The following is a 72,089-nucleotide window of genomic DNA, read 5'->3' as shown; positions in this document are numbered from 1 at the left end:
ACAGGTGTGAGTCACCCTGCCCGGCCAACTTTTCCTCTTTTGAGGGGGCATCAGGTCCTTCATCTATAAAATGGGAAAAGTAAGAATATGGATCTCATAGAGGTGCTGCTAGTTCCTGAGTTAAGATTTGTAAATGTTTAGAAATGGGCCTGACACATACACATTTGTAATAAGTGTTAGCTTGTGTTATAAATGCCTCATCTGGAAACAAGATAGCTAATAACCCCAAAAGTGGTTTTCAGCTGGGGAGGGAGAGTAGTAGGGGGTCATTTTGGAATCATGATATTTAATGATTATGATTATTTTACTTATTTGGAATTTCAAATAAGATTGAAGGAACGAGATTTTCTTTTTTTCAAAAAATGGATTGCATTATAAAAAAGGTTGCAAAAGCAAAAAGGTTGCAAAAGTGTATTGTCCTACCAGACAATACACTTGGGCCTGCCTACACCTCTGTGCATTATTAATTCTAGCTTCATATCGTAGGGAGTATATGCTGTGTCAAGTGTTTTTGGCAAGCAAACGGGACTATTCTCCTTGGCAAGCCAGGCTCATCCACTTATAAAGGAGAAGCTAAGAGTAAAGGTTTTGCATGGCCCTTGGACAGTTTATGAACCTCTCCACAACTGTTATTTCTCCAGTTTAATACTAAAGGCATTCTTGCAAGGTGACTAGGGCAGACGTTATTATAATTTCCTTTCTATAATGAAGACTTTGAGCTCTTAGAGAAGGAAAGGGAGCTTCCTAAGGATCACACATTGTAAAAGGCAGAACCCACTTCCTACTGTGCCCTAAACTGCTTGGAACTGAAATACTTACTGCCTGGGGCTCACAGGTGGTTAGTAGCCATGGGAGAAACACGCTAGGAAGAAATCACTGCAGCGTGGCTCAGGAGGCTGGGACGTGCCTTATGATATAAGTATAGGCATATGGTGCCCTTTCATCTGGGCCAGAAAAGACAGGGAGAAGTATCAAGTTTCTCTTCCTATAGGAAAACCACTGGCTTCTGGCATTGGTCCATCTTCAAGGAATTTTGCAATGAGGTGGCAACTGATCAGTGGTTATTTCCTAAACATTTTCTGTCTAGGACTTTGATGTATGCACAGGGGTTGTTGGAGATCACGGGAGCCACAGGCCACTTCAGAGTTCCTGGAACTGTGAAAAGCAGAAACAAGAAAACAAGGTTCCAAACTCACTGAGATATTCACAATGCTTACATTGAAAAATAATGCTTGTCAGTCTACTAAAAATGCAGTGTCATATTATCATACGATCTTAAGTTAATTACAGGATTTCTAAAAATTAATAATTTAATAGTGTATGGCAGGAGGCCTGCCAGCCCTGTGTGCCTTGGATGTGGGGCAACTAAAGCATACTCCCCACTTTTAAGAAGCCATTGACCCACTGCAGTAAACAAAAATGTGAACGACCAACAATATCACAATGAGATAAGTGTGAGTGGTATGTCAGGGGAGCCCCAAAGAGGGAGGATCAGAAAAGGCCTGACAGAGGTGAAGCTGGGCTGGGAGGAAGGGAAGTGCCTCTGATTGAGGCTCTGCTCTTTCTCCTCTTCCCTTCTTCCTGTGTCTCCTCACTTTCCTTCCACCAGATCCTTTCCACTTCCCTAGCCCCGCTATTGTCTGGTCTTAGAGGGCAGGAAAACGAGGTCTGCTGGTCTGCTTTCAGATTTTTTTTTTTTTTTTTAACTATAGAAGTGCTTTGGTTTCTTTGTGGTTTCTTTGAGCTTTTCAGTGAGAAAGAAGAAGGCAGTGGGAATACATTGGAAATAAACTTATCAGTGCTTTGAAGTATAGCACCACCACTGTGGTGTGATTGCCGCTTGAGGCGTGTGAGAGGAACGGTGGAGGAAGATGAGGCTGACAAGGTTAAGTGGGGCAGAGTGCTCTGGCACTACTGGGAGTGTAGGGAGGGGAACCGGGGGACATCACTGAACAGATCTGGAACCTGAGCAAAGCAAGTTTTCTGAAAGATTACTCCAGCAGTAGTGTGGAGAATTCCTTTTAATGGCAAGAGACCAGATGCTATGGTTACCTTGCAGAAGCAAGGTGGATCCCCACCCCAAATTTAGTTTGGATGTCAAGACTGATGCCATCACATATACCAAGAGAGCATGCACATGTTTATTACTTACATCAAGCTTGTCCAGCCCACAGCCTGTGGGTCGCATGTGGTCCAGGATGGCTTTAAGTACGGCCCAACACAAATTTATAAACTTTCTTACAACATTTTGAGATTTTTTTTGGTAGTTTTTTTTTTTTTTTAAGCTTATCAGCTATTGTTAGTATTAGTGTATTTTATGTGTGGCCCAAGACAATTCTTCTTCCAATGTCGCTCAGGGAAGCCAAAAGATTGGACGCCCCTGACTTACATGATGAGGCTTTCTGGAGAAGAACAGGGAAGACATCCCAAGCTAGTTCAAAACAGCTTGGGAGAGCAAGAAAAAGGACTGGCTTGGGATTTGATTTTCATTTATTTTTATTTTTAGAGATGAGGTCTCACTATGTCACCCGGGCTGGTCTCGAGCTCCTGGGCTCAAGTGATCCTCCCACCTTGGTCTCCCAAAGTGCTGGGATTATAGACATGAACCACCACGCCCGGCCAAGGCTTGGAATTTTTAATAGTGGTTACAATATGGGCAGGGGCTTGTGTGGTTTGGATTTCCTGCTTGCACAAACAAAGAGCATCCAGACTTTCACGTGAGCTTGCCCAGATGTAAAGCACAAGGGGGTGAGGGAAAGGGAAGGCTTAAAAGTTGTTAGCAGGCCTGGTGTGGTGACTCAAAATACTGTAATCTCAGCATTTTGGGAGGCCTAGGTGGGTGGATCACTTGAGCCCAGAGGTTTGCAACCAGCCTGAGCAAAATGTTGAGACCCCTGTCTCTCCAAAACAATAAAAAATAAAAATAAAAAAATAAACAAATGGCTAGACAGGATGGTGCGCACCTGTAGTCCCAGCTGTTTGGGAAGCTGAAATGGAAGGATCGCTTGAGACCCGGAGTCTGAGGCTGTGGTAAGCTGTGATCGCACCACTGCACTGCAGCTTGGGTGATAAAGTAAGACCCTCGTCTCAGAAAAGAAAAAGGAAGTTGTCAGCAGTCAAAAGAAATAGATTTAGACCATTACAGCAGAAGGAGGAAGGCCAGTTGGGTGCTGTTGTGGTAATCTAGGCCAATGGTTCCCAGACTTTTGTTAAAGATACAGCTTCCTATTCTTTTAGCAAATTTGAAATGTACAATACATTATTATTAACTGTGGTCACCATGCAGGGCAACAGATCACTAAAACTGATGAATTCAGTCTAACTGAAATTGCATCCCCATCAATATCTCTCCTTTCCCTGCCTCTTTCCTCTATCCACCCCTGCTGCCCCCACCCCAGCCTCTGATATCAGCTTTCTACGCTGTTTCAGTGAGATCAAGGTTTTTAGATTCCACTTATAAACGAGACCACACAGCATTTGTCTTTCTGAGTCTGGCTTATTTCACTTAGCATAATGCCTTCCAGGTTCATTAATGTTGTTGAAAATGATGTGATTTCCTTCTTGTTAAAGCTAGCTAGTATTCCGTTGTGTATATGTACCACGTTTTCTTTATCCATTCATCTGTTGATGGACACTTAAGTAGATTCCATATCTCGGCTGTTGTGAATAGTGCTGTAATGAACATCAGAATGTGGTTATTTCTTCGATATATAAATTTTAATTCCTTTGGATAAATACCCAGAAGTGGAATTGCTGGATGATATGGTGGTTCTATTTTTCGTTTTTTTAGGAACTTTTGTACCATTTTTCATAATAGCTGTGCTAACTTACATTCCCACCAACAGTGTAAAAGGGTTCCCTTTTCTCCATATCCTCACCAACACAGCAAGTGTGAGGTGATAATCTCACTGTGGTTTTAATTTGCATTTCTCTGATGATTAGAGATGTTAAGCATTATTTCATACGCCTGTTGGCTGTTTGTATCTCTTCTTTTGAGAAACGTCAGTTCAAATCCTTTGCCCATTTTTTAATGTTTTTACCACAAAAATGTAAGTTGGTGAGCTGAGGATATGTTAATTAGCTTGACTGAATCTTTCTATAATTTATACATACATAAAAACATCACATTGTGCCCCACAAATGTACACAGTTATTATTTATCAACTAAAATTAATAAATAAATCAATGCACTTAAAACATTTAAGAAAACACTAAAAAACAAAAACTAACCAACCAAACAAACAAAATACAGCCTCTTAGACTTCACTCCAGACCTATTAAACCTACATTCCAGGGTGTGGGTTATGGAAATAGGTGTTTGTAAATAGCTCCCAAGTAATTTAGAAGTACCTTTCATGGAATGACATTTGGGAACACTGGGCTATCATAATGAAAAAGAGAGCACGGATTGAGAAACACTGGACAAGAGTCCAAGATATAAGACCCAGGGGAACCTTTAAAAATTTGCACATTTTGGGACTGGGTGACATGTGGTTGGAAGGAATGCTGGCTTATGGATTTTGCGGAGGGAATGGAAAATCTTATGGGTCTATCTAGAAAGCTGTGTGGATGTGATTGTGAATCTCCACACACATTTCCATGTGCATTACCCACTGTATGTACTCAAAGCATGGAAAACATTTCACAGCCTGCTTGACTCCTCCCGTCTCAGCAGGCTGTGTATCTCCAGAGTTACTTTGGGGAGTGTGAACTCATATTATTAGTTGCCAATGAAAAATGGAATTAACTATGAGACTCTCTTGCAAAATAGATTACGTAATGTGTTCCAAAGATGAAAGAAATTCCTAAGGGATTGCCTGCCCTTCTGGATAACTATATTGCCACATTCTTTCTTTCTTGAGTTGAGAGTTAAGGGTTGACTGGGTAAAATCTGTCTTGTGCTCCATCATGAAAACACAACTCAGAGCTGGTTTTTGATGTACATCTAAGAGAAGCAACAGATAACTCAAAAGATTTGGGCCACCAGAACTGGTAAGAAAGTGCTGAAGGAGCCAATGGAGGGAGCACTTGTGTATATGTAGCTTGGTGTTTAATTCTGTTGGTTGTTTGCCATCTTCTTAACAACTTAGTAACTTACATAATTTGTTGATCGATCTCCCATCCTCTCAGGTTGCTGGTTTGGAAGGGAGAACATGAGAAAATCAACAGGTAACTGATGTCTAAAACTATCCATCATCTATCTAGATATCCACTTAGCTAAGCAATATAATCTATCACTGTGTGTTATTTTCTTTTCTTTTCTTTTTTTGAGACGGAGTCTCACTCTGTCCCCTAGGCTGGAGTGCAGTGGCGCAATCTCAGCTCACTGCAAGCTCTGCCTCCCGGATTCACGTCATTCTCCTGCCTCAGCCTCCCGAGTAGCTGGGACTACAGGCGTCCGACACCACGCCCCGCTAATTTTTCATTTTTGTATTTTTAGTAGAGACGGGGTTTCACCGTGTTAGTCAGATGGTCTCGATCTCCTGACCTCATGATCCGCCCGCCTCGGCCTCCCAAAGTGCTGGGATTACAGGCATGAGCCACCACGCCCGGCCCACTGTGTGTTATTTTCTATTTGTATTTTTCATCTATTTTCTTTCTCATCTTGCTTTCAGCATTTATTTGAAAAAAGAAAGTTCATTAGCTATTTCTCTTTTCAAACACCTTTATGAGATATAATTCACATTCCATATAATTTTACAATTTAAATCATACAACTTAATGGTTTTTAGTGTCTTTACTGAAGTTGTACAACCATTGCCACAACCAATTTTTAGGATATTTTTCCCCCCAAAAAGAAACCTCATAGCCTTTAGCAGTCACTTTCCAAATATCCTATCCTCTCCCAGCACTAAGAACTCTACTTTCTGTCTCAATGGACTTGTCTATTCTGGATATTTCATATAAATGGAATCCTACAATATGTGGCCTTTTGTGACCAGTTACTTTCACTTAGCCTAATGTTTTCAAGGTTTATCTGCACAGTAGCTATTTTTCTTGAAAAGAACTCGTGGATCAGGTAAGACACAAATGAACACAACTCTCTGTATTGCCTTAATGGAAGTAGAAAAGGAAATTTTGCATTCTGTAGTTGCCCAAGGAAGTATTGTTGAATTAATTTTGCTTTATGTAAACTAAGGTGCTAGACACTGAATCTCCCAATAGGATTGGGACACAAGTCCTGTCTTTCAAAATAAAATGCTGGTCAAGCAGGTAGACTGCGGAGCCAAAATGCCTGGGTTCCAATCCTAGCTCTGTCCGCCCATCCTGTTGCTAGTTGTATGACCTTGAGCAAATTACTCAACCTCTCTGGGGCTCAGTTTCCTCATTTGAAAAATGGGGATTAAAAATTGTACCTAGTTTCAAGGGTGGCTGTGAGGGCCAAGTGAGATCATGGATGTAAAGCTCTTGGCATGTTGCCTGCCCACTGATAAGCCCTCAATAAAGGCTGGCAATGATTACCAAAGTTCTTATTCAAAGAACTATAGTCCAATACAATATAAGTGCGTCAAAAGAAGTATGATCAAAGGGCCATGGGGCACAGCAGAGGCAACATCAATTCTACACTGGGTGGGTAGTCAGGGAGCAGAATCCTTTTTATGTAGGATTGCCATCTGGAGCCTAGATCCAGATGTGGTCTACAAAATATATTTGGGGGCTACTGTTGTGTTTTAAAGATTTTGAAATTCAACACCTTTAGACAGGCAGTCACCCCTACCACTCCTTAATGGACCAAACTGGTTTGTTAGGGACATTAATGTTGCTTGAGTTCTGGGCCCCACGGTGGAAGGTGACCTTTGACCTGGAACTTAAAGGTTGGCTTTGAATTAGCCAGACAGAGAGCAAAAGGAGATTGGTGTCACTCTTTCTTTTTTTTTTTTTTTCGAGACAGAGTTTCTCTCTGTCGCCCAGGCTAGAGTGCAGTGACGTGATCTCAGCTCACTGCAAGCTCCGCCTCCCAGGTTCATGCCATTCTCCTGCCTCAGCCTCCTGATTAGCTGGGACTACAGGCACCCGCCACTACGCCCAGCTAATTGTTTGTATTTTCAGTAGAGATGGGGTTTTGCCATGTTAGCCAGGATGGTCTCGATGTTCTGACCTGGTGATTCACCCACCTCGGCCTCCCAAAGTGCTGGGATTACAGGCGTCAGCCACTGCGCCTGGCCGATGTCACTCTTTCTCACACTTTCTTTTTAATATTAGTTCTTCTATAATCAATATGTCACACAGGCATGTGGTAAAACATTCCTACAAAGAGCAAGCGTCCCATTTCTTCCTCATCAGTTACTGTGAGTGGAAAAGCACATCACCCAAGGTGCTTTTTTCTATTCCCTGAGTCCATAACAACGATCAACATCGAAAACACCTGTGACCAAACATGTGGGGGTTTCTCCCCACACACCAAGCAAGCAGTCAGTTCCACAGTGGCCACAGCTGGGAGCCCTCCAATTCAGTTTCAGCACTGTCTACTTGGAAACATCGTGAGATCCCACAGAGTGAGGGGCTGGATCCTACAAGACTGTCTCCCTTTCAGACACCAGTCACAAGTCTGGGCCTCTGGAACTTCTGGCTGACTGGCTTCAAGCTGGGGTTCCCAGGAACTCCTCTTTGGGTTTGATTAATTTACTAGAGCAGCTCACAGGACTCAGGGAAACATGTAAGTTTACCAGTTTATTATAAAGCATATTACAAAGGACAGAGACACATAGGGCTAGGTATGGGGAAAGGGGAGGGGAGTTTCCATGCCCTTCCTGGGGCATCCTCCAGGAATCTCCATGCATTCATTTGTCTGGAAGCTCTCTGAACCCTGTCCTTTTGGGTTTTTGTGGAAACTTCATTACTTAGGCATAATTGATTAAACCATTGGCTAATGGTGATCAACTCAACCTTCAGCCCCTCTCCCCTCCCCAGAGATTGGAGGCTGAAAGTCCCAACTGTTTAATCCTGCCTTGGTCTGGTTACCAGTCTCATCCTGAAGCTACCTAGAGGATGCTAACCCTCAGTCAGCTCATTAGCATACAAAAGGACACTTTTGAAATGGTAAGGGTTTTAGGACCTGTATGTCAGGAAACAGGTTGAAGACCAAATATGTATTTCACAGTATCACAGTTACAGTTGGAATTTCATACCATTCCAGAGACCTGTCTTCTGTGACTATCCAAACATTTAAATGTAGATTTAATCTCCCTTCCATTTTTCACAAGGGATGAATTTTGAAATATTTTAAATAAAGAATGAAAACAAATGAAAAACACACTAAAAAACAGGTCTCAGACAAGTGGTTTTGTTTTTATTTTCATTTTTATTACAGAATTTTCTCAAACATACACAAGAATAGAGAGACTGGTACAATGAACATCTACATACCCGTCACTCAGCACCCTAATAGTCGTCCACTTTTGCCCATTTTATTTAATTTGCCATTTACTTTCTTTGGCTTTGCTTGTTTTGAGGGGTCCTGTAGTATTTTGAAAATCTTGCCATTTTTACTTAAATATATATTGTGATCATTACGCGTATAGATTTGCCTCATTAGTTCAGAGGAATCGAATTTCCATTATATGGATATTCCATATTTTGATCAGTCTCCCTTTGATCAGCATTTAGATTGTTTCCAGATTCTTGACATTATAAGCCATGTCACCAGGAACATTCAGTTTTATACCATTATATTACCTTTTTTTTTTTTTGAGACGGAGTCTCGCTTTGTCACCCAGGCTGGAGTGCAGTGGTGCAGTCTCGGCTCACTGCAACCTCCGCCGCCTGGGTTCACGCGATTCTGCTGCTTCAGCCCCCTAAGTAGCTGGGACTACAGGCACCTGCCACCACGCCTGGCTAATTTTTGTGTTTTTAGTAGAGATGGGGTTTCACCATGTTAGCCAGGATGGTCTCAATCTCCTGACCTCATGATCCGCCCACCTGGACCTCCTAAAGTGCTGGAATTACAGGTGTGAGCCACTGCGCCTGGCCTATACCATTATATTACTATTTGAGGTGTACATTCTCCTGCCTGGGCTTTCAGCCATCTGGTGGAATTATCGTTTCTCGCCAATACCTAACAAGTTCTAGTAAAGGCTCATATAATCCATTTTCATTCATTTTGATAGGTCTAAATGGTTGTGTTCTTGTCTTTAATTCAGAAAATGTTTATCAAGCATATAATATAAGCTGGATATCCCTGTAGGCTCTGGAGATGTGAGAGTGACTGGAATATAAACTGTGTTCAAGGAATACATAGTTCAGTGGAAAAAAGATTGCATTGAATTTTACCTCTTTTCCTCCTTTACATGTGTTGTGTCAGCTAGGATTAAATTTAGTTGTGAGTGACAGAAAATCCAGTAGCTGCCTTAAACCAGTTCACTACAAAAGTTCACTACAAAAATCCTCAATAACTTTAGCTACTTTTGGAGTTTGCAGATATCCAATATATTCTTTTGAAAACTGGCCAATAAAGGAGAAAATATTCAACATTTGTGTTGCCTTTCTCATAAACTGCAATGAAATCAAACAGTTGATGAGAAGTGTCTCCTTTAGAGGTGTTCCAAATAAAAAACCAAGAAGAAGTAATAGCTTGAGAATATTACCAATCTGCAACTGTTAATGAAATAGTGTTTCTAGTCAATAAATCATTAATAGCTGCTAACACCGCAAAAGGAGAGAGAGCCCTGGATTCTGTACCTCCAAATATTTACACAATCATTTATGAAAAGCAAGCCTAGAGCTGGTCAAGGCTCTAGATATGACAGCTGCTTTATATGGGGACAGAGGCACTTGCTAAAGGACACTATGAAGATGTAATCAGTGCAGTCCAGACCATGGGAAACTCAGTTCCTTCTGCAGATAAGGACACAGTATCGGAGAGGGAGGGGCAAACTGTACAGGCAAAGAGACTTAAGAAGTTTATAGACCAATTTGCATCGAAGTTTGGTTTGTCAAGACCTCTCGTGGACTTTGTGTTTCTCAGAGCATCCTCTGTGCTTTGGCTTCTGTGGCCAATTGCCTGTTTGTTTCCTACCTCCTTTTGCATTCCTGAGAGATAATTGGATTGGCCCAGGTCCTCTTTTTGTTCTAGGCTGTAAGGTCAGAGGTCAGCCGGTGGACTGCCTGGTTTGATCATATGTCCTCCTCTGACTTAACTCAGCTGGAGGTAAAGGGCCAAGGGGACCTCATGAGGAAGGGGTGATGTGTGCAGCTGCTCAATACCCTGAAAGGCAATTTCGAGACCAAGAGGGAGAGTTAATAAACTGACCTAACGCATCGAGTTTTTTCTGTGATTTTTTTTTTTTCATATAAAACTTGAGCATGGAGGCCAAAGGGATACACCTGAGCCCGTTTGGCCAGTGATTTGGAGTTCTGGAGCAAAAGGAAGAGCAGCCCATGTGAGTTGGGTAGGGGTGGGGGCTCTGGGCAGGCTCACCATGGATTTCAGGGGGATTCTCAGGCGGGGAGAGCTGCCTGGTGGCCCTTTCTTAGTGGTGCACGTTCTGGAATTTGCACTTTGATTTTTCTACTTAGGAATTGTGTATCCTTGGGCAACTTACTGAACTGTGTGCCTCAGTTTCATCACCTTGTAAAATGGGGATTAGAGTAGTGGAAACTGCCTTGAAGGTATTCCTGGGAGTTTTGAGCCCAGAATAAGCTAGTGTGTGAAGAGTTGAGAGCAGTACCTGGCATGTGGTGTGTGCATGGGTGACCTGGAGCCAACTCTGGAACCTCAGCTTTTTAATTCATTCTTCCTTGAATGAAGGGGCTGGCTGCGCTTAGTATCTGCCTGTGGGGAGGTTACCAGGCAGCCCAGTGCTGAGGCCAGCAAGGTACACTGAGGGACCCCAGAAGCACTGAGGTCAAGTCCCTGAGTCCCATGGGGCATCTCTGGGTTGGTCAGCACTGGGGTCACATTGCATGTTTGCTCAGCTTGCCCCTTCTCAGTGCCAGTAGAAGCCCATGGTGAGCCCAGATATAGGGTCTGCTGACTCACAGGGAATTTGCTGCCCACAGAGGAGGGAGAAATGCACCTCCCCAAAGCCAACAATCAAAGGCCAGGCAAGCCCTGTGGGAGGAAAATAACTTGGGCTACAGATTTTCTTTTCTGGGCTTGGAGTCTTGCCATGGACAACACAGAAACAGACATGATTAGCATCATGGCTTCCGGAAACACTGTGTGTGCACACTAGTAGGTGGTGGGCTGATGTCACTCTCAAATGGCTCTTTCTCGAGTCCGAGGGTCTGGCTCCCTACCGGGCCCTGGCCCATTGCACATCAGCGCTAGGTATAAACAGCTCAGAGAGTCACTTCAAGCTGTAGAAGACTTCTGGGGTGAGTCTTTGGAACCACAGGGAAGGTCCCCTGCTCATCCGCTACACTTCAGACCTGGCCTGTGCACTCAAAGATGTCCACCATCTCCCCCAGACTTGCTGGGAGAGACAGCAGAACCTTGTCAGACTGGCCCACCCCAACTCCCCCCCATCCCCCTCACCTGTGCATTTCCCGTAGCATTTCCAGATGCCAGGCCGTCCTGCACCTCCGTGACTTTGCTCAGATCCTTCCCTTGTCTAGAACTTATTTAAGAACTGAATGGAGATACTCAGGGCTCAGGGACACTGAGCCACAAAATAGGGGCCCATGGAAAGGTTGAAGGCATGGCTCCGCTGACATGGGAGCTCCAGAGTGAGAATGAATTCAGAGAGTTTAGGGCTGGAGTTGAAGAGGAACTAGAGCCTGGAGAGAGGGGAGGATAGAGAAAGGCTTTTTGAGAACCGCAGCAATGAGGGCTCTGCCTGAGGCTGTAGGTACTGACTCGTGGGCAGTGAGGAGAGGTAGATTTTTGTTGGGGATCCGCTTGATGTATGTTTTCTTACAACTAAATGATAAAACTGAGGCTGAAACAGGTATTTTCTGCCTGGCCTGTTTCTAGAATGCACCTCTCTCTGAAGATTATAGAGAACTACGATGAAAAGGCGATCACGGGAATATATGATTGGGTCAGTATGATTTGGAGGAAGCTCAAGTGCTCGCTGTAGTTGCAGAGAACTGAGGGGACTTTACATTCCTGGCTGGACAGGTTGAGCTCTGGGATTAGAGAGGTGGTGGGGGAGTGGAGAGGAACAGAAGGAACAGACACAGGGAGAGACATTGCAAAGGATTGTCAACAGGGCATGATGATAACACAGGGAGAGCAAGTCCAGCCTGTCTCCTGGGTGCTGCCCCGAGTTGATGACCGCAATTAAACTGCCAGACTTTACAGCCTGCTCTGCACTGTGTCCTCCTGGCATCTTGGGGACTTTTTCATGGTTGGGGCCACAAGGGGAGGTTAGAAGCTGCTCACTCTCTCCATTGCCAAGCACGGGCCGGTCAATGGAGTTGGGGAGAAGGAGGCTAATTCTCAACAGCCTGTTAGTGACAGCCATTCTCTCTCCAGCTTATCTAAAGAGCATTTTATTTCAGAAGAAGGCTGAGAGCTTGTTAGAAAGGCAAGCTCTTGGGCCCCACCCCACATCTACTGAATCAGAAACCCTGGGAGTGGGACCCAGCAATCTGTCTTAATAGACCTTCTAGGAGATTCTGGTGCTAAGGAAGGAGACCGCAGGTCTTGTCTATCTCTGTAGTGGGCCGCGTCTGGGCCAGAGTAACTGCTTGTTGAAATGATCAGAGATCTCAAATGAGGTCATGCATGTTGGGGTGTGTGTGTATGCATGTGTGCGTGTTGTGTATCTTTATGTGTGTGTGTGTTTGGTCTAGGGTCCAGCACATAGTAGGTGTTCACTCTTGGGGGTGGGAATAATCACTCTAATGTCCGTGTTTGAGGACTGCATTGCTGGTGACCGCTGAGCCCACAGAGGAGGAAGAGAGCAGGGCAGAAGATTCAGGAGGGGATGCATGGCAACTTCTGATGTCACAGTGCCCCCTTCACTCCTGACTTCTGGCTCGTGGGTCACTTTGGGGCAGGGGCAAGAGGATGGTTAACTGCAGCAAAGAGAGGGCCAAGGACAAGTGGGATCAAGAGCACAGGGGACAGCCGGAGACAAAATATAAACTCTGGGCAGGGGAACAGCCAAGATAGTGAAGGAAGAATGGGGAATCACAGAAACTTCTCAGGTAACAGTCTGGGCCAGAACACTGGATGTCCCCAGAGAGCGAAGTCGAGGGTGAAAGTGAAAAGGCTCACAGCCAACTTCCAGGAGAAGGTCAGGTCCTTCACCAAAGAATAATCCTGCCATTAAAGGGTCCCCAGAGTCCCCAGCATTACTTCCCTTCTGTGGATCCCAATCCTGGTCACCCAATCCCCTCAGGACTTTGTAAAACGTACTGATGCCCAACCCTTGCCAACAAGCTCATCCCATTCCTGGAATTCTGATTTACTTTGTCTGCAGAGGGCTCGAGCTCAGGTATGTCTATAATGACAGCCAGGTGATTTTATTGTGCACTCAGGGCTGACCACTGTATTTAAACAAAACACACACACAAAAAATATACCCCTGTTCCCCCCCATCCCCTGGGGGTGATGGGTTGGGGACGAGGGTGATGATGTTCCCACAGATGCATTACCTCTCCACAGAGCTCAGGACCAAAGGAATGTTTAGCCAGAACTGGTAAATACCTTTAAAAAAATTATTAAGCACCTATAGAAACCTATAGGGACAAAGGTAACTAAGAGGATTTTTACAAAGCAATAATAATCAAGTCACTTATTTAAAAATAATTAATCATGCTTGTAGTCCCACCACTTAGGGAGGCTGAGGCAGGAGGATTGTTTGAGGCCGGGAACTCAAGACCAGCCCTAGGCAACATAGCAAGATCCCGTTTCTACAAAAATAAAAATAAAAATAAATTAGCTGGGCATTGGTGTGCACCTGTAGTCCCAGCTACTCTGGAGGCTAAGGCAGGAGGGCCCCTTGAGTCTAGGTGTGTGTCTGTACTGAGTGTGTGTCTGTGTGAGCCCAGGAGTTTGAGGCTGCAGTGAGCCATGATCATGCCACTGCACTCCAGCCTGGGTGTCAGTGAGACTGTCTCTATAAAGATAAAAATTAAAAAAAGTAATTTAGAACAAGGAATAAAAGACACCAGTGAATGAAACAAAAAATTAGTAAGAAACCTTACGATCCATGAATGCACCTTGGTGTAGATAGGGATGGGGAGAAGAGAACAGAAGAGACTCGTTTCTGCAGATGAGGCAGCCCTTCCCTTCTCCCCATGTGGGTGGAGGCTGGCCCAGCACCCAGGCTCCCACCCCAGGCAGTGTTTCTGGAGGCCTGAGCCCGAAGCCCACTGTTTGTGCTGGAAGCTCTTGCTTTACACTTGTTTGAGCTACATTGAGTCAGTATGAGAGAAGCAGATAGATGACGCAGGTTAAGAACATGGGCAGCCAAGTCCCTGGGTTTAAATCCAGACTCTGTCACTTGTCAGTTCACCCACTGGCCTGGGTCAGGGAGCTGACCTGGGTCCCAGGTCGTAGGCTTTCTCCAGGCTTCCTGGTAGGCTCTGCCCTCCCTCCCCCTCCCTTTCCCTCCCTCCTTCAGGGATGTCTTCTAAGTGCTTACCACTTGTGCAGGGCACAAAGAGGGTTTCCCCACCAGCTGTAGAATGCTCAGGCCCTGTAACACCTGGATCTGCCCCCAGGTGCAGCAACTCTAGGATCCTCTCTTGCCTTCCTGCTGCTGCCACCCTTAGGGGTCTGGAGTTCTCAGGCTGCGCGCTGCATGTCCTCCCCACGGTGGATGGCCAGGCTCCCTCCCCCTCTTGCCCGACCACAGCAAGAGCCCCTTGGCTGCCATATTGGAAGGCATTAGCGTGCGTGTCAGTGCATGTGTAGGTGTATGTGTCTCTGTGAGTGTTTGTGATATGTCTGTTTGTGTGTTTTGTGTGTTGTGTGTATCTTTGTGCGTGTGTGTCTGTGTGTTGTATGAATGTCTTGGTGTGTATCTCTGTGCTGGTGTATGTGTGTCTGTGTGTTGGTGTGTGTGTATGTACCTATGTGTCTTTGTTGTGTGTGTGTTGGTGTGTCTGGTGTTGGTGTGGGTCTGTGTTGGTATGTCTGGTGTTGACGTGTATCTGTGTTATGTGTGTCTGTATGTTGGTGTGTCTGGTGCTGGTGTATGTCTGTGTTGGTGTGTGTCTGTTGTGTGTGTGTGTTGGTGTGTGTTTGTGTTATGTGTGTCGGTGTTGGTGTGTCTTGTGTTGGTATGTCTGTGTTGTGCATGTTTGTGCTGCGTGTGTCTGTGTGTTGGTGTGTCTGGTGTTGGTGTGTGTTTGTGTTGGTGTATGTCTGTGTTGTGTGTGTGTTGGTGTGTGTCTGTGTGTTGGTGTGTGTCTGTGTTTTGTGTCTGTGTGTTGGTGTGTCTGTGTTATGTGTATCTGTGTGTTGGTGTGTCTGTGTGTTGGTGTGTGTCTGTATTGTGTGTGTCTGTCTTGGTGTGTGTTTGTGTTGGTGTGTGTCTGTGTTATGTGTGTCTGTGTGTTGGTGTGTTTCTGTGTGTTGGTGTGTGTCTGTGTTGTGTGTGTCTGTATTGCATGTGTCTGTGTGTTGGTGTGTCTGTTGGTGTGTGTGTCTGTGTGTTGGTGTGTCTGTTAGTGTGCGTTTGTGTTGTGTGTGTCTGTGTGTTGGTGTGTGTGTGTTGCACCCACTTGCACTTTCTTGAACCCTGCTTGATGTCTGTGCCTCTGTTCCTGTATCCCTGCTGGTTCCTTCCTGTGCTGGCTGTCAGCAGAGCTGTGAGTGTGGATGCCAGGCTGGAGTGAGCGAAAGAGCAACTGCTGGTATGGGCCATTCGCTGGGGGATTTTGGCAGAGAAAAGGAGCAAAATAGAAGTAACGGAAGCTTGGGGGTCAATGGAAGAATTTTTTAGAGGAGGGGAGACTTGGCAAGGTTTGAAAGCAGAAGGGGAAGGGTGCATGAGGAGGGACATTTGGAAAAGTGCTGGAGAGGGGAGCAGAGGGAAGCTGCCAGGGAGGTGCACCAGCAGGGATTGGGGTGAGGGCTCAGGAAAGGACACAGAAACCCCATTCCAGGACTTGTTACCCAGCTCTCAGATTGCTAATGCCCAGCACCTAGTGCTGCCACTCAGGAATCAGCTCCAACTAGCAAGGGGTGGGAAGGGAAGAAGCGAGCTTGGAAAAGGCAGCTGCTGCTGCAGTGGGGGTGATATGTAATGCTCATGGACCTGTGCTAATCATTTCCTCCTTTGACTTGTGCCAGGCGCCAAGCCTAGGGCAGGTGCTGGTCTCTGCCTTTGACGGGCTCAAGGTCTATTTGGAGTGTGGATGCATCAGCTCTCAAACTCGAAGACTTGCATGGCCTAGGGGTCTCCACCTCTCCCATTGGCATCTCCATCCCCATCCCTGGCCCTATCCCCAAGCTCAGTGACGCATCACCAGAGAAAAACGAGGCCAGAGAGGTTAATAAGTTACCCAAGGTCACACAGTTGGTCAGGAGCAAGACTCGAATCTAGCGCTGCCTGATGCCAACATTCGAGGTCTGCCCCTCCATGCCATACTCCTAGAGGGCATTGGGTTCCTGGTCCCCGTGCTCTGTCTGACTTCTGACTCTGTTACTTGCTTGACCTTTGAATATCACTTTGCCGGCTCCTCTGCCCGCCTGACTTGGACCCTTGCTGATTTCACCCAGCTTGTGAGTCTCAGCTCAGACTTCTCCACCAGCTACTGACCCCTGGCCAGACCCCAGCCTTGTATCTTCCCTAGGACCTTCTGGGGCTCCCTCAGACCCCATTTCCTCAGGCCATCCACATCTCTGATGACAGAGATGACAGACAGGCAGGCGGGAGGATGCTCAGAAGATGGTGTTAAGGAGGAGATACTTTAGGTTGGAATCAGCCAGCATAGCCTCTGGCACATGGCACGGTGGAGAGTGGAGAGCCCACCGCAGAGAGGGCAGCTGGGGGCAGCTTCATGGCTCACAGAGGGTGGAGCTGCATGGAATGTGCCGGGAAAGTCAACGAGGAAAATTTGGCCAAGTTACAGTGAGCGCCTAGCTGAAACCGGACACCAAGAATTTGTAGCAGGTCAGGCCTGCTGCCTGGGAAATAGTTGGCCTACTTTGCTTTTCAGTTTTCATCGTTTATTTCTAAAATAAATGTTTATTTTACCTTTGTATTTAAGGTTTTTAGGAACATGGGAAAGAATAATTTTGTTCTGGTTTTAGACACTTACTTTTGGCCTTAGAGAGACACGAGCCAACTTGCTAATTACAGCCTAAACGTCAGTGTTTGATGGTGGAGTCTTTCTTTGATAAGTGCAGCTGCCTGGTGGCACATCTCCAGGCTTGGCGTTCTCCACCCTGGCCCAGTGATCCAAGATTTCAGCCCCACTCATAAAAACCCTAGCCCTCCCCTACCTACTTCCCCATTGTTTCCCAACACGCCTGATCTTCTCTCCTTACCTTGAATCCAGGGCTCTTGACTGATGCTGAAGAGAATGGCACACTCACACCCACACACACATGCATAGCCCTGCAGTCATCTCAACAATCTTCATTTCCCTCCTTCTAGCAGTTTTTGTTCCATTCCTGTCCACCTCCTCCCGCCCCCATCTCCTGCTCAACTATCTTAATATCTTTGTTTTTTTAAAAAACAAATTTGAAATATGAAGTGCTCAAAGCGAGGCATACAGCTTACATCTTGGTGATGTGTCTAAAGTGAACACTCAGTAACAATCACCCATGACAAGAAATGCAACACTGCTAGCTTCTAGAAACCTCCCTCCTTCCTTCTCCCATCAATAACCCCTTTCTTTAATCCTCAGAGGTCACTACTCTCCTGAATTTATGGAAGTCACACACTTGCTTTACACTAAATGTATTTCTAAACCCTATATTTTGCCTGTTTTTTGAACTTTATGTAGATCGACTCATGTTTACTCTTTTGTGCCTGGCTTCTTTCACTCAGCATTATGTTTGTGTGATTCATTCATGTGGCCGCAATAGGTATAGCCCGTTCCTTTTCATTGCTGTATAGTATTCTACTGAATGAATGCCCATATATATGGGCAATTCTGTCTGCAGCATCCAGCTAAGGAACCCTCTGTTTCCCCAGAGGACTCGGCCCCAAAGTAGGGTCCCTTTGTGGTTTGACTTCTACTTTTCTTTAGAATCTTTTCTTTTTTTTTTCTTTTTTGAGATGGAGTCTCACTCTGTTGCCCAGGCTGGAGTGCAGTGGCGTGATCTCGGCTCACTGCAAGCTCTGCCTTCCGGGTTCACGCCATTCTCCTGACTCAGCCTCCCGAGTAGCTGGGACTACAGGTGCCTGCCACCACGGCCGGCTAATTTTTTGTATTTTTAGTAGAGACTGGGTTTCACCGTGTTAGCCAGGATGGTCTTGATCTCCTGACCTCATGATCCGCCCGCCTCGGCCTCCCAAAGTGCTGGGATTACAGGCATGAGCCACCACGCCCGGCCTAGAATCTTTTCTTGCTAGAGACCTCTCCCCTAACCCTTGAGCACCCTCTGTATTGGCCATTTCTGCAGTTCCCTAAGTGTGCTGTGCTCACCGGCTTTTATGCAGCCTAGCCTCCTGCTACTAATTTTTTAAGGGACTCGAATCTGCTGTTTACTTCAGTCTCACTTTCGGCCAGTCTTTGTTTTATGCTTTATGCTTCAACAATATTGAAATATATTTTAATTTTTAAGACTACATACTACTTTGTCCTTTTCCTCAAGTTTTTCTGTTTTTCATCCCTTATTTGTTTCAGTAATACCTACTTATTATTCAAAATGAAACCTAGGTTCCAGCTCCTCCAAGAAGTACCTACTGATTCCTTTTATCTGTAGCCTATATTTACATATAGCCTATATTCCTATCACAGCAAATGGTGCACAGCATTGCACTGAACCATACTGATGGTGATCTGTGGCAAGAAAATGGTCCAATCTGGTGGTTCTCAAAATGTGGTCCCTAGATGACACCGGTCTTCACCTGGAGACCTGTTAGAGATGCAGATTCCTGGTGCTTACTCCAGGTCTTACTCCAGAATTAGAAACTCTGGGCATGAGACCCAGGAGTCTGTGCTTTAAAAGGCTCTCTAGGTGATACTGGTACTAAGGAAGCAGACCACTGGTCTCATCCATCACTGTAACTGGCAGGTCTGGTCCAGAATAAATGTTGAAATAACATAAACTCAAGTCATCTACCCGAGGAAGTCTTCCCAGCATTCCTACGCCGGGTGAGGAATCGCTTCTGTCCCTGTGGCAGCCCGCGTGCTGTAGCGGAACTGCAGAGGCCGACTTCCTTAAGGGCAGGGATTCTGCTGCCTTCCCCTTGCTATCCTTATGCCTGGCACAGAGCTCCATATTATAGTTTTAGGTCCTGGGATATACATGAGAGAAAAGACAGAACGATTCCTTCCTTTCATGGAATTCAAGTTCTAAGAGGGCAGGCAGAAAATAAATCATAAACAAACAAATGTAAAATAATTTCAGATAGCAATAAGTGCTGTCAGGGAAACAGAACAAGGTGATGTGATAGAGTTGGATTGAGTGGCTAGTTTAGAGTAGGAAGTTAGAAAAAGCCTTTCTGAGAAGGCAACATTAAGCTAAGATTTAAATGATCAAACACCAACTATGTAAAAATCTGTGAAAGTCAATCTGGAGGGAGGGAATGGTTGGAGTTTGGTGAGTTTGAGGACCGACAGGAGGACAATGTGGCTGGAGGGTGGTTGCGGGTGGGGAAGGTGGGGGAGGGAGAGAGAGAGACAGAAACAGAGAGACCTAAGAGGTGGACAGAGCCAGCCGTGGAAGGAGTTTGGATTTCATCCCAAGGGCTCTAGGGGAACCCTTGGAAAGGGATGTTTGGGTTGGGGAGTGGTGTGTACTGGTGCAGGTTTTAGAAAGATCACTCTGGCTGCTGTGTGGATAAAACAAATTACACAGGGGGCAAGTGTGGGAGCAGGGAGGCCAGTTTGGAGGCTGTGGGGGCATCCAGGCGGATATGGGGGCAGCACTGGGGCAAAATGTTTGATCATGTGGAATTCTGCTTCCACTGTATTAGATGTATGGATTTCAGGAAGTCACTGAACATTTATATACTTTAATTTTACCCTCTGTAAGAGGGAATAATCCAGCACTTAATGCAAATGTTTGCTGGGAAGGCTCAGTGAGTTAATAAGTATAAAACATAAACACCTATAGTGTGAGTTATTTTTATATTATTATTATTAGCAGCAGTAGTAGTTGTCATAATTGTAGAATAAAGAGAACGAAGGATTTAAGATAATTACAGGTTGAGTTGACATGACTTGATAGTGAATTGGATTTTGAAGATGAGGGGAAGAGGAAAAGATTCCTAGTTTTTGGCAACAGGTTCATTAGGGGTGCTGGTTAACAAACTGGAGGAAGGCCAGTGGGGAAGCAGGTTTTGAATGTGGTGGGAGAGAGAGGTGTCAGGAGCTGTTTGAATGAGGTAGGTTGAGGTACCTATAAAATATCTGTGAGGAGATGTCTGGCAGGGATTGGATATAAGAGCCTGCAGTTCAGGGAAGAGCTTATGGCTGGAAACACACTTTTGGGAGTTGGGGCACTGTGATGAGTTTGCAGATGAAGAGCGAAGGGTGCCTGGGACAGGGGCTCCCTTACCCTAAGTGGAGCAGAGGAGCAGGAGCCAGCATGGGGCCTGAGAAGAGAGGCCTGTGAGGTGCTGGGACTCAGGAGAAAGGGGCCTGCTGGCTCCCTTGCCAACAGGTCAGATGAGATAAGCAGAAGAGGCAAAGGAGATCATTCCGTTTGGCAGCATAGAAGTCATCTGCTGAGTGAATGAAGGAATTCTACCTCATTGGTTGGTGCATCTCTTTAGAAATCACCTCAATAGAGGCTGGGCGCGGTGGCTCATGCCTGCAATCCCAGCACTTTGGGAGGCCGAGGCGGGCAGATCACGAGGTCAGGAGATCGAGACCATCTTGGCTAATGTGGTGAAACCCCGTCTCTAATAAAAATACAAAAGAAATTAGCCAGGCCTGGTGGCGGGTGCCTGTAGTCCCAGCTACTCGGGAAGCTGAGGCAGGAGAATGGCATGAACCTGCAAGGCGGAGCTTGCAGGAAGCTGAGATCATGCCACTGCACTCCAGCCTGGGCGACAGAGCGAGACTCCGTCTCAAAAAAAAAAAAAAAAAAAAAGAAATCAACTCAATAGAGAAGCCTGGCTGTATACGTTCCTTGACACCTACCAAGAGTGAGAGAACAGTGAGGGGAGGGGCCTGAAGACAACAGTGGAAATGGCCTTCTCAAAGCCACCTTCAGAAAGGATGGCAGAGACCCTGTTGGGGTGGGTGCTACAAGTCAAAAGAAGCCCCATTTGTCTTGTTGTTCATTAGTGGAGGGGAGGTTCCTGCCTCTTCTGCAAAAAAAGTTTTAGAAATCACCATGAAAGAGTGGCCAAACTGAGGTAGAAAAAGTGTTCCTGAAACTGGAACCAAAAATTTCCAAATGACAGCACAGTTTGGCATAGCTGTTCTGAGTCTAGGAGCATTGGAGCCCTCATGCCATTTGTGTGACCTCCCCAAGGCAAATCATGAAACTTGCAGATTTTCTTTATTATCAAGTGAGGCAGTGACAGACCTGCTCAATGGTCCTTAAATTTTCATGAGCAACAGAATCCCCAGGAAGGCTTGTGAAAATAGATTGCTGGGCCCAGCCTGCAGAGCTTCTAGTGCAGTAGGCTAAGGTGGGATCCAATAAATTGCATTTCCAACAAACTCCCTGGTGTTGCTGCTGCTGGTGATGGTGGTCCCAGGACCACCCCTTGACAGCCTCTGTCTGGATTATACAGGCTCCCCCAAAGCAGGGACAGTATCCCTCCTGCTCAGCTGGCTCAGTAGGAGGCCCTCAATAATTCAGATTAAATGAGCGGATTAATAAGCCTTCGGTGGTGTGTCCCTCAGGGCTCAGGAATGGGAGAACGCCGTGGCTGTCACGGGGAGACAAGAGTGAAGGCTAGGATGAAACAAACTGTTATGCTGGACATTTAGTGGTTTGTTTCTTTGGCCTCTTCACAATGACCCGACTTGCCTCTGCTGCCGCCCAGCAGCCCCGCCACTGATTAGGACTCTACTCAGAGCTTCTGGTGGCCAAGGGGTCGTCTTCGGACTGTCTGCATTCTTCTCCTTGAACGTTCCTAATGTGAAGACTCCCGCCTCCGCTCTGACTGTGACAAATCTTCCAACAATTCAGTTCAGGCCTGCATCTTCGTGAATGGAATTTAGGTGGAATTTTAGGCAGAGGGACACAGTGACACAAAGGTGACACAGTGACACAGAGGTGATTTAAGGGGCAGTGTCTTTCCAAGATTCCTTATAGACCCCTGGGTAAAGCAAGTCCTTATTCTCCACCCTCCAGAGCCGGAGGAAACAGGGTGGGACCCTGGCATACGGCTATTGAGAGATGGAATTTGTTAAGTCCTAGTAAAAGCGAAATGAATGTCGGTGGCCACATCCCATGGAGCACACACATCTTCTGGTTAGAAGGACTGTACCCTCGCCCTACACACAGAGCCTTCTTTCTTCTTCGAGGAAAAGTGACTCTTTCACGGCCTGCTGGGAGGCAAAGGAAATGGAAAAGTCTCGCAGCGTCCTGAGCCCCTCTCTGTTTCCTTCGGGCTTTCACAAGTTCAGCGGCCTTTGCACACAAGCTGGGTCCTGTAGGGGAACAGAGGGTTCTTTAGCTGGAGGCTGTGGAAAGCACTGCCCGTGTTTCCCTGGGAGAGGAGAAGCCCCGTGCACTGACCTCCTATGCTCGTCCGTGCCTTGGCAGCGTGTGGAGCCCCTCCTGTCCCTCCCTGTGGCCCCAAAAGCAAAGCAGCTCAGCGGGGGCTTTTTTGAGAAGCTGCTGAGCTCAGACCCTGCTGGCTCCACATTCCTGGATGATGAGGGAGGGATTCCAGTGTTTACTTTGAACAAATGTTTTCCTGTGTCTGAATCGACTGGGTGTTAAATTCTTCCAGATTTCTGGCTCCACGTTGCAGCTCCAACGGGACAGAAACAGGTTTACGGCAGTTGGCAAGAGAATGAAAGCAGGGCCCATCTGGGCACCTTCTGCGTCTAGAATTTCCACTCTGTGGTTGGAAAGGCTGTTTAACGCCCGCTCTGTGGGCTCCATGCCCAGGCGGGGTTTGTTGTGGTCTCAATTCACAGAGCTCTGCACTTGTGCCTTTCACATTTCCCACCCTAGAGGGCAAAAGTTAGCTTTTCTCTTTGAAAACGCATCCGGGAATGAGAACAAGCCGAGTTTTTGGAAGGTCAGGGCTTGCAGTGTTTTCTCGATGAGTACAAACCCAGAAGTCGGGCTCATAAGGAATTCATTTGGTGGGACGTTAGGAAACTTCAGTGCATTCCATTTCCTGGGGACTGCTGTGCCAAGAGGTTTCAGAGACGTGCAGGAGGTTCGAGCTGGAAGGGAGACAGGGTGCAGCAGACCTCAATCCTCATTTTTACCCAGGAGGAAACCGAGGTACAGAGGCAAAGTGGCGCGAGGGCTGAGATGTTGGACTGGAAGTGCTCGTCCCCAGTGCAGCTGGCTCGATCTCTTGGTGCTGAGCAGTGGGTAATCCCATCTCTGACCACACAACCTTGCAGGGGTCTAGGAAACATTCTCCTCTTTATTAAGTGTTGGTAAATCAATGGCTTTAACAATACAGAGAGCTTCAGAAAACCAACAGGATCGATTCCAAATTAAAGGCACTCTTTGGGTCCACCATGCACAATAGTTTCTGCGTTCTTGTGTTCTGGGTTGGTGAGCAATTCAGGGAAAACTCCCATAGGACCCCATGATGACCGGGGCTCCACAGAGTCTTTGGTGGGGTGCCAGCCCCTAGGCAAGCAGCTGTCAGCCTCTGAATCAGAACAGCCGAAATACAAGTCAGGCATGGGAGAGATGATGGCCTTAAAACTTACTCCATTCTAGACCCCGTGCTGTTGGATTCTGGAAACCTACTCCTGAGCCTGGTGTGGGTGTGTGTGTGTGTTTGTGTAAGGTAAGGAAGATTAGTGGCAATCTTCCTGGCTTCAGTGCCTAGGTGGAGTCCAAACAGTGTTTATGTAGTAGGGTTGAATAAAATAGTCCCATGACAGAACCTGACATTTTGATCTCGCTACTTTCACAAAGCCATTTTGGTGCCAAGAACATTTTTACTTAGTTTTCAAAAGAAACCATGAAAATGTCAGCTCTCCATACCTCTCCAGTAATGTGCAAGGCAAGCACCCTAACTCCATCTCTGAGCCTTCCCCCTGTATCTTGCCCTCCATCCATACCCTACCTGCAACCCCTCTGGCCATATTAGTATATCCACTGTCTCAAAATGACCTTGTCAAAATCTGCTTTGTTGGAAGGGCAGCTTCATTTTTGTAATATGTTATAGGCCTAAATCCTTTACTTACATAGGTTCCCTTACTTTAGTAGAAATGGTGTCCCCTGGAGATGGAATGGGGAAGAAGGAATTATGCAGTGAAATTTCTCCCACTGCTGCCAGAGTAGAAGTCCTTCTCTGTCTCAGTTTTGTGGGTGGGATTTTTCCTTGATAGGTCTGGTAGGGGCTTTGTATTGGTTATCTCTTGGTGGGTAACAAAGCACTCCAAAGGTTAGTTGCTTTAAACAAATACTTGTTATCTCACAGTTTCTGTGGGCCAGGAATCTGGGTATGCCTTAGCTGTCTGCCTCTATCTCAGAGTCTCTCCATGAGGCTACAGTCATGATTTTGGCTGAGGATGTGGTCTCATCTGAAGGCTCAACAGGAGGAGAATCCACTTCCAAATTCACTTACATGGATATTGGCAAGATTAAGCTCCTCACAGGCTGTTGAACTGAAAACCCCAGTTTCTTGCTGCCTCTTGGCTGGAAAACTCTGTTAGTTCCTTGCCACATGGGCCTCTCCATAGGGCAGTTTGTAACATGGCAGCTGGCTTCCCTTAAGATGAACGAGAAAGAGAGTGTAAGAGAGTGCTCAAGATGGAAGCCAACTTTTTTTGTGACCTAATCTCAGAAGTGACATTCCATCACTTAGACCATATTCTGTTTATTAGAAGTGAGTCATTAGATTCTATTCATACTCAGGGGAGGGGATTTCACAAGGATGTGAATACCAAGAGGTGAGATTATTGGGAGCCATCTTACAGCCTGCCTAGGATAGGCCTTAGGGGCCCAATTGCCATTCATCCTATGGGCTCTGTCACCCTTGCAGTTCTGTTAAGACGTGAGTTGTGAGGGGCAGAGGAAAACGATTTCCATGTTTACCCTTACTCCTCCTGGGAGGTAGATAGCTTTGTTGGCATAGCATCTAGAGACTTCTCAGGGGCAAAAAATTCTGAGTTTCTAAGCTATTAATAGTTACATTTACTCTCCACTCTCCCATCCCATCCCAGCTCCACTCCAAGGAAAGCAAATGAGCCCAAGATAGCATCCACACTGTGGTCCCTGTCACTCTCTGAACAAGGTGACACTTTTGTTCTCTCTAGAGGTCATCTAGTCCTCACGTTGGATGCCAATGTTATCTAGTTTTCTTGTTTCCAGAAGGAACCCCCAGTCATAAATCATAGAATAGAATGTATACCAATAGTCCAGGGTTCTTGGTGTTTACCAGAAAAGCTAACGGTTGCAAAGCTCCTTATGGATCGTAGAATACTTTTACTTACATCAATTGGATCATCATAACATCCCATGGGGCAGGATGTTTCCCACCTTGGGGATGAGGAAACTGAGGTTCAGAAAGACTAAGGAACTTGCTCAAGATGGGACATAAAGAGGTGAAGCTGGGTTTCAACGTGAGTTCTCCAACCTCCGAATTCTGTGCTCTACCCTACAGCCCCTTCATGCTATTTGCAGATCTAAGTCTCCAGATTACTTCCAGTAGGAATCTGGCGAGACTTCTTGGCTCAGTTTTGCTCCTTAAGTCATCCTAGACCAGGGCTGCAATGATCTGAGAAGAGAAATAAAAGTCAGCTGGGACAAGGGATGTCAAAGCTGGGGTGAGGGAGAGCGGACATGGCTGGTGACTTAGGGAGTTACACAGGAGTGTGCCTGTGTGTGTATGCATGTGCCTGTGTGTGTACACGTTCATGCAAGCATATGTGTGTGGCTCATAGACTCTTTCTCATGCCAGTGACTATATGGATGTTCTGCTCAGGGCTGTGTGTATATGTGCACTTGTGTGTATTGCTGCCTGTTGGCTGGAAACCTCCCTCAGTCAACATGTGTACGTATGTGGCTGTAAGTGGGCATAGATGCCTGGGACCCACCTAGACTGGGGGATGAGCTCTAGGGAGTGCCTTTTGGTGAGCAGATGCTATAAACAGGACTCTTGGGACGTGAAAAGTAGTGTGGCTGGGGATGGATGGGTGAGATTTAGAGACAGCACTGTGGCAGCAGTTGTGTTGAAGGGTCCCCTGAGCATGTCTTCTGACCTCCTATGACTCCAGTCCCTTCCCTGATCTTCAACGTAGTGACTCAGTTTTGGCGAGATGTGTCTTGGTACTAATTTCTCCAGCCTGAACATTGGACTGCATTGTTTTGGCATTGCAGCAGACATTGCCATCCTGCATATTAATGATGATAACAGTCCAGCCAATAGGCTCTTACCATGTGCCTGTGCCCTGTGCCCTCTGCCCAATGCTGTATATGAATTATCTCATTAAATCCTCATGGCACTCCAAGGATAGTTCCTCTTACTGCCTCTGTTTTACAGATGAGAACACTGAGGCTTCTGAATTTTAACTGTCTTGTTCCTTGTTCCTGGTCACACAGCTAAGTCACTGACCCGTCTTGAACTCGTGCTCTGAATTCTATGCTACACTTTCCCCAAAACAATTGTTTAATACGCAGTTTTACTGTTTTGGGAACTGTGGTGAATTCTCCTATCAATTGCCGTCTTCAGATATTGAAATCCATACACAGTAATATTGCAGAACCTCACTAGAACAGTAAAGAGAGGGTGGTTTTTCTGCAATGCTGCACGAGGGTGGTTTTTAAAGGCCAGGCCTTTGTTGGGGAGAGGATGCCACAGAACACGCTCCATGAAGGGCCCGTTCCCGGATTTTAAAAGTATTTGACACATCCCTCCACCATGCCAAGAAGACACATTAAAACCCTTTTTGTTTAATTGGATTTCTGACTCAACAAAAACTCCTTTTGTCAGAACTTCAGGATTTCCTGGCATGTTACCCACACATATTTTCTATGTGGATAGTTATGTTTCATTGTATACTATTGGGGTATCTTTGTGCCTAGAAAGACTCATTTGAAATGAATAATTAAAGGTTTCTGCCCAATTTCAAGAGGCCTCTTTTGTGACTTCTGGGGAATGGACAATTGCTATTTTAATTTTTAATTATAGGCACCAATTTTTTATGTATTTAAGTGTCAATTCTCCCTCCACCCCCAAATCATTCGTCTTAGTTACATTATATTAAAATGTTGCCAGTTAACCTTCCTCATTCTGTGTTTCTCAGGAACCCAGTGAAACGAGCTGCACCAGGGACTTGAAGAAAGAGTTTTCAGCTGGGAGAAGAGAGGAAGGCAAGATATCAGAACAAGGTAAGCAAATCTGGCCTTGGGTTTTGACCAGAGTCTATCCTTCCAGTGGGCCAAGAGTTGCTTGGAATGTAAGGATTTCACTTCTGAGCCTTAAAAACACAATTTAAGGAGAGACAGAGAGAGAGAGAGAAAGAGAAAGAGAGAGAGAGACATCCCAACTAAATAACACATAATGGGATAGACGGCCCTGATAGATAAGGTTCAGATAAGATACTTGGGAGCAGAGAGGAGGGCCTGTCTATTCCACCTAGAGGCCTGGGCCAGCCTTTCAAAAGAAGTATCACTGGAGCAGTCCTGGAAGGGAAGGAGATATGAAGGGTGTATAGAGGAGGGACCATGTGTGTGAATTTATAATCATTATGAGGGAGGCAACTCCATGCATTTGAAAAAGCAGCTAACATCCATTAACAACATACAGAAGATATCCCTGGAGCTATATTTGGTGGTGATGACACCTGGCCCTGGTAAGAGCACATATTGGACCAGGTGAGACTAGAAATGGAGTTTCGAAGGGAAAGCAGAGTAGAGCTTGAGTTAGAATTTGGTACATTTAGGTCCCATGGACTTTTTCATGTTAGACAAGGTTTCGTTTCTTCTTTCAACAAAGCGTGAATCCTGGACTGTCACGGGTCCATGTGCTTGAGTTCTTGCTCCTTAATAGGCACCTGCAATGTCTCATTCGATCTTCACAATAAACCTACTGGGACATGTATCATTCCCATTTTATGGATGGGGGAAAACTTTAAGGCTCAGAGAGAGACAGGGCAAGGGATTTGCCCACTTAAAAGCAGTAAAGAGCACTGCTAGGATTTGAACCCAGTCCTTTCGATTAATCCTATTTGTTTGTCATATTTTTCAGGATAATGTCCCACCTTTTGCCATTTTACCTTCTCTAGTAGTGGCTACTGCCAAGTGAGCCAGTCTGTGTTTTTCATTTGTGTCCCATGCAAGTGTGCAGCTGCTGGATATTTGGATTTCCAGTGATCCCTGGAGATTCCAGGAGAAGTTGCTTAAGACAATTGCAGTAACGTCCATTTATCTGATGATTTTGACCCAAGGGCCTGGGGACAGAGCAATGAATGTGATGGATGAGATCACCGCTGTCATGTGGCTTATAGTCTAGTTGGTTAAGAGAAAATAAATGAGTAAATCGTAAGAAATGTCAGGCAGGGATAGTGTTAGGCAGAGTATTAAAACAGGAGATGTGACAGTGACTGGTGGTGATGTCACGTAGTCAGGGAAGGCTGAGGAGTTGACATTTAGGCTGAATCCTGACTTCTAAGCAGGAACAACCCATGTGAAGATCAGAGGCACATGCAGCCCAGGCAGAGGCAGTAGCTGGGGAACGACCCTGAGGTGGGAACAAGCTTGATGTTTTTAAAGAAGAGAGGCAAGGCCAGAGTGGCCGGGCACAGTGGGTGATGTGGGGAGCTGCTCTGGCCAAGGCTTGTGGGGAGGCAGGGGCCAGATCAAAGAGGATTTGCAGGCCGACATAAGGAACTGGCATTGGCTTCTAAATGGAAGGGGAGCTGTGGGAATGTTAGGCAGGGGAATGATTTAATCTGATCATGTTTAAAAATAATCACTCTGGGTCCTCTTTGGAGAAGGAGTTGTAGGGCGTGTTCGTCCATTTTCATACCGCTATGGAGAAATACCCGAGACTGGGTAATTTATAAAGGAAAGAGGTTTAATGGATTCACAGTTCCACATGGCTGGGGAGGTCTCCACAATCATGGCGGAAGGTGAAGGAGAAGCAAAGCACGTCTTACATGGCAGCAGGCAAGACAGCATGTGCAGGGGAACTGCCCTTTATAAAACCATCAGATCTTGTAAGACTTATTCACTATCACAAGAACAGCACGGGAAACACCCACCCCCATGATTCAGTTACCTCCCACCAGGTCCCTCCCACAACACATGGGGATTATGGGAGCTACAATTCAAGATGAGATTTGGGTGGGGACATAGCCAAATCCTATCACAGGGGAACGAGAGTGGAAGCAGGGATACCAGTAGCAGGTGTTCAGTAGTTCAGTTAATAGATGTTCATGTCTTAGAGGAGGCTGGTGGTGTAGAGAAGTTAAATCATGGTGAGTTTGGGGAGGATAATGGGCTGGAGATATTGAATGAAGAAGCAAGAAATGTTAGATCTTTGAACTGGGCAATTCAATGAATGATGATGCCTCTTTCTGAGATGGAAGAGACCAGAGAGGAATATATTATGGAGTAAGTTCAAGTGTTTGTTTGAACCATGAAAAGTTTGAGAGGTTATTCGATATACAAATAAAGATATAGTATATTGGCAGTTGGATATATACATTTGGACTTTGGGAAGGAAGTCAGTCTAGTTAGATTTGGCAAATTGATGAGATGTAGAGCCACAAAACTGATTGCCATCACTTTGGGGATGTGTGGAGATTAAAAAAAAAAAGAAGGGGACCAGAAATCCTCAATGGAGACTGAGAAGGAGCTTGCTCAGTGATGGTGGGATTCCACTCCTGTGGCATCATGGAAACCAGGTAGGAGAACATTTCAAGAATGTGAGAGTGAGTGCTCAACTCTATCCATGACCACTGCATTTTGGAAGGTGAGAGGCCTGAGTTGCAAGTGGAGAGGTGTTCTTTGACAGGAATAGGGATGCCTCATTCACAGTAGTGGGAAGGAAGGCAGAGTGCAGGGGAGCATATGGTGGAGAGTTGGTACGAGTGATGGTGGGAGATGAGGGTGTTCTTGATGGATTCTTGGATTTTTCTCAAAGCAGGGCAAGACAAAGACAACCTACAATGGAGGGAGAAGGAGGTGAAGAGGAGGTTTGAAATAGTTGCTTGGTGGGAATATAAAATATTTAACTTCTATTGAAAAAAGTATGAAAATTTCTTAAAGAACTAAACATAGAACTACCATTGGACACAGCAATTCTACTACTGGGAATCTACCTGAAGGAATATAAATCATTTTATCAAAAAGACACCTGCACTCATATGTTTATCCCAGCACTATGCATAATAGCAGTCATGGAATCAACCTAAATGTCCACCAGTGGTTGACTGGATAAGAAAAATGTGGCATATATATGCCATGAAATACTACGCAGCCATGAAAAAGAATGAAAGACTGTCCTTTGCAACAATATAGATGGAGCTGGAGGCCATTATTCTAAGTAAACTAACCCAGAAGCAGAAAATAAAATATCACATGTTCTCACTTATAAGTGGGAGGTAAACGATGCGTACACATGGACATAAAGGTGAAGATAATAGACACTGTGGACTCCAAAAGGGAGGAGGATGAGAGGAGGGTGAGGGTTGAACAATTACCTGTTGGGTACAATGTTCAATATTTTGGGTGATGGTTTCACTAGGAGCCCAAGCCCACCATGACATGATATACCCTTGTAACAAACAGGCACACGGACCCCTGAATCTAAAATAAATATAATATTAAAAAAAGAAAGAGCTGCTTGGGAAGTGGAAAAGTGAAAAGAGTAGGAAGGGGAAGTGTTGGTTGGACTAGCTCTGTTGATTGACTTGGAGATAGAGGAACAAGTGTGTGGAATTATAAAGAAAAGGATTCTGCAGCTAGACTGCCTGAGGGCAAATCCTGTTTTTTGTCACTTAATTGTTGTGTGACCTTGGACATGCTGCTTAATGTCCCTACAGGCTCCAGTTTCCTTGCCTGTGAAATGGGGTTAATACAATAATACCTAATGCATATGGGTTTTGTTAGGATTTAATTAGTCACTATAGGTAATACGCTTAGCGCGGGCCCTGGTTGCACCACTTGACATAGAAATGTTAGCTGTTACTCCACGTGGGACCAATCGGCACAGTGGCGTTTTCCTCCCACCAAGTTTAGTTGCTGAGATGATGGCACCCAAAACAGCCCCTCAGGTGGATTGAACTGGTATTAAGGCTTTGCCATGCAAATATGTGTTTGCATGGCATATGGGAGAGGGATACGGGGTTAAGGTTGTTTGCAAGGAAGGGACCAAAACGAGGAGCTGTGGGGTATCAACAAGATAAAGCAGGAAGCTGGAACACATAGGGGAGACTGAGGGGAAGGTGGGGTGAGTGGATTGAAATCCAGGAATTGCTGGACTGGGAACCGCTTGGGGAGTGAGCTGGAGGGATAGAGGAGGGAAGAGTAAGAGTGGGATGCTTGCAGCTTAGATTTTGGATGTAGTGTGGTTATTGGGGATGATAAGAACAGTGGGCTGATCACAGAGGCACGGGTGGTGGAGACTGAGAGGAAGACCTGGTGATTGGAAGTGAGCAGGTCGAGGACTGCTGGGCTGGAGGTTTGCACGGATCATTCAGGAGACAATGAAGAAGCCACGGTGATGACAGGGTAACAGCACAAAGGAGGACAGTGTGCTGGGGCTCAAGTTGTCAGGGACTGAGGGGCAGAGGACAGCGCTCAGGAGCTGGCAGCAACCAGGCAGGTGAGATGGTGGTGTAGCCTGGGGGCACAAGCTTCAGAGGAGAAGGAAGGAAAATGGTTTGAGGATGGCAGTAGTGGGGAAGGAAAGTGACTGCCTCCAGGCTCTGGAACAACCCTTCCTTGAAAGGCCTGCAAAGGCCCAGGAGAGAGAGCACGTCCCCTGATGATGACCTGACAAAGTGCTCTTGGCGGGAAGTCCCAGGCGTGTATGCAGCAGAAGGGAGAGAGGGTGTGTGTCTCCACATTTCAACTTCTTATCCTCAGCTTTTCAGATTTTGAATGCAATTTCATCAGTTTACCCAAGGTGTGAAGTAAAGCCCTACACCTTTTGCTTTCTGGCAATTTCTCAACATAATTGTGACACACACTATTTATAATACAGTCACTCTCACCTTCCCCCGAGAGCACATGAGTGATTCCCTTCCTGGAAGGGTTAGGAAAGTGTTTTCTGCATGGTTGTGCTATGGGCCGGGATATTTGGAGGATGTGCAGTTCCTTAGAAGTGGAGACTGGGGCTGGGCACGGTGGCTCACACCTGTAATCCCAGCACATTGGGAGGCCGAGGGGGGCGGATCACGAGGTCAGGAGATCGAGACCATCCTGGCTAACATGGTGAAACCCCATCTCTACTAAAAATACAAAAAATTAGCCGGGCATGGTGGCAGGCGCCTGTAATCCCAGCTACTCAGGAGGCTGATGCAGGAGAATGGCGTGAACCCAGGAGGTGGAGCTTGCAGTGAGCCGAGATGGCATCATTGCACTTGAGTCTGGGCAACAGAGCGAGACTCTGTCTCAAAAAAAAAAAAAAAAAAAAAAAGTGGAGACTGGGAAGATAATTCAGGGCAAAGACACAGAATGTGCCAAGGGGTATTTAAAGGTATAAGAGCTTGGTTAGTGTGGGTAGTGATGGGGTGTTGAGAACTGAGTGCGTGTGTGTGTATGTGTGTGACTGCATGCATGTAAACGTGTATATACATGTGTGCATGCATATGCATAAGTGTGTGAATGTGTGTGTGTGTGTAGGGGGAGAGTCTTGGTGATGGGAGCTGAGAATGGGGAGCTTTTCTGGGACAAGATTTTGGGAGTTGCTTATTACTCAAGAGTTGGGTGCAATGGGTGATGAATGTATTTTCTCACATTCTGGCATGCACTGGGGAACTGTGTGCTACTGAGGACAAGCTGTCAATAGGCTGATGGAATAACTGAATCTTGTAGAAGGCAGCTACTTTCTTTTCTTCTAGGTAAAATCTCAAATGCAAGTCACCTTCTTCAAAACAAACACTGGCCTGGATTCCTAGTGCTTTAAGCATTTCAAAAAGGGTGGCTTGGCCCATTGATTGAGCGCAGTCCTGGGAAATGCCGGGCTGTTTCCCTGAAGTGTTCTCCAGGTTCACAATGTCCCTATTGTTTCAACGGAGCAGGACTTCCTTTTTCTGATTGATTAGACATTGTGAGGGCACACATTTTAATAGTCACACTGCTCAGGAGCTGTCAGGCAGAGAGAGGGTCTCTAAGCACAAATTGCTTAAAGCCTTTCATGTTTGCTTTCCTGAATATGAGTTTGTAGGGCTATTTCTTGCTGCCTGTTTCTCCGTATCTTTCCTACTTGTCCAGCCTGCCAGTGTACAAGCCTACCCCAAAAATGTCCATGGAAGAAAAAGGTTGAAAAGCTCTCCTCTGATTATACCTGCTTGGCTAGTTCTGGAAATTCTATTTTTAAATTTGGAACTTGATCTGTAGATAATAGATCAATAGATAATGACCGCATGTGTTTTATGCTTAATGGGCCTTCCAATGTCATCTTAAAGTGTGAATTTAATATTTATAATTGAATATTCCTTGGATAAATATAAAATTCAGATTCATGGTTGTACCTGATAGGTATACAATGCCTTGCTTCTTCCCTCAGTGAATTTGTAAAGTGTTTCTTCAGCCAATTCAGCATTCTAATTCACATGCAGAAAACACACTGTTTGGAAACTGCCTGTATTATCTGCATGCTGGAAGGAGAACATGGATCCCGAGTGAGGAAGCACTTCACTCAGGATTTGGAAACGCTGAGGCTGCCATTTAAACCATTCCCACTGCCCATCATTTCCTTTGCCCTTTGAGATTTAGCACAACCATTGTCTCTTCTTGAACCTCCTTCTTGACACTCCTCCCTACCCAGGTTGAATTACGAAACTGGTGGTCTGTCTTCCTCATGGGGCTGTGAGCTCCTTGAACCAAGGCTCAGTGCCTGCCTGATGTATGAGATGCTTAGTCAGTAACTGACTGCAGAGTGGTTGATGGAACATGTATTGTCCTATGTATTGGGAGGCCTCTGCTTTTGTTTCTCATAACACAGGTAGCAATGATTAGTCTGGATTTATCAGCATGGGAAACCTGGATTGCGGACCCTTGACGTTGAGAAGGGTAGATCCCAAAGTAAGCGGCAAAGGTGGAAAATCCACAGTGGATTCTGGGTGAGTGCGGCACCTGTCCCTCTTAGAAGAGTAATGTTTGGAGCTCAGTATAGGTTTTTTGAATGTGTGCATGTGTGCATGAATGAATATGCTGAATGGCCATGGGTACTTGAACTGTGTTTTCACCATTGGAAAATAAAATGCCCTCAACGTACACGTATAATCGTTACAGAAAATAAAGTATGGAAGCATTATCAAGAAGCAACATATCCCCTCCTTCCCATCATAAGTGATGAATCAGTAATGCCAAGTCTGTGTTAGAAGATGAGCAATTCTGATTAGACTCCCACCTCCCCACCCTGATGTGGTTAGAGACAGCTGATCCACCAGAAAGAGGCATGGTCTGTATAAGAACATCCTAACACTACCAAATGGCCCACTGTATGCAGTGTGACTTTTTAAAGATAGTGCGGTAACGGACTTGTTTCTCTTCTTCTTTGTGTGTGTGTTCGTTTCTGGGGAGGGGCGCTAGAGAGGAAGAGAAGGTGTCCAGCAAATTATTGCATAGGGAGAGAGAGAGAGATGCCTTCTTTCTGGAAAGACCAACTCGCCCCTCCCCACTCCCATTCCCCTTTGCCTTAACATTTCTACGATTCCCAAGGCTCCCCAGTGTCTGTGTCACTAAAGGCACAAGAAATGGTCATCTTCTTGTGTGCACCCCGCAGAACCCATTTGGTAGAGGTGGGGCAATGGTGACAGTTTCCATGGGATAGGGGCGGGGTAAAGAAGTGGAGAGAGTCAGAAGGGGGCGCCACTGAGAATCCATAGATGTGCACTCGGTGTTTCCCAGCGTTTCTCAGTTTGAAGTTCGGGGAGTCAGCACATGTGCTGGTCCTGTGAGATGGGCAGTTCTGTGGGTCTCTTGTCGGCCCATTCGGGTGGAGATCAGCATGGAAACTGCACGTTCTGCTAAGTGGATCCTTGCTCAGGAGCATCTTTCCAGATCTCAGAGATAAGCTTTTCAAGACACTTCTGGCTTTAGTGGCAGCTTCCTCTTTAGCCAAAAATAAATGACGAGTGGCCAAAGGGTAGGAAAAATAAAGAAAAAAGCAGATGGTAGGGAGGAGATGGAAGGTCAAAGAGGATAAAATGCAGAGGTGAAATGAGGGTTTGCATCAGGCTCCTATTTGAGAAAATGTGATTCTCCTTCTGGGACCAGGCAAGACACTTAGGGATGACTCAGGGAGAAAAGTGGGAGGTGAGACAAACAAAAGAAGCCTTGCAGATTGGAGCAGAGAAGAGAAGAAAGAGGCTGAACAGAGGGAACACAGGTCTTGTTTCCAGTGGAGCTTGTTCTTCTGCATAGGGACAGTTTTGGGGACTCTGCAGCTGATTTCAGAGAAGGTGATTCATTGAAGATCCTGTTATACCCCGAGCAAGTTCATCATTCTTTCCTCTTACTCCGTAACATTCTCTGAGGCTTGCAACTCCAAAACAAGGGCAGGAGAAGAACATTTTTTCACTGGTTGCTAGTACCATGAGATGCCCCACACAATAAATGAATGAATGAATGAGTGATTCCTTGGTCAAATGAGATTGGGGATGCTGCATATTCACTCTCCCTTTTGGAGAATTACAGAACAAGTTAACGTATAACAGACTCTGAAAATCCTGCTCCAAAGGAATTTTTTTAACAGGTAATTTTTTTTTTCTAACTTAGTTGACTGAGGACAGGCCTGAAATCTTGCAGATTTAGAAGATGTGGTGACTCCTGGGTTGAACAATCTGTATGGCTTTATAGGGCAGCTTTTGCCATGGGCCCCTTCTTTTTCTTTAAGTAATACCTATTAACATTTTGAGGATTCTTGCATTCTGTGGGACACAGTTTAGGAAACACTAGATTGAGATAATAATCCACTCATCATGACTATGTAAATGGCATTACTTTCACAGCATTAGTGGGGCAAAAAGTCTGAGTGGGGTCGATTTGTGCCAGAGCGCTAATCCATCAATCCTGCCTGGAACCCGTAAAATCCTTTTGCAAGATGGTTTCCTGAGATAAGGATGCAGCTTGTGGCCAGAGAGGGGTGAGATCATTAGATTTGCATGAGAATCCCATGGCGGCCACAGTTTCCTTAGCTCTGTACTTTAAAGCCACTGCTTCTTCTTTGATCTAAGTCAATTTTGTATTGGCAGGTGGTGGTTGTGGAAATACTCCATGGCCCTTTTAAATGTTTAAAGGCCCTTGAGATGCAGTGCTGACTATAATCAGGGATTCTTGAGTGAAAGCATGTGTCTTAGGACTGGAAACGGACTGAAAAGATCTTCTGGACCCATTTTTTTTTTTTTTCCTCTCTCTCTCTTTCTCCCAGGCTAGAGTGCAATGGGGTGATCTCGGCTCACTGCAACCTCCTTCTCCTGGGCTCAAGCAATTCTCCTGCCTCAGCCTCCCGAGCAGCTAGGATTACAGGCACCTGCCACCGTGCTTGGCTAATTTTTGTATTTTTAGTAGAGACGGGGTTTCATCACGCTGGCCAGGCTGGCCTCGAACCCCTGGCCTCAAGTGATCCACCCACCTTGGCCTCCTAAAGTGCTGGGATTACAGGTGTGAGCCACCGCGCCCGGTTCTTTTTCTGTTTCTAAGTAGTTAATAATAATATTTTATAAATCTTCAATTTTTTTTTTGTTTTAGATTCTAGAACAGCAGTTCCCAAATTTTGCTGCACAGAGAAATTGTCTGGGAAACTTTTAATTCCAGTGCCTGTACTGCATCCCATTCCAATCAAATCACGATGTTGGGAGTGGGCGCCTACATTTGTATTTTTCCAAGATCCCTAGTAATTCCAATGTGCTGCAAAGTTTGGGGACCACTGGGTTTAGAAGCATTTTAATTTCCAGACATTTTTTTTCCAAATCAATAGGTCTTTTATTGCATCTTTTAAATATCACAAGTAGGTCTTAGGAATCACTGTTTCTGTAGCTGGACATCTCTTAGACCTTATTCATCAGCCTGCTGAACAGTTCCTTTTTCAGAGACATATATACCATCCAAAAATTTCCTGATTGCCTTGTTTTTAACTGTTGTGGCTTGCTGAATCAAAGCCGCTGAATTTGAAACAAGCTCAATGTCGTTTCCTTCATCTTTCTGGGTTTGAGATACTGAACAAGCAACACCTGGTCTCATCCGAACCCTGCCGATGTATTTTTCACCCAAGAAATTTTGGATTTCAACAGGAGACCCATTCTCCTGGATAACAACGTTGATGGGGAAGTGAGCATACACAGACCTTAACTTGTAATGGAAGTCCAGTGTGACACCCTTGATCATGTTCTGTACATGAGTAAAATAGTCCGAACAGTAGCAGTTCCTTTCCGTTACCCCACCATTTGTCAACCCGGAGCCTTTTTTGTTTTCTTTCCAAGAAGACTCAGTTCTACACTGATGCGATTGAAGTCCCTCTGAGGCCCTTCACGATAACTGTGTGTCCCTTCAGAGTAATGTCGACATTTTCTAGAATGTTAGCAGTCTGATTGCTGAGAACGGTCTTCATTCTCGCAGCAGACGTGGCAAAGGAAGCAATTTCCAGACATTTTTAAAACAACTGTGGGCTAGGTGTTATGACTCACACCTATAATCCCGGCACTTTGGGAGGCAGAGGTGGGAGGATCGCTTGGGCCCAGGAGCTTGAGATCAGGCTGGGCAAAATAGCGAGACCCCTGTCTCTACAGAAAAAAAAAAAAAAAAAAAAAATTTCCAGGTATGGTGGTGTGTACCTGTAGTCCCAGCTACCCAGGAGGTGAAGGCAGGAGGATTGCTTGAGCCCAGGAGATCAAGGCTGCAGTGAGCTATGATCGTGCCACTACACTCCAGCCTGAGTGACAGAGTGAGGCCCTGTTTCTTAAAAAAAAAAGAAAGAAAGAAAGAAAAAAAATTACAGAACTGTGTCTCTCTGGGACAGGAGTTCATCCTCATCCTCATTTTGTAAGTGACAACTGAGGTCCTAAGACGTTAAGGAAGGTGATCAAGGTTGATTGTTTCACGTTCCAGGTAATTGAATGATCTAGGCCAAACCCAGTCTATCAGACTAGATTCTGAAAATGGTGGGATGAGAGATTGAGTGGGGGGAGTGGGGAGCTGGTCCTGAAAGCCCAGTGGTCTGAACATGGGCTTTGTGTCTGTAGGAAAAACAAGAAAGCCGCTTCAACGCTCTGCCTCCTGCCCCTCCCGTCAATGCTGTTTCTGTCTGTAGACTGCTGGTTTGCATTTCATTTACAGGGACACAAAATGGAACCTTTGTGCTGGAATTGAAGGAAATTATAAAAGCCCACAGCTTCTCTTCAGACTTAATGTCAACTATTTGTCTCCTGTTATTTTCAAACAAACAAGTCCTCCCCATGAGTTTTGAGGCAGTCCCAAACACTCCCTCCCTTGGTTCTTTTTATCGTTTCCTAGTCCCTGCTTCAGCAGGTATGAGAAAAACCCACCATTCGTAGACTTGTCCTATCAGCCACACAGCACAGCTGTAGGGGTCAGGTGAGTCCTGGCCAGAGGCTCTGAGCAGGATGATGGGTCACACAGATGCACACAAGTCTGGAAACAAATGTTTGACTAAGACTAGGCTTTCCTGAGGCTTCAGGGTTCATCAACTAGAAACTTAGAAGCAATGACGAAAGGAATGACTCCCAAACCCTCCAAATATTGCCAGCTGAAACATATTTCCACCATCTGGCATCCTATTTTACAGAGGAGAAGATGAAGAAATTTCTTTCTTTTTTTTTTTGGAGATGGAGTCTCACTCCATTGCCCAGGCTGGAGTGCAGTGGCGCGATCCCGGCTCACTGCAACCTCCGCCTCCTGGGTTCAAGTGACTCTTCTGCCTCAGCCTCTTGAGCAGCTGGGATTACAGGCATGCATCACCACGCCCAGCTAATTTTGTATATTTAGTAGAGACAGGATTTCACTATGTTAGCCAGGCTGATCTCGAACTCCTGACCTCAGGTGATCTGCCTGTCGCGGTCTCCCAAAGTGCTGAGATTACAGGCGTGAGCCACTGCACCCAGCCAAGAAATTTCTAACAGTGCTAAAATATGGAAGACAAGTAGAGAGTTCTATTTTCACTAGAGGTGGACAGGCCCAAGTTGGGTGGCCACTTGCATGTCATGCTGTATGTTATGGGGACTTGGAATGGGTGACTTTAAATTCTGAGGCCTTATGGTAGGTCTTAGAAGGAGAACTAAGATGCTTTACCTTACAATTAAAAAAAATGATGACATGAAACTTTCTCTAGGTTAGATGACTATTTGAGCATTATTTCTTCCCTAGCCTCAGAATAATGACCTTGTGAATTCTTCTAGAACTGCACTGTTGTGGAAGATTGGCACTGATAGCCACAGCAGGGACTCCGTAAGATCTGTCTCTAAATAGGTTTGACAAAAAGAGCCTTTTTTGGGGAGTATGAATGAATCTCCAGGATGCCATCCTTTGATAGATGTGTTATAATAAAATGCTGGAATGTGTGAATAATTTACTCTATAAAAATAGTGGAATTTAAAGTTGACCCTGTCAATGACACACTCACTACCATTCCACAATAGTTCCTTGATTAGGGAAAAAGGGGGATGAAAAACCTGGGAACTGCTTATCTTGGAGGAGTGTTCCATGCAGAAATGAATCAGCCCTCACGTACGTGGCAACTGATAAAAAAGGCTTAACACCCACTACTCAGTCTAAACCGGGACTACGCAGAGTATGAACCACAGACCAGCAACATCAGTATCATTAAGGAGTTACTTAGGGATGCAAATTCTCAGGTCCTCAAAACAGACCTACTGAATCAGAATCTCTAAGGTGGGACCTGGGTGTCTGTGGTTGCACAAGGTCTCCAGGTGATTCTAGTACTTGGTAAAATTTGAGAAGCACTGCCTTCGACCCATGGTTCTCAAAGTGTGGTCTCCAGACCAAAAGCACCAGCATCATCTGGGAGCCGTTCAGAATCATCTGAGACTCTTTTTCAATGGGCTTCTGCAGGTGATAGTGGAAATGCTTCATGGCACTTTTAAGTGCTTAAGGGCCACAGAGGTGGCAAAATCGAATATAGAAATGGAATGAACTCTTAGGCCTGTGCATGTGTCTTAGAGCTGGAAAGGAACCAAAAAAGGATCTCCTGGACTCATTTCTTGTCTCTAGGTAGTTAATAATATAACCTTACAAATCTCCAGTAGTTTTTTTTTTCTTTCTCCCTTTTGGTTTAAAACAGTGGTTGCTAAATCAGCAATTCTGGAGATGGGCTCAGCAATCTGGCCTTTAATAAGCGCTCCAGGTGGATGCTGCCTCAAGTTTGAGAACCACTACACCATGGTTTCCATCAGATTTTCCCCCTGCATGGCTGCATAGAGTATTAGACTTCCATGTTTCAGCCTGGGCTTGGGGCCCCAGTAGCTGACCCCTGGCCGCCGCCCATCTCTGCTACCTTCTGTCCCTGATTCCAGGCTGAGATGCAGGTTGGATGTCATGCTTGTAGTAATGTGACCACTCTCGGACTCTGGTAGAGGAGATAGAAAGGTTTTGAAATGAGGACTTTTTTTTTTTTTCACTTCCTCTCTGTGGACTAGCCTCCACACAGCTCCCAGCCTACCCAGCCTCTCTCCTTTAAAGCTAGGAGACTGGAAAGCAGAACACCAAGAGACTATCATGACAGTCTACAGCTCTTGAGCAAGGCCATGCCTGCAGGCCTTTGCGGGGCTCACTTGGCCTGTCTCCAGCTCCACAGAAAACATGTCCTCTTCTCAGCGGGTGGAGTCATCTTAGCCTCATGCAGAGACTATATAGGACCTAGGACCCCCCAGGGTGGCTACTAATCACTTTCCTAAACTCAGGCCAGTTTGAGGAGGCTCTGGCTAACAAGTGTATATTTCCCATAGGAATCTGGACCTGTGATATTAAGAAATCAGTAAATATTAAAAAGAAGATGGATGCAAGAAGGATGAAGAAAGAACAAGGTAGGGTTGGGAGTGTTACCAGTGGAAGCTCCTGCACTGGGGCTGTCTAGGGTTGGAGGATTTGCAGTGGGAAGAGGCCACTGGCCGGCCACTCTTGTTATGCTGGCAGAGAACAAAGCATGTTCAGGAGATGGAATGGGGTTGCTGCTCATTTTGGTCCAGGCGTTTGAGTTTTCACTCTGCCAGATTCATGCAAATGCCCTATCCCACAAGATCTTTACATTTGCTTGGAAGAGGCAAGGGTGAACAGTCTGTGCTTGAAGGCCTTGCTGGGAAGTTTCTAGTGAGAGGTAATGTCACACATGACTTTTACAGGGAGATGGAATCCTTCTACAGCACATTCTTTACTGACAGATCTGTCCCCAGACAAGCTCCAGCTCCTGGACAGCTACGAGGCAGCGTGGGAATAACTACACGACCTACACTTCACTTGATTATCCCCATTTACAGCACTTTTTTTTTTAACTACATTCAATTTGGAGATGGCAACATGACTCTTTTAACTCCCCTCCCTGCAAAACTCCAGTTGAAATGACCAAAGAAATATAGAATTAGGGAAAGAATGCACCACATAAGAACACAGAGGAAGGTAGCAGCTGCAGGAGAGAAATTGAATCGTTTCTGCTAAATAGAGTGACGTTGCTAATGAAAGATGGGAAGGACTGACATGCCCGTGATTTTGGGTCTGTAAAGGAACAGGCTGCTTGATAAACTAATGGGTTGAATTTCTAGCAACACCCGCCCCCCTCAGCAAACACCACAAACTTGTGGCCAGCAACCACAGTGAAAAGCTTTGGTTTTTTTGAGCCTTGTTAAGCTTGAGTTCAAACCCACCACTTGTTAGTTGCGCAAGCTAGTCAGCCTCAGTTTCATCCTCTATTAAATGAGAGAATACCTACCTTATAAGGTGTAACTAGAATTACACCTTATAAGGTGTACTAGAATTATAAGGAGGATCCACTTCCTACTTCCTCCTTTAGCCTTGTGGATTCCTTCTAGCACCCGCTGGGGGCTGAGCCTATCAGGGCACAAAGCCAGAATGTGGTTTGTAGAATCCCAGCCCCAGCATCTCCAAGCATAGGATGGATTTTGAAGCCAAGAGGGAATTAGCTCTCGGCTGGGTTCTGAGTGATCCCATCCAGCTGCTACTGGACCTGGTATTGAGAGGTTTTTCCCTTGGAGGGCAAACAAAGTGGCAGTGAGGACCAGGGTGTCCCCTGCTGAGACATAGCCGAAAGTTTTAGTTACTGTGCTAAAAGCTTTACATAAGTTATCTTTAATCCACAAGAAAATTCCATGAACTTTGTCTTATTCTAATCACCATTTTACAGATTAAGCACTTGAAGTTTAGCAAGGTTAAGAAACTTGTTCAAGGTTCACAGCTATGGAGAGTGTAGAGTAGGAATTTGGAGCAGACAAGTACAGAACCCATGCTTTCAAGCACTAAGTGTACTGTTCCAAGCCCTTGAAATATATTACTTTCTTTAGTTCTCAGGCCTTAGACTAACCATTTTTATTGGTGAAAAGATAGAAGTTCAGGGGTAACACAATTTGAGGTTATGCAAATATTTAAAATCAATCAGGTCTGTTTGACTCTGTCTCTTGCTCCTTACCATTCTGTCGTTGTTTAATTGATAGACTTTCTAGGATGTTGTTCTGTTCCCCCACTTTGAATTGGATTTTATTCCTACTGAATACAAGGGGTGCAAAATAGGGAGGACTTCAAAATCTGGTTCTAATGCCTTCCCATTTTTTGAAGAATCAAGCTATTGCGTGTGACTGCCTCTAAATGGCCTGCATTTCTCTTTGTTGGTAGGACTCACAGAAAACACTGGACTTCCCCGGAAGCTGCTTGAAAAACATGACCCCTGGCCAGCCTATGTCACCTATACCTCTCAGACAGTGAAAAGACTCATTGAGAAAAGCGAAACTAGACAACTGGAATGCATGCGTGCCCTCGAGGAAAGACCCTGGGCATCAAGGCAGAATAAACCTTCCAGTGTCATTCAGCTGAAAAGGAGGAAGTCGTCCAAGTCTTCTGGCAAAGCTGTGTTCAGAGACACGCTGTCAGAATCCACATTATCCATGTGGGGCACTTATTCGGTATCGGCCATGGCTCCTACCATGATCCCAGAACCCACACACTTACGTACGGATTCCAGAGACTGTCCGACTGAAAACTATAACAAGATCATCTTTGCCCGAAAGCCTATGATGAGGATGCTCCCTACAGTTCGCTACTGACCAACAAGGAGAAACATGCAAATGTTTAGCCAGGGGTCCCTGCAGCCATCCCCCAAGAATGTACAGCAATTAAGCTCCATTTACCACTCATTTGACGGTGTCCTTTAAATCTGAACTTGCTCTTGCTCATGCAGAGCTTGGCTGAGAGAAACCAGATCAGAATGCAAGCTATAGGTGGGTGGGTGAGTGTGTCCCCTCCCACACTGCTCTCTGGTGGGGTTGGGCAGTCCCCGGCTCTAGTCTCTGCTACAGATTCTCAGGACCAAAATGTGGGTGATTTGTCTGGGTCCAGGCAGGAGATAGGAATCACACAAGCTCTTTTATTAGAGATAATATAAAGAATGATTAACCAGGTGACAGTAAAGGGCAGGAAGGGAATATAAAGGTATCCATGGAGGTAGCACCACAGGAAGCAGGCATCACACTTGAGGCTTGGGAACAAGGGGAAGATGCTGGACTCATTGAAAGGTAGTTGCTTGGAGAAGGGACATGGGGCTGAATCTCAGACTTCTGAGGTGGGGTAGTGGGGATGCCACTCAAGGCAGCTGGTATCTCTGAGCTCCGAGGAGAGTCCTGTGGGGATGGTGCCCCCTCCTCTGAATAGGGGAGCTGTTTTGTTGGTGTCTCTGAGGGGACCCCCATGAGGCTGCTTTTGTGAGTGTTGGAAAAACCAAAAACTGCATTGAAATGTTTCTGGGAGGAGTTGCCACTGCCTGGGTGAAGAAAAAGCGCTGCTAGGGTTAGCAACCTGCTGGCAGGGACAGGAAGCTGATAGAAAGTGAACAGGAAGCAAACAGGAAGTGAGCAGGGAGCCACTTCCTACTTCCTCCTTTAGCCTTGCAGATTCCTTCTAGCACCCCCTGGGGGCTGAGCCTATCAGGGCACAAAGCCAGAATGTGGTTTGTAGAATCCCAGCCCCAGCATAGGATGGATTTTGAAGCCAAGAGGGAATTAGCTCTCGGCTGGGTTCTGAGTGATCCCATCCAGCTGCTACTGGACCTGGTATTGAGAGGTTTTTCCTTGGAGGGCAAACAAAGTGGCAGTGGGGACCAGGGCGTCCCCTGCTGAGAAATGGAGAGCTCTTTTCCCCTGTACTTCTCTGAGGTTTGCCTTGTGGAGCCAAGTGCTTGGGGGAGGAGCTCCTGGCAGGACTCCAGCTGTTATTTGTCAGAGGACAGCTAGGATTGGTTCACCCATGCTCTGAGTTGGCCCCAAAGCGAGCTATGCTGAACTCTTCTCCATATCCAAGCAGACAACCTTTGTCTTTACATGCAGGAGGGATCCAGTTATGACAGGCTGACCCAGCTGGTTTCATGTTTGGAGTTTATCTACTGAGTAAGGCTGACCTTACCTGAGTTTCTGTATGTGTATTTGCAAGACAGTTAATACTAATCCATCATCCCTCACAGAGATGTAGAGGATGAGATGTAGTAACTTATAGAAGTATCATTTGGGAAAGTTGAATTTGCCCTACAAGGCATGTTCTCCATTCAAGGGTCTTGTGTAAATGTTTGCAGACGCAGGTGCAGCTTTGGAGAACTCACCTCTGGCTCCTGTGATTTTGTGTTGGGACAGCTGCCTAAATTAGGAGCTCTAGACCTGTTCTTGGTTCCCAACTGTTGGCCAGAATGAATTCTTGCAAAAATATAGGTGGTTTCCAGGGAATTTGAATGATTGTATTTTGTGTCCATGAAATGTTTACAGACACAGAGGCAGGCAATAAATTCCTCCAATAATTTTTTTATCTCTTTTGTTGTTTTATGGGTGTTTATTTCTAGGTTATATTTGAGAAGGTATGGATTACAGAGACTCATTGAGTGCTACAGTTTATTGGAATTTGGGGTTATTTCTTTTAATACCTTCAAGGGCAGAGTGGTATGGTAACTGTGCAACCTTCAGGTTGTTTTTTTTAAAACCTTCAGTTGTTTTTTTAAAATTTCTAAGCATTTAATAGTTTTTACAAAAGTATGCACTCTATAAATTAAAATGATTTTTCTGTGTGTGTGTGTGTGTGGTTTTTTTTTTTTTTAAGTCACAGTCTTGCTCTGTCACCCAGGCAGGAGGGCAATGACACAACCTCTGTTCATTGCAACCTCCACTGCCCAGGTTCAAGAATTTTTCTGCCTCAGCCTCCTGAGTAGCTGGGATTACAGGCACCCACCACCACGCCCGGCTAATTTTTGTATTTTTAGTAGAGATGGGGTTTCCCCATGTTGGTCAGGCTGGTCTTGAACTCCTGACCTCAGGTGATCTGCCCACCTTGGCCTTTCAAAGTGTTGGGATTTATAGGCATGAGCCACTGCACCCGGCAAAATAATTTTTCTATAGATATCATTGTTTAAATTAATTTAATTCTCAGCCTATTATAACAACACAAGCATGAGCCTAGGATATCATTAACATCTGATGTTGTGGTAGAAATTGTCTGTGTTCCGTGACTGTGGTCCAGAAGCATTACCTCCTAAGGCAATTTAACAAAGAAAAAGAGTCTAATTCCTTTGAATGGGGAACTCTGCTTAAGCCCAAGCTGGGACTCGCAGGTCTGGCTAACATTGAGACTTAACTAGCCATGACTATCTGAATTCCGCCAGAGAAGAAGCAGCTGGATCCAGTAATGATCCAGCCTTGGTCACTGGGGGAGGAGCCTGATCCTGGGGGAGGAGGATGACCTGCCATGTCTGATGCTCAGATTTGTCCCTTGGTTCAGCTCTTCCTGAGTGCCATGTGGGTGGCGATCAATGATGCAAACTCTCAAATGGCTCTTTCACTAAAAATCCTGGAAGGCCCTGGGGTACACATAAAAAGTGGGGCGAGATCTCGACTTCACAATGCATCAACAAGCAGGTCCCACTGCTCTAGGTATGGGCAAGAAACAGCCAGGTCTTGTAGACCCAATGGGTGCTTGGCAGGACCAGCTTGGTTCATGAGGAACCAAGAGACATCCTTGGCACTCCCAGAAATAGACATGGAGCCCTTGCTAAGGCCTGAAGTTCATCACAAGCAGCCAGGGCATGGAGTGGAATGCAGGTGATTCCGAATGTAACCTCATCGGTCTGTCCAAGCTGGAGAGGCCCGGGGTATCTCAGGTTACGCTAAACATATTTAACTTACATCTCTCAGAGGGACCTGGCTTTCTCTAATGTTCCACAGCCCGCAGCCTCTTTTTATTTATCTCCTCTCCATATGGAATTGTCTGCTTGGCAGGAGAGCTGTTTCAATTAGTCTCCCTGATGTAGTAGGTTCATGAAACATCAGAATATGTATTTTGTTAGTCCGTCTGTGTTGCTCTGTAACTAAGGCCCCGTCTGACACACATTGAGCAGCTGCTTCAAGCAGATTCTTTGGCTCCCTGTACAGAGTATGGTATTTACCCATTTGCAAATTCCACGGTTGGCGTTTAAACAGTTGAAGTTTAACCTCGGCAACATGACTGAGCCTGCTGGTCATTTTCATGTTGGCAGGGGCTATTAGGACATCAAATAGTTCCACATTCTGCAGCCTTTTTAGCCGTGGGCTGGGAGCATATCTTAAAGGAGATTAGTCTGTGTGACAGATAAGAGGCTGCAGGAGGCTGGGCACGGTGGCTCACGCCTGTAATCCCAGCATTTTGGGAGACCGAGATGGATGAATCACCTGAGGTGAGGAGTTTGACACCAGCCTGGCCAACATGGTGAAACACCATCTCCACTAAAATACAGAAAAAATTAGCCAGGCATGGTGGTGGGCACCTGTAATCCCAGCTACTCAGCAGGCTGAGGCAGGAGAATCACCTGAACCCAGGAGGTGGAGGTTGCAGTGAGCCAAGATAGTACCATTGCACTCTAGAGCCTGGGCAACAAGACCGAATCTCTGTCAAAAGAAAAAAAAAGAGTCTGCAGGAAAGTCTTTAAAGAGGTAACTGCATAAACAAAGGCACAGTGCAGATGTGGGCAAGCCAGATATTTGGGGGTGGCCCAGGAGCCCTGTAACTGGAATAGAGGTGAGGTGAGACCTAAACAAAGAGCAGTTGTCGACTTTATCAACAGCAAGTGTAAGAGCCACTTTGGAATGAGACCAGAGCAGTACGACCAGACCCTTAGTCTTTTTTTTTTTTTTTTTTTTTTTTTTAAATAGGACAGGGAGAACAAGACGGGCACCCTGAGGTAGGGATTTTGATCCTTGGGTCCTAAAGGGGGTCTTCAGAGGCAGTGGGGGAGTCACATGGAGCAGCGCAGCTCTCGGTGCTGGAATCCCAACTAGGAACTGACGATGCATCCAGGAAGACAAGAATCTAGGAGTAGGAATGCTGGCCCTGCAGCCTCACTCCATGTGGACAACGGTTGTGTAAAGATTGTTAAAGTGCTTTGAGAGCTGGGTCCAAGCAAATGTACACATCTGAACGATGTGGCTCTTTTCGGCCTTGATTGAGTCATTCATTCTTGGAGGCTTTTTGGAATCCCCATACTTTTAGACCAAAGGGCACATTTTCAGAGCCCACACATTATCAGTGCCAGATAAGAGTAGACAGACTGAGAAACCAGGGGAGATAGGGCCAGGCAAGGGGAGTAAACAGGGACCTGAGGTTTACTGTGATCTGATGTTGTCAGAGCCTGGGCTGAAGCTGAGGGTTGGGCTTATGTTTGTCAAGCAATCAGGAAAACCTCCATCTTCTTCTTTCACTACACATCCCCATATCCCCTTCCCTCTGTCTCTCACCAGGAACCCAGGGCTTCAGCCAGCTACTGTGGTGCTTGCAAACCCCACAACAGTGTCCTAGATCTGTAAGGCATGGCTAGGCTGGGCCTGTCCCCAGCTCTGAGCATGTAAGTGGGAACATGGGGGCATGCTGGGCAGGGCCAGATGGAGATGAAGGAATACCTCACGTTAAGTGGGGCTTGAAGCCACCTCATATTCTCTGCCTTGAGCCTGACAATGATCTGATTTCTTTATGGGGCAGGCCAGAATATACAGGTACCCACTCTTGTTAGCACACTGCTCAGGGCAGCAGATGGCATGGAAAAGACCTTGGACTTGGTGCCAAGACCTTGTCTTTTCTCCCAGGCCCTATATTCCAGGGACAATGGAAATTCCAACCCCATCTATGGCCTTTCTAGGAAGCTTCTATTGCTGGAGGCCCAGCAAAGCTCATGGTATCAATTCACTTCCTTTCTAGATTCAATTGGTCAGCCACCCAGAGCATTCCATTATTTTTGGTAGACAAAGGGATGTGAAAAGCCACAGGATTTCAGGCAAGTTAAAAACCTGACCCTTGGGGTTGTTTCTGTGTGTCTGCCAATGGGGAGGGTTTTTATGGAGAGCAAAGTTAGTCCCAGAAGTTCTAACTTCTGGAAGGAAGAAAGGTGGCCCTCAGTGTGCCAAGGTCTCTCGCTCACATTTTTGCATTTTGGAGCTCGTCTAAGCTCCCATAGGCTTAGGCCCATGCTCCCTAGTTGATTAAATAATTATGGAAGGAGGAGAGCCCCTTTGAGATTGGAACTTGGGCCTCTCAACTCCAAGTGCATGCTGCTTCCCCTAAATTCAGAACTCTTCTTCATTGGTGTTACCCATGACAACCCTGCTGGTGTCCTCAAGTAGAGCAGATGTGTTTGTCCAGTGGCTGCTGACCCCAGGTTCAGCCATGGCTCCTCTATTGTGAAGCAGCCCCGTTGGAGACCCCTCTTCATGTGGCTGATTTACCGTGTGTCTCTGGACCAGCAGAGGTAGGATGATGAGGCTGAAGGTCCCATGAGACCTGGGCGAGGTCAGCTGTGTTTGCTGTTATATTTCCAGAGCCCTGCAACGGCCTGGCACAGAGTTGGTGCTCAAGTATTTATTGAGCAAGTGATTTGTGAGAACAAGTCTTAGCACCCAATCTAAAATGCACTGGAAAGGGGTGGTTTCTTTCATCATGTCCAGAGGCTGGAAAAACCACTTGGCTTTTGTAAATTTTGAAGCATTGAGTAGGCAGCTGTGCTATGAAGGTTATGAAGGTTCCGTCTAGACCCAAGAGTATGATTTGAGTGAACTCTTCAGTAAGTTCCTTTCATGTACCCTTCCTTATGGGATATTAGAGAGAGAGAAGGAACAGGAGGCACAAGTTCAAAAAACTTAACATATAGCGATTCTATTCTTTTAAATGACCAATCCATACCTATCTGGTGGAATTCCAAGTAAATTTCCTTTTCTTTAGCCTTCATCAGAAGGGACGTAATTTCCCAGACCCAACTTGTTCCTTGTTCCCACGTTTGCAGCATGCCAACAGGCGTCCAACAAATATGCCCCCGGTGCTGCCCGTGCCAGGCTTGGTGCCAGGGCCCCAGCCGTGGACACAGGAGACGCAATCAGGCTTACGTGCTGGCAGTGGAGCGTTAGACAAGCACATGATCACATTGCAGTGGTGATGCGAGTTACGAAGTGCAGGGCTCTGTGAGTGTATTTGCTTTAGGCTCATGACGTGTTCTCTCAGTCTCATGAAAGAGGGATTATGGAAAGAGGCAGGATTAGTATCAGGACAGCTGCTCATAAAAAGGAGTGAGGTCATGGTGAATTTTTGGCCAAGTTGAATGTGGTGAATGTGATGCAAAGTTTTTAAAACTTTGCAAAGCTGCTTTCGGGTTATATTCAGCCCCTACATCCATGTCTGTTTCTGTAGCGCCATGGAGCGACCCCTGGTTCAGACAGGCTTTAGGTTAGGGCATCTCTCTCTGTAGCCCTGTATAGTGACAGCACAGAGGAAGTGTCAAACATGTGTACACTGTTTGTTCCAGGACTCTTATTCCCTGACTGCCTCTCTATCCTAGAGGGCTGAGCTGGGCAGCTGCAAAGGAGACCTCAAGGCTCTATCAATGTCCTCTCCAGACCTGGGGCAGATGCCAGGTCTAAGCCTTCAGCATCTGGCTTCTGGCCTGCTGACATTTCTAGTTCTCCAGAGCAAAAGGGCTAGCTCTGCCTCTCATTACTTGACTGTGGCAGACAGCCCCTGCTCCCTACTGGCGTGGTCAGGTTTCTGGGGGCCTCTCTGTAGACTGAGGTGTGGGGTGCATTTCAACCGTGACCTTGCCCTTGTTCTATCTCCTTCCAACCTCTTTGGTTGTAGCCATAGTACTCCTCACTCTGTCTTTTACTCTTCTTTCCTTCCTTTCCTTTCTTCAACTTTCTTTCTTCCTGTTGCCTCCCTCCCTCTTTTCCCTTCTCTACCTTTTGAGCTTCATTGACTATTTTTTAAATTGCGAAATTAAATGATGCTTGTTGCAAGTGACTCAGGTTTTCTTGAAGTGTAATTGACAAGTGACCCTGACCGTGTCAAACTTTAGGGGGAGCATATGTTCTTTAATACTCAGATATTAGGAGTAGGAGCTCCAGCCTGAGGACAAAGGGGAGTTTCTGCCTACTTTCTGGGAAGCTCTAATAAATGCTTGTGTATTCCACAAAACTACCCTAATGGCCACTGGTCCCCTCTGGCCACCCATCTCCTCCCTGAAGCAGCTGCTGCAGGATCCCAGGCCACTGCTGTTCTGCCCTTCCCCACCATAGCTATTCGGTCCCCCTGCAGCTTCCCAAAGCACAGCTCTGGTAGGTTCGCCACAGCCAGCCATGTCTGCTGTGATGGATTGGGGATATCAGAAGCTAAACAGAGTAAATTACAATTGCTACCATAAGTGGCTACTCTGGATGGGGTGGTGGATGGCGGGCGGAGGGTGGTGGCCTAAATCACAACCTAAATGTGATTTCTGTTCCCTGATGAGGGCCGGCTCACCCTTCAACATGGATCTCAGTGTATCTGCATAACTCAGAATCTAGGTCTAGTTCTTCCTTAATCCTGGAGGTATTGGGGCCTCCTGCACCTTACTTTGCCCTGTCCATAGGCTCCCTCTTTTCTTGATCATAGACAAAATTACCCCTGAGAACAACAACAGCCTCATCCGTGAGATGTAGTTTAGTTTTCCTGGTGTGGAAAAGAAAACTGCAACATCCAACAGTACATTTTCTGTTGCATGACTTGTTCAGTCAGGAAATACAGTGGATTTGGAGCTTCAGAATGATTTAGCAGAGCAGGGGACTTTTGTCTGGTCCTCTTTAGAGTCCCACTGCCAGAACATGGGAGAAGTTAAGCCATATAATCACCCATAGCTTTCAAACAGAACACACATAGCATCTCCACCACCACCAACATAACCACCTTCATCATCTTCATCTGCAACCCCATCACTACTGCCATGACCATCACCACCATACCACTACCACCACCATCACCACCATACCACCATCACCATCATCACCACCATCTCCACCATCCCCACCATCACCACCATCACCACCATCTCCACCATCTCCACCATCTCCACCATCTCCACCATCACCACCATCTCCACCATCTCTACCACCATCACCACCATCACCACCATCACCACCATCACCACCATCACCATCATCTCCACCATCACCACCACTACCACCACCACCACCATCACCACCATCTCCACCATCACCACCACCATCACCATCACCACCATCTCCACCATCTCCACCATCACCACCATCACCACCATCTCCACCATCTCCACCACCATCACCACCATCTCCACCATCACCACCATCACCATCACCACCATCACCACCATACCACTACCACCACCATCACCACCATCTCCACCATCACCACCATCACCACCATACCACTACCACCACCATCACCACCATACCACCATCACCACCATCACCACCATCACCACCATCTCCACCATCACCACCATCACCACCATCACCACCATCACCACCATATCACTACCACCACCATCACCACCATCTCCACCATCACCACCATCACCACCATCACCACCATCACCACCATACCACTACCACCACCATCACCACCATACCACCATCACCACCATCACCACCATCTCCACCATCTCCACCATCACCACCATCACTACCATCTCCACCATCTCCACCATCACCACCATCTCCACCATCTCCACCATCACCACCATCACCACCATCACCACCATCTCCACCATCACCACCATCACCACCATCTCCACCATCACCACCATCACCACCATCTCCACCATCTCCACCATCACCAACATCACCACCACCATCACCACCATCACCACCATCACCACCATCTCCACCATCACCACCATCACCACCATCACCACCATCTCCACCATCACCACCATCACCACCATCTCCACCATCACCACCATCACCACCATCACCACCATCTCCACCATCTCCACCATCTCCACCATCAACACCATCACCACCATCTCCACCATCTCCACCATCACCACCATCACCACCATCACCACCATCACCACCATCACCACCACCACCACCACCATCACCACCATCACCACCATCACCACCATCTCCACCATCACCACCATCTCCACCACCATCACCACCACCATCACCACCATCACCACCATCTCCACCATCACCACCATCACCACCATCTCCACCATCACCACCATCTCCACCATCTCCACCATCTCCACCATCACCACCATCTCCACCATCACCACCATCACCACCATCTCCACCATCACCACCATCACCACCATCACCACCATCTCCACCATCACCACCATCTCCACCACCATCACCACCATCTCCACCATCACCACCATCACCACCATCTCCACCATCTCCACCATCACCACCATCTCCACCACCATCACCACCACCATCACCACCATCACCACCATCACCACCATCACCAACATCTCCACCACCACCACCATCACCACCATCACCACCATCTCCACCATCACCACCATCTCCACCACCATCACCACCATCTCCACCATCACCACCATCACCACCATCTCCACCATCACCACCATCTCCACCATCTCCACCATCACCACCATCTCCACCACCATCACCACCACCATCACCACCATCACCACCATCTCCACCATCACCACCATCTCCACCACCATCACCACCATCTCCACCATCACCACCATCACCACCATCTCCACCATCACCACCATCTCCACCATCTCCACCATCACCACCATCTCCACCACCATCACCACCACCATCACCACCATCACCACCATCTCCACCATCACCACCATCACCACCATCTCCACCACCATCTCCACCATCACCACCATCACCACCATCTCCACCATCACCACCATCACCACCATCTCCACCATCTCCACCATCACCACCATCACCACCATCACCACCATCTCCACCATCACCACCATCTCCACCATCTCCACCATCACCACCATCACCACCATCACCACCATCTCCACCATCTCCACCATCACCACCATCACCACCATCTCCACCATCACCACCATCACCACCATCTCCACCACCATCACCACCATCACCACCATCTCCACCATCACCACCATCACCACCATCTCCACCATCACCACCATCACCACCATCTCCACCACCATCACCACCATCACCACCATCACCACCATCTGCACCATCACCACCACCACCACCATCACCACCATCTCCACCATCACCACCATCACCACCATCTCCACCATCACCACCATCACCACCATCACCACCATCACCACCATCTCCACCATCACCACCATCACCACCATCACCACCATCTCCACCACCATCACCACCACCACCACCATCACCACCATCTCCACCATCACCACCATCACCACCATCACCACCATCTCGACCACTGCCATCACTGTGACCATCACCTCCACCTCCAACTTCATTACCACCATCAGCATGACCACCACCATCACCACCATCTCCACCACTGCCATCACCACCATCACCACCATCACCACCATCTCCACCATCACCACCATCACCACCATCTCCACCACCACCACCATCACCACCATCTCCACCATCACCACCATCACCACCATCTCCACCATCACCACCATCTCCACCATCTCCACCATCACCACCATCACCACCATCACCACCATCTCCACCATCACCACCATCACCACCATCTCCACCATCACCACCATCACCACCATCACCACCATCTCCACCATCTCCACCATCACCACCATCACCACCATCTCCAGCATCACCACCATCACCACCATCTCCACCACCATCACCACCATCACCACCATCTCCACCATCACCACCACCACCACCATCACCACCATCTCCACCATCACCACCATCTCCATCACCACCATCACCACCATCACCACCATCTCCACCATCACCACTATCACCACCACCACCACCATCACCACCATCTCCACCATCACCACCACCACCACCACCATCACCACCATCTCCACCATCACCACCATCACCACCATCACCACCATCTCCACCATCACCACCATCACCACCATCTCCACCATCACCACCATCACCACCATCACCACCATCTCCACCATCACCACCATCACCACCATCTCGACCACTGCCATCACTGTGACCATCACCTCCACCTCCAACTTCATTACCACCATCAGCATGACTACCACCATCACCACCATCTCCACCACTGCCATCACCACCATCACCACCATCACCACCATCACCACCATCTCCACCATCACCACCATCACCACCATCTCCACCATCACCACCATCACCACCATCACCACCATCTCCACCATCACCACCATCACCACCATCACCACCATCTCCACCATCACCACCATCACCACCATCTCGACCACTGCCATCACTGTGACCATCACCTCCACCTCCAACTTCATTACCACCATCAGCATGACCACCACCATCACCACCATCTCCACCACTGCCATCACCACCATCTCCACCATCACCACCATCTCCACCATCTCCACCATCACCACCATCACCACCATCTCCACCATCACCACCATCACCACCATCTCCACCATCACCACCATCACCACCATCTCCACCATCACCACCATCACCACCATCTCCACCATCACCGCCATCACCACCATCTCCACCGTCTCCACCATCACCACCATCACCACCATCTCGACCACTGCCATCACTGTGACCATCACCTCCACCTCCAACTTCATTACCACCATCAGCATGACCACCACCATCACCACCATCTCCACCACTGCCGTCACCACCATCACCACCATCACCACCATCTCCACCATCACCACCATCACCACCATCACCACCATCTCCACCATCACCACCATCACCACCATCTCCACCATCACCACCATCTCCACCATCACCACCATCACCACCATCTCGACCACTGCCATCACTGTTACCATCACCTCCACCTCCAACTTCATTACCACCATCAGCATGACCACCACCATCACCACCATCTCCACCATCACCACCATCACCACCATCTCCACCATCTCCACCATCACCACCATCACCACCATCTCCGCCATCACCACCATCACCATCATCTCCACCATCACCACCATCACCACCATCACCACCATCTCCACCATCACCGCCATCACCACCATCTCCACCATCACCGCCATCACCACCATCTCCACCATCTCCACCATCACCACCATCTCCACCATCACCACCATCACCACCATCACCACCATCTCCACCATCACCAGCATCACCACCATCTCCACCACCGCCATCACTGTGACCATCACCTCCACCTGCACCTTCATTACCACCATCAGCATGACCACCACCACCACCTCCATCTCCACCTGCAACTCCAGCACTACCAGCATGACCACCACCACCATCACTGCCATCACCATCATTACCATCACCTCCACCTCTACCTTCAACATCACCATCACCATCACCATGACCACCATCATCACCATCAGCAACACTGAATAAAATAATGAAAGTGCAGCCTTCGGCTGGGCACGGTGGTTCACACCTGTAATTCCAGCACTTTGGGAGGCGGAAGCGGGCAGATCACTTGAGGTCAGGAGTTCGAGACCAGCCTGGCCAACGTGGTGAAACCCTGTCTCTACTAAATGTGAAATACTAAATGTAAAAATACAAAAATTAGTTGGGCGTGGTGGTGGGCACTTGTAATCCCAGCTACTTGGGAGGCGGAAGCAGGAGAATCACTTGAACCCCAGGAGGTGGAGGTTGCAGGGAGCAGAGATTGTGCCATTGCACTCCAGCCTGGGCGACAGAGTGAGACTCCATTTCAAAATAAATAAATAAATAAAAATTTTAAAAAATAAATAAAAACGGAAGTGCAGCCTTTATTTATTTATTTATTGAAAAATCTTTCTCTAAATTAGCAAAGGCCCAGTTTCAATAAAAGACCTATTTCATATCACCTAATAGAATGTGTTACACCTGCATCAGAGGCAACAGCATTTGGGTTACTTCACTAACTCTGGACACCCCCAAAACATAAATCTGCACAAATAAACTCCAAAGTGAGCCCTCTCAGAAGAAAAGCAGGATTTGACCAAGAAATGAATGCTGACTTTCTAGAATGCAGAAATCCTCAGAGTTCTTAACCTGGCTCCCACGGACTTTCAAGACATCCACAAATAGAATTCAGGAGTCCATGCACTTGGATGGGAAAAAATTATAGCTTTGTTTTTATTAAACCTCTCACTGGATATGAGCATTTCCTTCAGTGAAGTATTACCGATACCTGTGACTTTGTCAGCACTGGAAATCACAGAAATTTTCATACCACATGGCAGTTGCAGATGTCTTGAAATATTGCAAGATATTGCTCATTGCTTCTTTGAAATGATGGTAGTCGTTGGACTTGCTGCTACATCTTGCTATTTAATGCATTAATAAAGAAAACCCAAAGTATACTTAGCACACATCTGTGTTTAAAAATACTTTGATTATTTAGTTTCAACAAAATTGGTTTCTGTTTTTATTCTTATGTATTTTATTAAAAAAAATTAAGAACCTCTGACATAAGGTCGGTTCCTCTGACTTCAACACCTATCAAATCTTGCTTCTGTTGCATATCTAAAGTAAATGGTGGAAACTTCTCTCCCTTGACATCTACCCCAAGGAGTAACCACTGTTTACAGCTTGGCATATATCCTTTCAGACTCATCTTTTTCAGTACAAATACACATATATATTTAATGTACGTACACACATAATACACACAGTTATTTTTAATGAGATCATTATACATATCTTGCAACTTGCTTTTTCCGCTTAACATCTCTCCCTGTTAATGTAAAATTGCCTCAATTTTTTGGATTGCAGAGAAATGCCAGAGCTCATGTATCCATTTCTCCTTCTGATGGTTATTCAAGCTGGTTCCACTTTTCTCCACTCCAACCATTGCTGAAATGAGCTTCCTGAGGCAGCTCATCTCCTTGTCTTCCCATGCTGCTTCCTTGAGTGTCTCAGTGGCTTTCTGGGGCTCATTCCTGAGGAAATTGAAGCAGTGGGATGTATGGGCACCTCATATTTGAGCTTCTTTTCCTGCGGGTTCTTTAGAAACCTATGTGCATGGTGGTGGGAGAGTCCTGGCTTCTAGAATGCACAAACAGGACGATCAGAGATCCTGGTGCTTAAGTGATCTCAAAATATAAATCATGTTTCAAATTATGAAGCAAAGCAGGGGTAATGACTGCCTCACTCTTTTTTTCCCACATCCTCCAGATCTCTGCATGTCTTATTACAGGATTCCTTGTACAGTTGCACATGCTGAGCACTGCACAATTTCAGAATGATGGGAGTGGAGACACAATTTCACATGGACCATAATGAAAATGAAGTTCTTTGCAATAGTGTAACATGACAACCCTGGCTTTATAGTAGAAATGGTTAAGTAAATGTTGTCTTTTTAAAAAAATACTGTTTTTACAAAGATGAGATCTTACAAACTACCTTTCTTTTGATTCTCTCATGTAACAATACATCATGGATATCCTCAAAGTCAACGGATGGAGCTTTAACTCACTCTTTCCAATAGCTGAGTAATGCCCCATAGTAATCAATGCTTCCTCATTTGATTTGATTATTTGATTTGGCAAGTTCAAGTCCCAGATCTCTAGTGTTACTTTCTGCCTCCCCACCCTCAGATTTGGCACAGTTCTGGAGTCTGGGAAGTCCAAGATCAAAGTGCCAGCAGATTTGGTATCTGGAGAGAGCCTGCTTTCTGGTTCATAGATGGAACCTTCTTGCTGTGTCCTCACATGGCAGAAAGGGCAAAAGGGCTCCTGGGGCCTATTTTATAAGGGCACTAATGTCTTTCATAAGGGCACCACCCTCATGACCTAATCACCTCCCAAAGGCCCCACCTCCTAGCACCATGACCTTGGGGATTAGGATTTTAGCACATGAATTTTGGGGGTATGCAAATATGCAGATCCTAGCAACGCCCTCTATTTGTATGGAATGCATTTATTCTCAGTGTGTTCACCTTCCTTACTTGATGCCCCAACCACTGTCAGATCAGGAAGACTTATGTTAAGAGAACACCTTAAGTTCACACAACCAGAGAGGCTAATCTGTCCCTCAGGCCTCAGCATGTTTTTAACCAGACAGCATGGCCTCCCCATGCAGGCGTCATCATCATCACCCCTGCCTGTCCCACAATACTTGCTTTTGATCATCCTCGCTGGGAGCTCCCAGCTTCTTCCACGAGGGCATGGTGAAGCCTCTGTGCTCCAGGACACATGCACCTGGCAAACAGCCATAGAATTCTGACCTGTTAGAACCAAATGGGCTGTGGGGTTCCTGATATGGGGCTTCAACTGTCTTCAGGCAGGTGAAGATTCCCTGTTAGTTGGAGTTGGGACAGATCTGAGGATGTGAGGCCTCTTACATACCACCATTACAATAGTAGACCATTCTGAATGTATGTGAGGTTTATATTGTCAATCACCTGCTGAAAATGGTCTTAATAAACACACAAATCTGTAATGGCTACCAGGTGAATGGCACCACCTGGAGCTGTACGATTGCACCACCTGTGCCACCCACACAGGGTAGCTCTGGAAGAAAGTGGTGCTTGATTTCATACCAGAAGGGCAAGCAGGATTTAGCCTAGCAAGTGTGTGTGTGTGTGTGTGTGCACGCACGCGTGTGTGTGTGCTGGGGGTAGGGGGACATTACACTTAGGAAAAACAGCATTGGAGAAGGTGTGGAGGTGGTGTAGTATTTTTTTTTTTTTTTTTTTTAGACGGTGTCTTGCTCTGTCACCCAGGCTGGAGTGCAGTGGCACGATCTTGGCTCACTGCAAGCTCCGCCTCCCGGGTTCACGCCATTCTCCTGCCTCAGCCTCCCGAGTAGCTGGGACTACAGGCGCCCACCACCGGACCAGGCTAATTTTTTGGATTTTTAGTAGAGATGGGGTTTCACCATGTTAGCCAGGATGGTCTCGATCTCCTGACCTCGTGATCCGCCCACCTCAGCCTCCCAAAGTGCTGGGATTACAGGCTTGAGCCACCGTGCTCAGCCGGTGTGTGGTATTTTTAACATTTTGTCCATAGATTATTTCATACCCCTCCCTTCCAGAGGTGGAGCTTAATTCCCCTCTTCTGGAGTGTGGGCTGAACTTAGTGATTCACTTCTGGTGAATTGAATGTGGCAGAAGCCAGGGGATGTCACCTCCAAGATTAGGTTATAAAGAGATCTTGGATTTAATAGTGGGCACCCACTCTTTCTGCCTCAGATCTCTTGCTCTGGGGGAAACAAGCTGACATTTCACCCCAGCAGTCTTCTGGAGAGGCCCATGCTGGAGGAACAACTGAAGCCTCCTGGCAGCAGCCGTGGGTGTGAGCTTGAATGCAGATTGTGTGGCCCCTTCAAAGGGCTGAAGCCCTGGCCAACATCTCTGCAATCTCATGAGAGATCCTGAGGCAGAACCACCAGCCAAGTTGCTCCTGAATTCCTAACCTAACTATGACATAACAAATGTTTGTCGTTTTAAGAGGCTAAATTTTGGAGTAATTTTTCATGCAGCAATAGATAACTAATTCAGGGAGGAGGGAGGTCAGCTCATTCAAGACATTAAAAGGAGGTCAAAATGGCCTAGCGGAAGCAGTGACTTCAGCATTCTTATGAATTGCCTTATGCACATGCTAAAAGTGCAGATTCCTGGGACTCACTTTCAGAGTCTGATTGCTAGATCTGACTGGGGCCCAGATATTTGCATTTTAAACAAGCATCTTGGGTAATTCACAAACAGCTCACCTGAAGAGGACACTCTGAGAGGCCCCTGTGTGGGAGGACTGGTGGGCTGGGTGATCCACGTTGTGGCTGGAAGGTAAGTAGAGGTCTAATGTGCATCACATTAAAAAGCAAAACAAAACAAAAAGACAAACCTTTTTCCTGAGAATAATGAACAGCCATGTAGGGTTTTCGGCAGGACAGCAGCTAAAGCTATAAGCAGAGGATAAAGCCTGCTTGGTTTTCTTCTCTCGTTGACCTGGCAATGTGAATACTGGCTTATCAACAGCTTAACACAGAGCCTTAAATATGGAGAGGTGAAGACAAGTAGGATTTAAGGCCTGCCTTTGAAGGACCCACAGATAATTTTTAAAAGTATACACAAGAACTTGCATCCCCAAGTGAGAGCTTTCTCCTTCAAAGTTACCAGCGTGAAAGGTTGTTCTCATTCTAACCAAGCGGGGACTGCCCAGAGCTTTTGTTGAACCCCACTTCTGGTAATCATTTTCTGAGTCAGTTCATCGTCGACTCCCAAAACCAGCTGCTTTAAAACCATAGAAAGATGAAGTGAGTAGAAGGATTGATTGTTTGAGATCATTTTACAGAGATCCTTTAATCTCACCCATCATTTTGAAGATGATGAGACACGGTCAGAGAGCCCCAGTGATTTTGTTGGTTATTTGGATTCAATACACCCACATTTTTCAAGCTCACTGCTGATGCCTGGTGGCCTGTGTGCTGAGCATCTCCTGGTAGACTGGAGGGAGGCAGGTGGATTTCTTCTGGGATGGCTTCCTGAAAGAGACAGGCATTTTAGTGCTGGGCTTGAAGAAGCAGAGTGACACGAATGGGCATGGAGGGGAGGGTGAGGCATCCTGGCTCAATCCAAAAGTGCATTGCTATCTACAATTTCTTTTCTTAAAAAAATAGTGAACCATAAATTTTCCTAAAGGCATGTTTTCAAAGCTTTTTCTCCCCTCACCAGAGCAGAATGGACAGATAGTGTTTACATGCATGCCCCCGTTCCAGAGCCTTCTTGGTTGGGCTACAGGAGAGGTACAAGAGACTGCTGGTTTATGCAACTCCCCAAGTGCAGCTCTAAGCCCACCCCATTTTCTTCTTATTGTTCCATCTTCGTGTGACATGAATTAAAGAGCAGTGTCTATTTTTTCTTTTTTCGAGACAGTCTCACTCTGTCACCCAAGCTGGAGTGCAGTGGTGTGATTTCAGCTCACTACAACCTCCACTCTGCCGGTTCAAGCAATTCTTGTGCCTCAGCCTTCCGAGTAGCTGGAACTACAGGCACATGCCACTATGCCTGGCGATTTTTTTTGTATTTTTAGTAGATACAGGGTTTCACCATGTTGCCCAGGCTGGTCTTGAACTCCTGAGCTCAGGCTATCCACCTGCCTTGGCCTCCCAAAGTGCTAGGATTACAGGCATGAGCCACCACGCCCGGTCAAAGCAGGGCCTATTTTGGACAGTAGGGTGAAAAGAACTTGAGGTGAAACCATCGTACGTATTTTTAAAAAGGCAAAGCACACCGTGCAGCAGAGAGCTCACGTGCCCTCCATTTCAGCACCTGCCCATGGCGTCCTGGTCCAGGCACCTGACATAATCCACCTGGGAACTTTTCCCTGATCCCCTGGATGGGAAATGGAGCTAAGTTCCCACAGAGCTTCTCTCGTAATGCTTAATATGAGTTGGTGGATAAACAGCCCAGCTTCCTTATCCTTAAGTTGAGCAAATAACTCTGAGGCGTACTCCACACGGTCTCCCAGAGTTCCCAGCAGGACTGTGCCTCAGTTACCCACATAGTAATCTGCTCAAGAATGCACCCCGTTTTGCCCTTTTTGCCTTCTCTGTCTCACTTCCTTACTCCTCTACCAGTGTCTCCTGGGTTCACCTCGTAAACAGACTCCTCACCTGGGATGTCCTCCAGCCCTCATCTCAGGCTCTGCCTTTGGGGAACCCAATCTGGGTCATCATCCCAACCAGCCCTAGATTATCAAGCTATCCAGGAATAAAAAGATCCTTTTGCAGGGGAAGTTCTTTATTTTGCATTGCACATAGCATGATCTTTTTAAAAAAAGAGAAAGCATTATAAAACAAGAAAACAAGGAGGGAACTATGCACTCAGGTTGGGGAAGAGGAGAGCCAAATGAAACAGCCCAGGGAATAGAATGCAAAGGAATTCCCCCACACCTCCCACCTGCCTGCCACCATCCATCTGCCCAGAGGCAACCACTGTCACAGGTTGGTATGCATCTCTTTGGAAGTCTTCTCTGCATATTTTAAAAACTTTAAGTCAGATCGTGTCACATGGCATTCAAGGTGGAAGTCAGAGTCTGTCAAGCCCCTACAAGGACCTCTGCGTTCCTCTTCTGTGGACCTCTTCTCCCATCCTCTCCTTCTCACTCACCCTCCCCAGCCCCCTGGCACCCTCACTTCAATCCTAGCAGTTCCCTTCCTTCTGGCTGGAACTCTCTTCCCCATCTGAGCGCATAGTGCCCTCTCTCACTTCCTACAAGTCTTGGCTCAAATACCCGCTTTCTGGTGAAGCTTTTTTCGAAGAAACTTTTTTGCAGTTGGATTCCTTCACATACTCCCATCTTTATTTTTCCTCATACGACTCTGCACCACGCTGCATATCACAGAGTCCACTTCTTGCTTATTGTTGCTCTTCTCCATTAGAAAATAAGCTCCACAGGCCAGACGTGGTGCCTCACGCCTGTAATCCCAGCACTTTGGGAGGCCGAGGCGGGCGGATCACGAGGTCAGAAGATCGAGACCATCCGGCTAACACGGTGAAACCCCATCTCTACTAAAAATCCAAAAAATTAGCCGGGCGTGGTGGCGGGAGCCTGTAGTCCCAGCTACTCCGGAGGCCGAGGCAAGAGAACGGCGTGAACCTGGGAGGCGGAGCTTGCAGGGAGCCGAGATCGTGCCACTGCACTCCAGCCTGCACAACAGAGCGAGACTCCGTCTCAAAAAAAAAAAAAAAAAAGAAAAAAGGAAAATAAGCTCCACGAGGGCAGAGGGGTTTGTCTTTTTCTTTCTTCTCTTTTTCTTCTTCTTCTTTTTTTTTTGATAGAGTTTTGCTCTTGTTGCCCAGGCTGGAGAGCAATGGTGTAATCTTGGCTCACTGCAACCTCCGCCTCCTGGGTTCAAGTGATTTTCCTGCCTCAGCCTCCCAAGTAGCTGGGATTACCGGCATCCACCACCACAGCCAGCTAATTCTTTTTGTATTTTTTTAGTAGAGACGGGGCTTCACCGTGTTGGTCAGGCTGGTTTCGAACTCCTCACCTCAGGTTCTCCACCCACCTCAGCCTCCCAAAGTGCTGGGATAACAGGCATGAGCCAGCCGGTTTGTCCGTTTTGTTCACTGCTGCATCCCTTGTGCTTAGAACAGTGCCTGGCATGTAGCAGTTGCTCAGTAAAGCTTAGCTGAATGAATACACAAGTGTGACCCCGCCCCCAAACACACAAACATGCACACACACACGCACACACATTATATAGTACACATATTGTTCTGTCCCCCACTTTTTCCATTTAGCAATCTTGGAGATTGTTTCTCTTAGAACATATGGAATCATCTTATTCTTCTAAACACTTTGGAGTATACGGTTGTGTGAATGTATTTAACCAGTTTCTTCTTGAGGAACTTTGAGATTGTTTCTAGTCTTTAGCCCTTGCAAACGATGCTGCAGAGAATCCTAGACCTTTGTGAATTCACTCATCTTGCAGATGGACTCATTCATATGACAGATGCTATCAAGTTGCTCTCTAAAAACATCACACCCATTTATACTCTCCCCAATAGCTGGTCAGAATGCCTGTTTTCATATATCTTAGTTAACATTGTGCATTATCAAACTTTTTTTAAATTTTACTTTAAGTTCTGGGATACATATGCTGAACTTGCAGGTTTGTTACATAGGTATACATGTACCATGGTGGTTTGCTGCACCTATCAACCACCATCTAGGTTTTAAGCCCTGCATGCATTAGTTATTTGTTACGACAGCAAAGACTTGGAACCAACCCAAATGCCCATCAATGATAGACTGCATAAAGAAAATGTGGCACATATACACCATGGAACACTATGCAGCCATAAAAAAAGAATGAGTTCATGTCCTTTGAAGGGACATGGATGAAGCTGGAAACCATCATCCTCAACAAACTAATACAGGAACAGAAAACCAAACATTGCATGTTCTCACTCGTAAGTGGGAGTTGAACAACGAGAACACTCGGACACAGGGATGGGAACATCCCACACTGTTGACAAATGGGATCTAATTAAACTAAAGAGCTTCTGCTCAGCAAAAGAAACTATCTCACGCCTGTAATCCCAGCACTTTGGGAGGCCGAGGCGGGTGGATCACAAGGTCAGGAGATAGAGACCAATCTGGCTAACACAGTGAAACCCTGTCTCTACTAAAAATACAAAAAAAATTAGCCAGGCATAGTGGGCACCTGTAGTCCCAGCTACTTGGGAGGCTGAGGCAGGAGAATGGCGTGAACCTGGGAAGCGGAGCTTGCAGTGAACTGAGATCGCGCCACTGCATTCCGACCTGCATTCCGTCTCAAAAAACAAAACAAAACAAAACAAGAAACTATCATCAGAGTGAACAGGCAACCTACAGAATGGGAGAAAATTTTTGCAATCTATCCATCTGACAAAGGTCTAATACCCAGAATCTACAAGGAACTTAAACAGATTTACAAGAAAAAAACAAGCAACCCCATTAAAAAGTAGGTGAAGGATGTGAACAGACACTTCTCAAAAGAAGACATTTATGCGGCCAACAAACTTTTTAATCTTTGTTAACGTATTCGGTAAAACATTTTTACCAATTTTAATTTGCTGCTGCTTTTCATTTCTTTCATTTGTTCTCTCTCTATGTGAATTGCCTGTTTATGTGTTTTACTCATTAAAAAAATGAGTCCTTGGCCTTTTACTTGTGGTTCACAGTCCTGTTTTTATATTAAACCCTTTATATATTAGTCCTTTTTTCATAATTTGTCTTTCAGATATTTCCCCCACCTTTTCATTTGTATTTTGATATCACTTTAGTATTTTTGGTATATGTGAAATTATAAATATTTATATAGTCAATCTTATCAATATTTTTATGTTTGGCTTTTGAGTTTTGTCTTGATTAGAAGAACTTTCTACTCTCTCGGGATTATGTGAAAAGATTACCTTATGTTTATTTCTGATGCATTAAGACTTAAAAAAAATTAAATATATTTTTTTACCTGTAATTTATTTTAGTGTAAAGACATGAAGGAGGATTTAGTGTGACTTTTTTTCCTCTATGATTGGCCAGGTTTTCCAACAATATTTATTGAATCATCCATCTTTCCTGCAATGAGGCAAAATTTGCTTTATGCATTATTTTATATTTTCCAGTCTCTTTTGGGGCTTTCTGCTTTGGCTCATTGATGCGTCTGTCTATTTATGCACCAGAATCAAATATTTTCATTAACGTAGCTTTGAAATCTCTTTTAATTTCTCATAAGAGTAAGCACACAAGGCCTTTCTGAAGTTGTTTTTTTTTTTTTTTTTTTTTTTTTTTCTGATTGCTACTGAGCCTTTTGGTAAGAATGAAAGCAGTTTTAGGTGGTACAATTTCCCTCTTTTCTTTTAGGTGCCCAGAATAGTGCATGGAATATATGCTTCTTGATCCTATTATTTAACAAGCCCCGTTTCCCTGCTGAAAAGTCAAACTTCATAACAAGGAGATAGTAAAATAAAAGCTAGTCATCTTCATTCCTTCAATTCCCCTGAAGTTAGAACTCTTCCTGCTATCTGACACGTTGAAGTTGGGCTATGGTTTGGACTGTCAGTAGCAGACGTGATGGGACGGGTCAAAACTTGAATTTACCAATGAATATAGCAGTCTGAAGATATAAGCTTTCCACTTAAAAAAGAAAGCAAAATAGAAAAAAAATGCAAAACACAATATCTGGCCCTTGGCATCATTGGCCTGCAGCTGGTGCACATGATTCTATCAAACGTTTAAGAAAATGCAAAGCTCGTGAAGCCTGGGGCTGAGGCCGTGGGGCTGAAATGATGCCAGAGCTGGTGTAGATGTGGCTTCCTCTGCTCCTTCCTGGGCCTCCTGAAGTCCCTGGACACTGATGCAGTGGGAGCTTGGTATGAAGTTAATGTTTTGAGTGGGTGAGGTGTAGGAAGCAAAAACAGATATTTAGACATTTTTTTCTTCTCTGCTTCTTTCTCATGGAATATTCCTGGCTTCCACAGGAACAGGCCCCCATTGTGTACCCCTGCCCTGGGCAGTTTGGCAAGGATGCCATCTGTGGCCTTAGGAGAGACCATCTTTGAGAGTGTGTGAAGAGCTTGGGGAGCAGAACCCAGCTCCTCAGAGAAGCAGCTACAAGACAGCCTCAAGTGTACCTACCCTGACCTGGGTGAGCCACAGGAGTTGTCTGTTGGATGCCTCTGCTGTCCTCCCCTGAGCGTCTATTGCTGCAGAATCACTCAAACTTCAGGGTAGAAAGGTGCCCACAGCTTGGTACTTATAAGCCAAGATGAGCACCCCCATCCTCACACACATACCAGTGAACACAGCTGGGCGTCTTCTCCTTCCTTTCTCAGAGACCACGCTAATGTGTGCCTGCAATGGAGAAGGGCAGGTGAGGGGAACTGGAAGGTTCTGTTTTGAGCGAATGAGCTATGTGTACTGTCCAGGTGGAAAGGAAGTCACCTGCTTTCAGCTCAGTGCACCGTTAGCGTCCTCCCTGCAGTTCAGTGTCAACCGCAGCTCACAGGTGATTTTGCAGGACCTGCTGTAGGTGTGGGGCAGGTGGGGCAGACACCCCTGTAGGAGGCCTCGCCTGTGGGATGTCCTAATGGGCGCTGCTGCTAAATCACACCTGCCTCCTGTTTTGCTGCCCCAGGGCTCTAGCTCTGGCCATTTGAGGTCACTCCTGCCTTGCCCTCTGTGTCTCTCTTTTTAAATGCTCTCCTCTGTCGCAAAAGGTCCCCTTTGTTGCTTCTGTCTTCCCAGAGCACTCCACTTTGTCATCCTCAGGGAGGACTGGGAAATTGGGGGGCAGGGTCAAAAGATGAATTGTGACGTGGCCCTCCCTAGGAGGCCAGAAGACCACCCACAATATTCCAAGCTCTAGCCACACACATGCTTACCAAGGAGGGGCTCTTGTCGGCTGTGGGATGGGCATCTGCTTCCTACGGCCGATGAGAAGATTCAATGCAGGCAGTAATAATGGCAATTCTGGTTGTTTCTGTTTATTGAATGCTCACTATCTGCCAGGCACTGCTCTCAACCAGTTAGTGTGTATGACTTCAATCAATCGTCACAAAACCTGTAAGCACCTGTTTTTATTTTCCCTATTGTTATAGATAAATCATAGTGAAGTTCTAGGATTCAATGAGCCTGAAAGGGTGCCTATCTCATAGTAAAATCTCAGTAAAGGTGGTGGCTGTGGCAGCCACTTGTCTTGGCTCATGGAGCCAACTAGGTAAATCTCTTTCCAACTCTGTGTGTGTACGGTGACATTGCATTGGTAGCTTAAAATTGGCTATGGTGGGAGAATTTACACTACAGGAACTGGCAAGTGCTACAAGCTTCTTTTCTTTTTTTCTGAAGAGACCACTTCACCACCATGACTACTAATATTATACTTCTACTGACATAGGAATAATCTTGGAATTGGTTCCTATTAAAATCAATACACTAAAAGAGGAGATCCTTCCCAAATTTCTTTAATGGTGGAAACATGGTTCTTTGCACCCTTCTGTCACTATATTACTAATAAAATCCAATGAGAGGCTGGGCGCAGTGGTTCATGCCTGTAATCCCAGCAGTTTGGGAGGCTGAGGTGGGTGGATCACTCGAGGTTAGGAGTTTGAGACCAGCCTGGCCTGCATGGTGAAACTCCGTCTCTACTAAAAATATAAAAATTAGCCAGGCATGGTGATGTGCACCTCTAATCCCAGATACTTGGGAGGCTGAGGCACGAGAATCACTTGAACCCAGGAGGTGGAGGTTACAGTGAGCCAAAGTTGTGCCACTGCACTCCAGCCTGGGCAACAGAGCAAGACTCTGTCTCAAAAAAAAAAAAAAAAAATCCAATCAGGGAAGAGTTTTACTGCAATGGACTTCAACTGTGGGAGTCTTAGAGAGGGCCTATAATTAGGGGCAAATAGCCCTGAAAACCCCCAGGTACAGCTTGGAACGCCACATATAGGTTGTCATCACTAGGTAAGTTGGGTGTCACTGTAGCCGCCATAGCATTTTTCCTGAAAGCAAAGATGCTGTCCAACAATCCGATCATTTGAGGCAGACTGTGGAAAGAGAAGTTCATTCCAACTCCAGGAAAGGCTGGGGAGGGAGAGGCAGCTGGACAGAGGAGATTTAGCATGGGATAACCTGGAGCTCCTTGGATCCTGGTTCCAGTCCCATGTTGACCTGCCTGCGGGGACTCAGGAAAGTCACTTGAGATCTCTGCTTTTCTCCACAAATCAAGGGATTTGATCTAGAAAGAGCTGCAGAAGGCATCTCATCCATCATTGGCATACACAAGTGATTTGTTCCAGAATGCCCTGAAGACTGTAAAGCATTGAACAGAAGCAGTCACCGTGATTCTCATGGTAATTTTTCTTATTTTTGCATCAAGCCAAGATGCATGTTGTAAGGAAAGAACGGTGGCCTGGTGTTTGTGTGGAATGGATAATAAGCAGAGGTGGAAGAAATGGGTCTTGTGTGTGTCTTGCTTGTCCAGCAATCTAATGCCTCCTGAGGACCTGTACTTACTGCATCTGACTTCTGGGCTGCCTCCATATCCTGCACATACTCCTCCTGCTTCTTTGTAATTGTTCATTATTGTTTCTCTGTGCCCCTGTATATGATAAGATTTGGGGGAGCAGGGCTCAAATTGTGTACTCATTTCTTCATTCAACAAACATTCATTGAAACCTACATGTGTTTCAAAGAATATCAGAGGTGGATGAAACAACATTCTTCTTTATTAGGGGCTTGCTGGAGGGAGGATGGCAGAGAGGAAACCAATGGAAAATAGCACAAAGCAGCATATAATGGAGAACTTGCTAACAAGGTGTGGACTGCAAGTGTCTTAGAAGTTGTGAAAAAGAGGGATCCGTAGGGGACAAGGGAGTTGAAAGACAAAGTCAGGGAATGTTGGGGTTGAAGGTGGAACTGACATGGATAATATGACTTTACTGGGAAAAGCTCACCAGAGACACAGCCCCTATGCTCATGGAAACGGTAACTTCTGATGCACCTGGAATAGTAAAAGGGGACCTGTAGGCCACGAGAGAAATAGAAGAATGTGAATGAGATTAGAATTCTCCAAAACAAGGTGAGCAGCACGTGGAAACAGAGCACAATGCACTTAGAGGCTGAGCTGAGCTGAGCTGAGGGATGCGGTGCCCAGAGCCCCTGCCTAGGCTTAGGTTACCATAGGTCCCAAGGCTGAGTAAGGGAGCAGACTATCGAGGGCACTGTGTGCTTTGCTCTGACCCTTTGGAATGGGCTGGCTGCCTTGGGAGGCATATGCCGTGCCCTGAGGAGCAGCGTGTGTTCAGAGTGACTGCCAGCAGCTGACTGCTCAGTTACACCACTTGAGATGCAACCTGAGGCCCTGGAATCCCCATGCTTGGAACCCTGTGCCTGCCGGCTGAGCCAGACACACAGAGAGTGTCATTTCTCAGCCTTCACACTCCCCAAAGCTGGCAGCAAGCTCTAAAAGCCAGACGCCTCTCAATGGGCGCCCAGGTAGTCCAAGCACCTCCCCACATGGTAGTGAGTATCCTGTCCTAAAGGCAACTCAAAAAAGCCATTTGGTGGGTGTGTCCTAGAGGGGCTTCCAGCATCAGATCTGTGAAGGGTTTAATGGCTATGAAGGTTACTTCTAACGCTGAAATTCAATCCTTCTGCGAAAGTGCATTTGTGATGGCTAGAGGTATTTATAGACCAATAATCCATAGAGTCCTGTGAGGAAGTGGAGGTGAATTTGCTCCAGAGGCCTTCTCTAGCTTCTGCACTGGACTCTACCTCACTTTGGTGCCCCTTGGTGCTAGAGTGCACTTTTAGGATAGCACTTTCCACGTGACGTTCAGTCATCTGTTCATGAGACTCTCTCCTGCAAATACACCAAAGCCCCTTAAGGGCAAAGATGTTTGTTTTTTTTTAAATTTTCCTCTCACTTTTGTACTCCCAGCTCTTACCACCGTGCTTTGAATGTAGGAGTTCTCCACTAATGATTCGGGAACAGAATCAAACCAGGCCAGGGGCCAGGCAGCCACCAAAGACTCTCCTTCGGGCCACTCTGCTTACTGCCCCCATGTCAAAATATAAGAATTTAAATCCCCCAGGAGGGGAACATCAGGAAAATAACCCTGCAATCTGCTTTCTTGGGAAGCATAGCCTTGAAGCAGGAACACGGAGCTTTCGGGAAGATGCACGGCCCTGCAAGCTCAGATCTTCCTTCCCCAAGAGGTGGTTTCCCACAGAGACAGCCAGATCCATGGAACATTTAGACCTTCATGGCCTCTTTCAGGAAGGAGCTGGTTCTCTTACTTGGCTTCGTTTTGAAATGCTAATTTGGTACACACAGGACTCTGCCAGAGCATCCAAGCCAGAGGTCGATCTGCTTCAGAACACTTCTTGTTTTCAATGGCTGGAACATCCTCTCTGGAGACGACACCCCTCTTAGGTTAAAGTGTGTTCCTTATTGTGTTGAAGATGATCTTTCTCATTAGGAATGAACTATAGACACACATGTCCAACTTCAAGCAGCAGTTACGACCTTGAAATCATGGGTATGTTGAGTATCTGTACTGTATAGTTGAGTACCTGTGTAAATGAGTTTTCCATGCATATAATCTTATAAAAATATATGCATGGAAAACTAATTAGCTAAACCAGTGGAATTAATGTATATATGCTTGTATGCATGCATGCATTTATTTTTTGTAATCATGGAGATCTTTTACCAAATAAAATCCTATGTGGGAGCATGTTGTACCAAACAAGTGATAGATGAGGTCTCTGCTCCAAGCCAGGGTGAGCTGGAGAGGAAAGAGTGGGGTGCTTCTGGCATCTGCTCCACCCCTTTCTCCCCTTTCCCTGGAGGAGGTCACAGGAACCTGTGTGGGAAATCCAAGCATGCCCTGGGGCCTCTGAATGAAAACCACTAGTTTTAACAAGCCCTACAATTATGAATCCTTTAAGACATGATTTAAAATGTTTTTCAAATGTAAATTGCTATTCTCATGAACCACATTCCCCTCAGTATTTCACTCCAGTAACTTGGGTTTTAATGTAAACCTTTTGCTGCACCTAGATGACTAGAAGACGTGGGAGCTCCTTCATCCGGATCAAAGCAGCATGTCCTTCCGTGATAATGCAGTC

The 72,089-nt window shown here is 46.2% G+C and overlaps 1 protein-coding gene and 3 pseudogenes across 4 annotated transcripts; 3 read left to right on the top strand and 1 right to left on the bottom strand.

The window, feature by feature from the left end:
- Positions 1-12,807: 12,807 nt before the first annotated feature.
- On the top strand, positions 12,808-45,605 carry CDRT4 (CMT1A duplicated region transcript 4). 4 transcript variants are annotated; one of them, XM_054536225.2, is made up of 6 exons: positions 12,808-13,095; positions 27,433-27,517; positions 34,305-34,422; positions 36,735-36,967; positions 41,284-41,361; positions 43,178-45,605. In XM_054536225.2, exons 5-6 carry the CDS (start codon positions 41,331-41,333, stop codon positions 43,603-43,605), a joined length of 459 nt encoding a protein of 152 aa, XP_054392200.2. In that variant the 5' UTR covers positions 12,808-13,095; positions 27,433-27,517; positions 34,305-34,422; positions 36,735-36,967; positions 41,284-41,330; the 3' UTR covers positions 43,606-45,605. The 4 variants fall into 4 exon arrangements, with proteins under 4 accessions (XP_054392200.2, XP_054392199.2, XP_063574459.1 ...); XM_054536224.2 differs by lacking the exon at positions 36,735-36,967 and having other exon boundaries at positions 12,811-13,095; XM_063718389.1 differs by lacking the exons at positions 34,305-34,422; positions 36,735-36,967 and having other exon boundaries at positions 12,812-13,184.
- On the bottom strand, positions 37,357-37,959 carry LOC100444427 (large ribosomal subunit protein uL6-like; annotated as a pseudogene).
- Positions 45,606-52,900: 7,295 nt separating the features above from the next.
- On the top strand, positions 52,901-54,484 carry LOC134760584 (basic proline-rich protein-like; annotated as a pseudogene).
- Positions 54,485-54,544: 60 nt separating this feature from the next.
- LOC134760583 (basic proline-rich protein-like) lies at positions 54,545-56,323 on the top strand (annotated as a pseudogene).
- The last annotated feature ends 15,766 nt before the right edge of the window (positions 56,324-72,089 follow it).

Source organism: Pongo abelii, chromosome 19 (genome assembly GCF_028885655.2).
Source record: "Pongo abelii isolate AG06213 chromosome 19, NHGRI_mPonAbe1-v2.0_pri, whole genome shotgun sequence".
NCBI lineage: Eukaryota > Metazoa > Chordata > Mammalia > Primates > Hominidae > Pongo > Pongo abelii.
Note: the sequence above shows the minus strand (reverse complement) of the source record. Positions and strands in the feature narration are given on the sequence as shown.

Coding starts and splice junctions, on each gene's coding strand:
- CDRT4 (XM_063718389.1), top strand. CDS start 13,071: ATGGGGAATCACAGAAACTTCTCAGGTAACAGTCTGGGCCAGAACACT. Junction 13,185..27,432: donor CAGCCAACTTCCAGGAGAAG/GTCAGGTCCTTC, acceptor TGTGTTTCTCAG/GAACCCAGTGAAACGAGCTG. Junction 27,518..41,283: donor AGGCAAGATATCAGAACAAG/GTAAGCAAATCT, acceptor TATTTCCCATAG/GAATCTGGACCTGTGATATT.